This window comes from Centroberyx affinis, unplaced genomic scaffold (genome assembly GCF_046629955.1).
Source record: "Centroberyx affinis isolate AG114_WGS23_722 - 3 ecotype Tasmania unplaced genomic scaffold, CSIRO-AGI_Caff_v1 ptg000786l_1, whole genome shotgun sequence".
Classification (NCBI taxonomy): domain Eukaryota; kingdom Metazoa; phylum Chordata; class Actinopteri; order Beryciformes; family Berycidae; genus Centroberyx; species Centroberyx affinis.
The window spans coordinates 16,225-78,298 of NW_027279393.1; the positions used below are offsets into that span (position 1 = coordinate 16,225).

Consider the following 62,074-nt stretch of genomic DNA (forward strand, 5'->3'; position numbering starts at 1 on the left):
CTTACTACACTGTAGCTGGTTTACACTTGCACTGGCTTTCAGTCCTTTGCTGTTTCTACTGCTACTACTACTATAGCTATGAGCTACTATGGCAAACAGCAGATCAAAATACTCAAAATGTACAGACATTTAAACACTTTGTCATCAATTCAACTGTCTTCAACCTGTCTTGCTGAAGCAAGCCCACAAATTTTCTTCAGAAAATTTAACCTTTTCTAGTTTACTTTGTCGTCTTTTTGTAGCTGCGGAGACTTCGTCCAGTGAAGTTGTATCTCCTACCTGATCACAGTGAGTACTTCATCATGTAAACTATTCTGTGCAGATGTGCATAACTGCTGTACCGGCCTCAGTGGGATGAAGAGGCATCACCTGGACCTCCTGGGGATAAGTGAATATTGCTGGACTTGCTTTACGATGGATCCACCATCCTCCATTCAGGTCACAGACACCCACACACATGGTGTAGCCATCATTCTGTCAAAGGAGAAAGACTAAACCTTGCTGGAATGGGAACCAGTGAGAGAGAGGCTGATCAGAGTACATCTCAGTTCAAAGTACTGCAAACTAACCATCCTGCAGTGCTGTGCACCAACAAATGAGGCTGAAGAGGACAAAGACAACTGGTACGAACTCCAAAGCACCCCAACACAACATGCTTCAGATAACTGGAGACTTGAGAGCCACAGTGGGCTCTGACAACACCAACTACCAGAGAGCAACGGGCACCCAGGGGTGCAGAGAAAGAAACAACAATGGAGAACGGCTGATTGACCTGAGCATGAACAACAACCTCGTCATCAGCAGAAACATTTTCCCACACAAGGACATCCATAAGCTCAGGTGGAAGTCACACATATAAATAAATGTTGTTTTTTTAAGACCCCTCTGAAGTTTGTTGCTTTCATAAACTAAATTGTTCTATTCCAAATCCTTGAAAAAAGTTAAAAGCAAAAATGGCCTAAAGCTATGCAATATAATGACGATATATGAAGATATTTATCCCCTCGTATGCACTTTATGTTAGACTTTGGTCTGTTATATAGATTTATTGTAGGCTATTGGACCAAGTTCAGGGCTGCAGCCTGTAACATTTTCATTCATCTCAGTCAAAAATTCATAAATTAAAAAATGACTAAAAAAATGAAATACAAAGACTTCAGCTCTCAAGAAAATTAATAACAAATTAGGCCATAGTAGGCTAATTATATGATACACTGGAGGATACAACACAAAACTATAAACTATATCCTATAGGAATATTATACAGCAATACCATAGGAGAATAAAATATCTTAAATGAGGTCCCTATAAACGCGTGGACACACTACAGGTTCCTATAGGAATATGTTAGTGATTTTTCGTTGGGGTTGTTTCCACTCCTTTTTTAAATCACTTTAACCTTTCAGATTTTTTCATTAACATTTCATAAAGCCTCTAGTTGTATTACCCATGTCTACTTAAATATCTACAACTTTATTGTAAGGCCTATGGCTTTCAGTTGTTTTTTACCAACAGCCTTTACACCAGATAATACGGGGTGACAACGCGCTCACACTTGGATTGTTCTGCTGTTGTTTGCTTAGGTTACTCACTGTTTGATGAGGTTGGTTGATGATTTTCTGATGATGGAATCTAAGCGGATGATTTTATGGCAGGAGTGTGTGTGTGCTAATAATGATCGATGTATCAAAATAAAAAGGGGAAATCAACCCAAACAGAGCAGGGATCCAAGTTCAAATCAACAAATAAACAAAAAATAAATATTCAAAACAAAAAAACCTTTTTCCATCATTTGTTTGTTGATCTATGTTCCTGTATGCGTGTGTGCATACAGGTCTCTTTCTGGCATTCTGCCTCCACACGCACCTGCCGCTTAAAGTCCCACTGAAACGGAAGTTAGAGCGTCTTTAGCTTCTGTACTGTGACGTATTTCCCAGTTAAACGGAATATTTGAGCGGTGTACAGTTACAAGAGGGATTTAAATCAAATCCTTCGCATTTGATTGGACCGCTAAACAGTGGGCGGGGCTTAGAGTTTAGCGCGATACGGAGCTACAGAGAGAAACGGAGCTACAGAGGACTGTTGGCTCCACACACACCTCCCTCACCTGTTGTTAGATCAGGAGGAGGACAAGGGAGAGATGAATGAATTAGACCTCAGCGACATTGTTTTGGAAATGAAAACAAAGTTTTTGCCCACTGATATCCAAACACACATCTCCTCCTATCTCTCTCCATATTGCCATAGGCGGCGCCAGGGAGGGGCTTGGGGGTGCTGTAGCTATCCCTAGGATAGCCATAGCACCCCCAAGAAATGTCTTTGGTTATTTAGAAATTTAAATTTTTAACGTGTGAATACTATAATGTATAATTTGAAAAATGAATGAATACATTAATAAAACAAACCGATTATTTTTAGACTAAAAAACATAAAGCCAACACAGGTGATCTGATTCGGCCAATGGGCGCAACACGCATTGAACTTTTGACCTTCCACTTCCTGTTAGCCAGAGGCCAGAGCGCAATTTTTTGTAGCATTAGCTAAGTTACTATGGATCGTTTTTTACTCCATAAACATCCACGTATGGAGACTCAATCAAAACCTGGAAAGGAGAGTGATTGTGAACCTAATACAGGTGATAATCGCTCTCATGAAGGTGTAGAAACAACGCTAGTCACTGACCAGGACCAAGAAAAGCCGGAGGATGGAGATGAGGAAGGGGACCTGCACCTGCCCGCGATATTTTGGTTTACCAGAAAAGTTAAGACTCTTATTTGCACTGTAACATTAAATTGCACATAACTATAAGTGCATGATTTTTTTCCCCTCTGTTTCCTATTATGAATTTAATGCATTTGGTGGTTGAGGCACAAATTCTGACTCCTTATAGTTATCTCTATGCGATGCTCATTCATATAACATTAAGTCTATGGAGGAACGGAATACTGTTGATTCATTAGTCGAGGTGTTGGTAACTGGCAGCATGAGTTTGTGATCTCAGAATCTGAGACTGAAATGTGCACAAACCTGTTTCTGTTTCTTGCTGCTTGTGTGTAAGCCCTGTCCGTGGCATAATTGTGTGAAATCTTATATTCAGAGAGGTGTGTTTACGTAGGCAGGCTTGTGAACCTTACATCTATATCCCATGAGCTGAATATCTCGCCTTGTGTTTAACACAGAATGACATTGTAACTGTTGTGGAGCGGGTACTGCGTATGTGTGCACTGCGCGTGTGTGTGTGTGTGTGCGCGCATGTGTACGTGTGTCGCGACCGGCACATTAATGGGAAACACAAAATTTCAGAGCACCCTCGCTGAAAAGTCGAGCAACCCCATAGCACCAGCAAAAGAAAATCTCTGGTGCCGCCACTGCATATTGCTCTGTCAGCTGCAAAGACCCAGAAACGGTGAAGTGCGGTTTTATATGACCGGTGTGGCTAGCTAGAGGTTGAAGAATGATTGATGGGTGGATGTCATGATATTATTGGTTGAAATCGGTTGGTTCATGTTTACGTAAGCACACGGCATATTTTGTTTTACAGGAAGAAAACATGATTGGATTTTGATATAAGAATACAAAGAAATGGATTTTTTGTATTTTTTTTGGCATATATTGTTAAATAGGTGTACAATATGACCGGGGATGTGATCTAAAAGGGTTAAAAATGCATTTTTAATTTCATCTCGACTTTAATTAAAGTAAACTATGCTGCCATTCACCTAGGCCAACAGTAGGGGCAGGGACGCTGGAAGTCAGTCAGAGTTGGGGGTGCTGAGAGAAAGTCTATATAATGACGTCATATTAAATGCTGCGCATCATTCATGATTTTTGTATTAATTTGAATGGCCAACATTTTACACCAGTTTTAGAACATTTTACACTACAACAGACAGCAAACTTGAACACCAACATGCTGTATGTCAAAGCAGCATAGTGCCATATTCAGCTATGGACAGTTCACACACAGAATGCTATTCCTAATCAGAAGACGATTTATTGTTGAGTGAGCCACAGCCACGCTATACGGGTAGCAATAGAACAAGGCACTTGAACTTTATAACACACACACACACACACACACACACACACACACACACACACACACACAGAGCAACTGAAAACATTAATAACAACTGAATTCATTGAAGACCACACTCCAAAATTCAACTCCACACTACAAAGACATCCTCTTGCTCTCATTCCAAGCATGTCGCACTACCAGATCTGTGACAGAAACAAGAAATAACGTAACTTACTAAATTATATAATCAATTCCAGTGGTGGAAAAAGTACTGAGATCTTTTACTTCAGTAAAAGTAGCAATACAACAATGTAAAGATACTCCATTACAAGTAAAAGTCCTGCATTCAAAATCTTACTTAAGTAAAAGTACATAAGTATTGGCAGCAAAATGTACTTAGAGTATCAAACTAAACTTACTCATTATGCAAACTGTCCCCATTTAGAGAGTTATATTTTTCATAAATGATTAGAATATGAATACTGATTTGTTGACATACATGTACATGTAAGCAGCAGTCAGAAAAAAATAGTAATTTAAAACAAATTTCCTGCATTTCTACACCACCTAACCTCTTGGATTAAGTCAAGAAACAGCAACCCTGTATAATGTTAACCAAAAATGTAAAATTATGTTATATTACTAGATTTCAGCATTGAGGTGCTTATATTCATGATTTTGCATAGGCATACTAACCTAAAAAAACTATTATTGGGAATCATGAGAAAGTGTCAGAGCGACAGACACAGAGCGTCCCCGTAACCATAGCAACTCACTCTCACTCCTGCCTGGTGCGCGCGGCGCGAGAGGAGAGGGAGAGACAGACTGACTGACTGAGATTACTCTGAGCAGCATGCATGGGAATAAATTACAATATAATACATTTCTGTCTCGTCTGTCCTGCTGTCAGAGTCCTTTTTTCGCGTCACGACGTTATCAGTTATGAATTTGTTTTTCACTGCGTGAGAAAATGGACTTGTGGCGTCACGGTCAATGCGTGAGAGTTGGCAGGCATGTGAACTCGCTTGACATTATTATGTATGAAACTGCCAATCAGATTTATTTACTTATTAACTTATCAACTTTAACCCCTGCCTGTAACCAGTGAGACAGGAAATTGAGAGACAGGGAGCGAGCTACATAACGAATCGTCCGGCAGCACCACCACACCAAGTTTAAAACAATGAACACACAAAGCATCTGAAATTTACAGTGTGACGGGGCTTAGCCTTGCAGTTACAGCCCCCCGCCAGTAGGGGGTGCTGCAGCCCCCTCAGCACCCCTACTTCCAGCGTCCCTGAGTAGGGGCAACATTAATGTGAAATGGCTCCAACATTTATCACTTCATTTATTTTTTCTTTGTTTTTTTAAGTATTTAACGTGCAAATAAGATTAATTTTATTATCCGTCAGTGAGCGCAACAGGCTTACCATTGATCATGTAGAGACCTGGGACCTTTTAAGGCGGAGCAGAAAAGACACAATTTACTTAAATACTTTTAACAATTGTTGCTCTGTTTAAAAAGTTCAATAGATTTTAGTGGGGGAGAAAGGCATAAAGACTTCAGGATAATATCTAAATCAAACCAACAGATAATGAGCCCAGTCAGTCTAATATCTGCAAGGTAGGTGTGTAAAAATGCTACAATTTCATTATTAAGATGATAATAATTGTGGTAGCGTTGTGAAAAGTTTGAGCTCTGTTGGAGCTTAAATGAAAAACCCGCCTGTTAATCGGTTTTATGCCGGAATTGGAAATGTATTACGGGAGCATAAATGTTCACATTGAGAACGGCTAAATAATTAAAGAGTTTTCGATTGTGTTTAAAAAATAAAATGTAAAAGCAAAGGTTTGGCTGGGCAACTGAACAACAGCAACTGGTTCAAATTGACAGTGTGCGGGTGTCCGACCTTTGTCACATGTCATCCTGCTGCTTCTCTCCATTTTCAACCCTCTAATAATTTTTTTTTTTTGATTGAGTCAACTATAGCCTATAGCTGCTCTCAAAAAATTTCCGTTATACATTATACAAACTTAGCATAGTCTATAGCCTAAATATAGGCCTATCCCAGCAAGCAATAGACGTCATTTCAACGTCTCGGCTAGATATAGCCCTGATTTAGTCCGGCTATGTGTAACCCACTTCTAGCCAAAATGATCTTGAAATTGGTTAGATTTAGTTTTTGCCAACGCAGCTTGCGAGATGTATGATATTCCATCATGTAAGCAAAGTCAACAGTGATTACAAGGTATTTAGTTTCATTTCTTTGACATGGTCTATGCGTAGCCACGATTTAGCTCCCAATTGGCCGGCTATTTGTAGCCCATTTGTAGCCAACTTCTAGCCAAAACTGTTTAATTGTAGTTTTTGCCTAGGCAGCTTGTGAGATGGATAATATCCCATCATGTTTGCAATGTCAATAATAAATACAAGGTGTTAGTATCATTTCATTGACATGGTCTATGTGTAGCCACGATTTAGCTCTGAATTGGACCGGCAACGTGTAGTCTGCTTTTAGCCCATCCGGCGAAATCGAGGCAATCAATTGCCGTCATTTCAACGGCTTGGCTATAGCCCTGATCAGCGGCTGTGTGTATCCCACTTCTAGCCAAAATAGTGTTAAAATTGGTAGTTTTCGCCCACGCAACTTGTGAGGTGCATGGCATCAGATCATGTTAGCAAGTCAACTATGAAAACAAACGGAGATTAGTATCATTTCATTGAAATGGTCTATGTGTAGCCATGATTTAGCTCTGAATTGAACCGGCTATATAGCCTGCTTAAGCCCATCCGGCGAAGTTAGTATTAACCTTTGAATTAGCATTATTTTTTGCTGTTACACATTCATATACACCATTCTCCGTATTTGACTTTCTTTCATTTTACAAGTAAATTCAAAATGCAATTACGATTCTCAACCGCTAGAGGGCAGCTGCACTGCTTGAGAGACATGACGACTGGCAACGCGAGACTTGACAGTTGGGAGGCATAATGCTCCGCCCGGTTGAAGAAGCAGTCAGAACTGAGCAGTTCACGCCACGTTTACGGCTTATTTGGTTTATCTTGTAAGTCGCTGTGTTTTTGTCTTGTCATGTGTTCATGATGTATCTACATTATTTGTTATCATGTGCAGGAACCGTGCCATTTTTAGCAGTTAGCAGTGAGTAAGCCATAGTGTGGTTAGCGCCTAGCAGTTGTGTTGCTTAAAAAGTTCCATGATTGTAGTTTTTGTAATGAATTACTTATATATTTATCATGTTTTAATATGTTAAGTTGTTTAAAATGTTCATGTATGTAATTTTTGTAATAAATGCTTTATATATTTATCTTGTTTGTTGTTGTTTGTTGGATGGATTGACATTTATTATCAGAACATGTTATATTTGAGTAAAAAGAATCCTTTAGCCATTATTTTGTTGTCTATTAGACATATATGTAGTTGTTCAATAGCCGTCTAATTGATGGCTATATACTTGGGCTATGGTTGGACGTCTACTAAACTTTCACTGACAGCCCATATTTAACTGTGTTTTAGCCTAGACTTCAGGTCTATGTATAGACGCCTATTAGACGTTTTTTAAACACGAGATTGGCTTGCTATTTTGTCTATCAGACGTATATATCTAGTTGTTTAATAGCTGTCTAATTGATGGCTAGGCTATACCTGGGCTATGGTTGGACGTCTACTAAACTTTCACTGACAGCCCAAATGTAGCCGAGTTTTAGCCTAGACGTCAGGTCTACGTATAGACGGCTTTTAGACGTCTTTTAAACGCAAAATTGCTTGCTGGGATGTTTTGTAACTTCTTATATGTTGTATTTGAATCTGCTGCTCAGTTGTAGGCCTATATGTTGACTAGCCTACTGCTTGTAGTTTGATGCAATTATAACAAAAAAATTAAAAATAATTGTTCAAAAATCAACGATGGTTTTATTGGTTGTAATTTATAGGCTCCACCTGCTGGTACACCATGAAGTCACCACTAAAGAAGTCTCCACCACCAAAGATTTTCTGTTGTCCAGGAAGAAAAAGACATTTTGATAGAAAAGAAGCCTAACATAAAATATTTGTAATTTCTTGACATTAATTGTCAAATAGGTTTATGATTGCGATTTAAAAAAAAATGCAGTGTGACTTTGTGTGTGATACCACATCTTTGCCTAATCCTCCTAGTGTGAGAATATTTACGATTGAGAGACAAAAACAATCTGCAAAATCTGTCGTTATGTGTGTGAAGTAATGTCTTCTCTCCCTAGCCTATAGTTTCACTTTCATATAACAACCTCAGCTCTTCAGTTCAGCCTAGTAACCCATGATGTAACAGACTTTTCTGAATTTCTATTGGATGGAATTGGACTCTTGACTGTGAGGCTGACTGTGTGACGTCTGCAGACAGGAGGGAAAGTTTCAACCAGCGGACGATTTATTCATTACTTCAAACTGTAGTCTACTTCTTTATCAAAACAAGATGAAGGAGATTATTTTGTTGCTGCTCTTCTGTCATGTTGCATCTCCAGGTAAGATCACATTTAAAATCTTTCCTTTGTAGTTGTTGTAACTGCAATTTGATTTCGTTACTGCCTAGGCTGATGTCACATCAGACTTTGTACGAACAGCGACGCGAATAAACGGCACGAAATTGCGAATAATAAAAAAATGATTTAGGTACAATATTCGTTTTTTAGAATTCTGAAAAGCTGTTTCAGAAATTGAAATTGAAAATCTCAACGCCAGAGTTAATAGAAAAAAAATACACCAAAATACTTATATTACAATGGTTAAAAAGCCTATGCAGTGGATTTTACATGACACGGTGCCAATCACCCTGAGCAACGACTTGCAGTGTGTTTGAGGTGAAACCAGCTGCTGTTCTGGCTACAGCTGTGGAGAAAATAGATCATAGTTTACATATGTTGTCTGTGAAGCACTACCATACTCTCAGTTTGGCAGGCGATAATTTAATTTGTGCCTATATTATATCTACATTAGCCTTCCTAGTCCACTGTATGAGTGAACGTGGATCAGAGTGTGCCTCTGCCTCACCTGTGCGTAAAGGCGCACGGCCTAACCGTCATCCCCGTACCCATTTTGATTGGTCAGATGTGTACATGTCGGAGGTGAAACCTCGGAAAAATCGACCTTGGTCCGAAAAAATAAAAGCCGCAATATCGCTCAGCGAAATTACGTCGCTGATGTGAAAGCTTGCATTGAATGATACACGTTCGAAAAATATTATTAACGTGCGAATTAATCGCACGAAAAAAACGCGTCTGGTGTGTAAAGGCCTTTAGATCCGGGGCAGAAACACACCGCTACAGTGCAAACAACGCAATATCACGTACACCACCATGACTCTGTAGGTCTTGACGCCACTTATCGCGCGACTTTCAACAATGGGTAGTCGGTAGGTCGGTCAGTTAGCTACTTACACTCTTCTAGGCCGGCCCGGCAAAAATGTAAATGAAAACCTGAGTTTCTTATGTTAACTGTTTGTCTCACAGTGACTCACTCCCTGAAGATTTTCCACACTGGATCCACTGAAGTCCCAAACTTCCCAGAGTTTGTGGGTGTTGCGTTGGTTGATGAAGTTCAGATCGGTCACTATGACAGCAACACCAAGAGAGCAGTACCCAAACACTGGATGAACAAAGTCATAGCAGATTATCCAGGTCACTTGGAGTGGTACACTGCGAGAAATTTGGAGGCCCATCAGTTCTTCAAAGCCGAACTTCAGACTCTGAAGCAGCGCTTCAACCAAACTGGAGGTTTGTTTGTGTTTCACTTTATTCTGCTGAAATGTTTTTCATCCTGGTTTGTTAAAATAGCACAGAGAAGTAGCTTCCATCATACACACACACACAGATGTGTGTGTATGATGCCCTAGCCCTAGTCATGTGAGATCCATAGTTCAGTGCCTAATAAATGTCTTTTTTCAAGATAAAACTGCACATTTTAGAGTGGCCTTTTATTGTGACCAGCCCAAGGCACACCTGTGCAATAATCATGCTGTTTAATCAGCATCTTGATATGCCACACCTGTCAGGTGGATGGATTATGTTGGCAAAGGAGACGTGCTCACTAACACGGATTTAAACAAAATTGTGAACAAGATTTGAGAGAAATAAGCCTTTTGTGTGAATAGAAAAAGTCTTAGATCGTTTATTTCAACTCATGAAAAATGGGAGCAAAAACAAAACTGTTGTGATTATATTTTTGTTCAGTATATATAGAATACTAGACAATAGATGATAACTCTACTGACCACAGTGTGGTGGTCCATCCCATAATAAATCTCCAGCAGTAGAAACACATTAGATGATAATAACTCTACTGACCACAGTGTGTTGGTCCATCCCATAATAAATCTCCAGCAGTAGAAACACATTAGATGATAATAACTCTACTGACCACAGTGTGTTGGTCCATCCCATAATAAATCTCCAGCAGTAGAAACACATTAGATGATAATAACTCTACTGACCACAGTGTGTTGGTCCGTCCCAGTAGGCGGCACCAAGCCAACATCTGCAGGTGGAAATAGGTATGGAATGATTGATGGATGGATGGACCAATCAGGACAGACAGACTGCCTCCCAGTCTCCATAATGGTCCTGCTGGTCTCTGCCTTATTCTGACCAGTTGTAGTAACACACTACTGAACAGACTCACTGTCCTGGCTGACCAGGTCTAGCCTAGTGACTAATCCTAGGCTGAAACTCTCCTTCAGTGGAAGCTTCTAGACCAGCCTCAGGACAGTCTAGTGAGCTTCTGTAGTTTCTCCTAGGAAGAGGATATTGTGGGAGTGATCCACTGGCTGCAGGGTTTCAGTGGATGTGATGTTAACTCCAGGATCAGGTTCAGTGTGTGTCTGCTGGTCAGGACTCCACCTCAGTGTGTGTGTGTGTGTGTGTGTGTGTGTGTTCCTGCAGCTCCCATGAAGCCACTACCTTCAACAGTGTAGATAAACTGTCTGTTGGTCTCTGTGGTAAAGAGAGGATACTGACTGTGTTAGGATCTCACTCTGTTTTACAGCAGTCTCTGCCTCTCTGTCTCTCTCTGAGCCGTCCACACTGTCCACATTATGTTTGGCTGTGAGCGGCTTCCATCCAGCCAGTAACAGCAGTAGGTGTAGATCCTCTGTTTTGGTGTCTGTGGATCAGTGTGTCTCTGTGGTAAAGATGTGATATCAACCACTGATAGTTGACTGTGCTAGGATCTCACTCTGGTTTACTTCAGTCTCTCTCTCTCTCTGTCTCTCTCTCAGGTGTCCACACCTACCAGAGGATGGTTGGCTGTGAATGGGATGATGTGACTGGGGATTATGTTAATGGTTTTCATCAGCATGGTTATGATGGAGAAGACTGGCTGGTATTGGACCTGAAGACACTGACATGGATCGCGCCAACACTGCAGGCTGTCATCACCAAACAGAACAGGAACAATGACAAAGCTGAATTAGCAGCTTGTTGGGACTTCTTGTCCCAGGTTTGCATTGACTTGCTGAAGAAGTATGTGCACTATGGGAAGAGCACTCTGCAGAGAACAGGTAGAGTCACATGACCTGATGTAGTTTCATGGACACAATGTTCATCTGTCTCTTCTGTTTCTAATGTACAGTAACATTACAGTGAATATGAACCAACATATATAGAGACACACTGTACATGTAACTGTAATGATTTTTGAGTTTACACCCCCCCCCCCCCCCCCCCCCCCCCCCCTCCAGTGCTTCCCTCTGTGTCTCTCCTCCAGAAGTCTCCCTCCTCTCCAGTCAGCTGCCATGCTACAGGTTTCTACCCTGACAAAGGCATGTTGTTCTGGACTAGAGATGGAGAGGAGCTTCAGGACCTCATGGACCAGGGAGAGATCCTCCCCAACCACGATGGAACCTTCCAGAGGAGCGTTCAGCTGGACGTTTCATCAGTCAAACCTGAAGACTGGGGGAAGTACGAGTGTGTGTTTCAGCTCTCTGGTGTCAAGGAGGACATCGTCACCAAACTGGACCCAGCAGTGATCAAGACCAACAACCCGGGTAAGACTGGGATCAGAGCTGATGGAGGAGGAGAGACATTTAGTTTACTTCTTACACCTGACTTGCAATTTATGAATGAATGAATGTATTGGACAATTTCATAAAATTACAGTTCTGCAAAGAAAAAGACACTCAAGCAAAGAGTGCCGTTCTTGTTCAACATCAATTATATGTAAATACAACAATACATTGATTTAAAAAAACAAAAAAACATTTTTTTTTTATATTTAAAAAAAGATTTTATATATAGTATCTATTGCAAGTTCCAGCCTATGTTTTCTCATGCAGAGTAGCTTCTATGTACTGTATGGTGTTCCCAGATAGCTCCATAGTTTAATCCTCCTTGTTAGTAAATTTGGGCTCAGTCTTGTTTACCATTTGGGCAACCAGACAGTTTTTAACTCCATGAGAATATTGAAGGAAACCAAACGTGCCGGTCGGTTCACTAAAACACATTAGGTGTCTCTCTTGTTTGTCTGATTCACATGACCTCCTCTCTATACTTAAAATACTGAAGTGGAACAAAAACATAATGTGATCCATCCAGTGTTATGTGACAAAGTCTGAATGCTCTGTTTTGGTTCCATGTTCTCCTTCAGGGATCAATACTGCTCTTGTCATTGGAGTCGTTGGACTGCTGCTCCTCCTGGTGATCTGCATCACTGGAGTCTTCATCTGGAGAAGGAACAATAATGGTGTCCATAAAATATAAATATTATCTTAATAGAAACATTTAGTTGACATATCTAGTAATAGTAATGCATATATGTAACTTAATTTTCTCTTTATGTTTCCTTTCATGAATCTTAAATCATAATCTGTCATTGAGTAATAATGTAACCTCTTGTCTGTATTTCAGGGTTCAGACCTGCTAACAGTAAGTTTTCTTACTTAAAAAATATGGTAATGTACTATACTGTAATGTGTAATATTATAATATCTGTTGCTTCCATGGTTTGTACTTAAAAGACAAGGCAGACAGCCAGGCATTAGTAATCAATCACTAATCTCTCATGTATAGTTCTGTATCTTATAATATTGCTGTTCATTATGTTTTTTTGTCGTCTTTTTGTAGCTTTGGAGACTTCATCTGCCAAACCTGCATCTCCTACCTGATCACAGTGAGTACTTCATCATGTAAACTATTCTGTGCAGATGTGCGTAACTGCTGTACTGGCATAATACTCACAGATATATAAGCAGATACTCTATCTTTACTAAATCATTGATTCCCTTTAGACGAAAACACAATTTAGAGTTGTAATTCACATCTACCTGCTGGTGAGGATTCAAAAAAGCATTCTGATAAAACATTTTCTCACTCCGTGTTACAATGTAATTATACAGAAAACACATGGCGTTACTTACCAAAGATGAATATTTTTGTCAGGTTCATTATTACAGTAGGTATTCCCAGCTACGCTGAGAATACCTAATGTTTCTGGCTGGATTCTTATTATTAGGTATTCACAGCGTAGCTGGGAAGACCTATTGTTTTTGGTCAGATTCATTATTATTATTCTTCGACTATTGTAAATGCCTCTAGCGCAGCGTGTGATTGGTCAAAAGTTTTCAAATTTGGCGCACACATGGCAAACTGCGTTAAGCAGGTCTCCAATCGGTTTTGACGCATTTCGGCCACAGGGGGCGCTATAACATGCGGCGAAACTTAAACGGTCCTCCCGGTCGCCCCGTTTGCCCTAGACACTTGAAACTTGGTATATAGCTGTCATTTGCTCTGCTGAACAGATTTCAAATTGGGACCCATAAGGTCTGCCTGGATAGATTTTCCGCCATCTTGGAAATTTGGAAAAACCTTTGACAATCTTCTCCTCTGGACCCACAAGTCTGAATGACACTTGGTATGCGTGGTCCATGGACAGGCCCGAACAAAAATACCATTTTTTGTAACGATCGGGTAAACGGCGGTCGCTGTACCGGGCGGTCGTGGGCTGTGAATACCTGGCGAGGCTGCTTGCAGCTTTAATTTTTGTTTATATTTGCATGTTTTTTTGTCTTAACTTGGATTTGGGTCGTGTCATTTAATTTTATTACCTGTTGTGTGTGTCTGACAATTTGCTGCCTTACTCATCCCTACCCATTACCTGATCAGCCTAATCTTGAGCAGGTGCTGACTCCGGGTTGACCAATGGGAAGAGGAGGGCTGCTGCTCCCCAGAGGAACAGGGGAGCACTCACAAGAGAACTGACACAGGAGGCTGAAGGGCCAGAGCGCCCCGCTGGGGAACCACGGCCACTCCAGAAGACTGCAGCCAGAAGTCCAGCAGCACCGTGTGTTCCCACCGAGGCCGTCGACACAGACCCCGGGTCGGTAGGCTGGAGCCTGCCTTCCATACAGATGGTAAGTGGCAGATCTGAGGGTGTGTGGGTGGTCGGGACGCGACCGAGGTGCTGGCTGCAGGTCCTGGCAAGGCCCTCTGGTGTGGTGTAAAGTGGCAGTGGTTCCAGGACAGTAGCAGGTGGATTGACCTGGGTATGTCTGGTGGACCAGCGGGGCAGAAGTTGGAGGTCTTGGTTTGCAGTTACTCGCCAGTTGTTGTCGCCCCCCCCCGCTCCAGATTGCCAAGCGGACTGGATCCATACTGCCCCTGGGAGTTTTCCATCTTGGCTGTGCCGAACTTTGGGACTGTGTGCGATTCATCTGGGACATGGAGGATTCCGAGCTCAGACCCTGAGTATTTTATGGACTTTTAGGAACAAAGGACTTTTAGACTGTCTTATCCATTTACTGTAATAAACTTGTTCTAAATTATCTGGCATTTGTCCTCCTTGGGTGCATGAACACTGCTCTCCTCTCAAAAAGAACCAGTAAAAACTAGAGAGAAATCCAAGAGCTCCTAGGGCTCTAAAAAACTCCTATCGTCTATTGAACCTCGGCCATTCTGACACATATTTTTAGAGTTATTTTGACATTGTGTGTAAAAATGATAAAATGGCAAACGGTTCAACCCATTTTTACGTCAGGTAAGAGCATCCTGAAGACAACACTCTGCTAACCGGGTTAGAAACATAGAATTTTTTCCCCCAATATTTATTTTAATTTATAGCCTACTTTTATTATACTTTTGATTGCTGGTTAGATCTCAACAGCCACTTGAACTTGAATGGCAAGAGGATGTAGCAAAACGGACTGGCTAAGAAAACTGATTTGAGGCACTTAGGGCACTCTAGAGCAGTGGTTCTCAACGTGGGGTCCGGGTACCACCAGGGGTCCTTGAGGGGGTTCAGCAAATTTATGAATTGTTAAACTTCACCATTACTTAATTTATAAGAAGTTAACACAATTAGAGAATGCAGAAGAATGACTATTTTGGTCATAGCTTCACTGTTTTCTCTCGACCTACAATACAGATAGTGATGAAATTCTGGACAAAATCATATCTGACAATAAAAATATTCTCAGATTTGGGTCCAAATCTCATCAAATGGGGGTCCGTGGCTCTAATGTGGAATAAATGAAGGGTCTTTGATATGAAAATTTGAGAATCACTGCTCTACACACACACTTTTAATGTTTTTAAACTAGTCTATTGTACATGCTGGACAGTAAACACACACACACACACAGCAGTACATCCAGCCATATGTGACACAAACAAAATGAATTTCCACGTGTGGACAACAAAGGCATTCTATTCTATTATATTCTAGTATATTCTATTATATTCTATTATATTCTATTATATTACATTATATTATATTATGTTATATTATATTGATATTATATATCATATGTCTCTCTGGCTCACTTTATCCAGTCGGAACGTAAATAAGTGGAGCTTCACCAGGCTCCACTTCCTTCCTTTACTGCAATGTCTGTAATGACTTCTTAAGGCTTAGATTTAAACTTATTTGAACTTTAATAATTGTGTGTTGTGCCAATTGATACTGCAGAGCATCTGTTTTCTACGGAGCCCCGGAGGTGAAACTGTGTTTTTGTTTTTTGGGGTTTTTTTTTTACTTGTGGGAACGAGATGTGTCATGGTCACAACTTACGTGGGAACAATAAAATAAAATCAAACCTATTTTTGTTTGTATAAATTGTCAAATAGGTGATAGTTAGATTGAGCTAAACTTTTCAGTAAACTCATTGTGTGTGACACCACATCTTTTCCTAATCCTCTGTGAGCATATTTACGACTGAGAGACCAAAAAAAATGTTAAATCTGTCATTATGTAGAAGTAATGCATTCTCAAAATCAGCGAGGATTTTGTAAGCCCTCTAGTGTCTCCCTAGCTTAGTTTCACTTTCAAAGAACAACCTAAGCTCTTCAATACAGCCTAGTAACCCATGACGTAACAGACTTTTGTGAATTTCTATTGGCTAGGATTGGGTTGAACTGGCTGAGGTTGACTGCTGACTGGATATGCAGATCGGAGGCAAAGTTTCAACCGGCTGACACTATATTCATTATTTTCAAGTCTACTTCTTTATCAAAACAAGATGAAAGAGTTTATTTTGATGCTCCTGTTATGTCGCCTGCAACTCCAGGTAAGATCACATTTATCTTTCCTGGAAACATGTAGTTGTTTTAACTGAGGTAGTTACTACAGGCTGATTTCACATTAAGCTGCATTATATTCATATCTGGCTTTAAGTTTATGAACGTGAATAAGTTGTAATCTATTACAAAGTTAAAGGAACACTTCGCCATTTTAAACCTTATCTCCATATATTGGACCTCACCTACATGCTATGTCTGTCTACTCGCTCTGTGTCTCGGAGACGGGCTGTGGGAACTAGAAACTACAACCGCTCTCTGGAGTGGATTCTCGTCTCCGCCCGGCGGCGGGCAGTCAGAGTGCGACCAGGAAGAGAGCGGTTGTAGTTGTAGTCATAATATTATTTCAACTGCAACCTGGTTGCACATGTTTTGGTCATGCTCAAGCCTTCAGACTTTCTGGAAGAAGGTCTTTGAATCCCTTAGCGATATATATAATATGACAATCGAACCTCTTCCTATTATTGCCCTGTTTGGGTTGAAGCCGGAGGACACAGTGTGGTCGACTGAAATGTGTAATGTGGTTGCCTTTACTACTCTGTTGGCTCGACGTCTCATCCTCCTCAATTGGAGGAGATCGGTGCCACCAAGCTTGAAAAAATCAAATTTACATTGAAGGGGAATATAAATAAATTTGAAAGAGTCTGGAGGCCTTTTCTAACCTACTATGACAACCTAACCCAAATAACAGACTGGGAGAGTTCATAACCTAATTCTTTCTTGGTTTGGGGCAGTACTGTAGTAGTTTAACTAAGAGTTATTTTATAAAGATAAAGATGAGTGTAACTGTTATGTATGTATTTGTGCTTGATATCAATGTTTTGGTCATCTTGGGAGGATGCTGGGGGGTGGGTGATATGTTGGGGAGTGGGGGAGGGATGGGGATTATACTGGAATTATTTCATATGTTGATTCTGTGATTTGTAAAATGCAAAATTCCAATAAACAGAAGTTTAAAAAAATATATATATATATTATTTCAACCGACAATGTGTGTCCACTTACCACCATTTAGACCATTATTTTTACAATGTATTTATTATTATTGTATTTTAAACTACTAAAGCCATTTGAGGGTGCTGTGTTCATAGATATTAATGTCAAACCAAACATTTCTATACTGATTATACTGATACTGATGTATTTAATATGATTAAATATTTTAATTAAATAACAGTTGTCAAAAGTACATATGTTGACATTATTTAGAACAAGTTGCCAAATCCATTTTATATTGATATGTAAAACTATTACCTCAATGTTGGGCCTCTGTTTGGCCCTGTTAGATCACACTGATAGTTATTGGATTTATGTACAATAAAATGCAATATATTTAGCTCAGTATCAAGTCTTGAGGCACAAGTCTCAAGTCAAGTCCCAAGTCTAAATGTAGATTACCAAGTCAAGTCCATGTCATTAATGTCAAGTCTCAAGTCTAAATGTAGAACAGCAAGTCAAGTCAGAACAAATCAAGAGTCCAGTATCAATTTAATATCTTAAAGAAAACGAAACATCTAGGACTTTTCAATGCAATATGGTTTTAATAGGATAAAAAACTCGAGTGTGAGAGCATCATAAGTTTTATTTCTATAATCAGTTTCAGCTTCAATAAATTAAATCATTCCATACAAATTCAGAAAACAGAAATTAAATTCAGTCGTCTGCTGGAACAAATCTCATCACTTTCAATCTAAGTCATTTACACAAACACAAGATCTCAAGTCAGGACTTTAGAAACCAAGTCAAGTTTCAAGTATTCTTTTCATGCATCGAGTCAAGTCTCAAGCAATTCAAATTGACTTATCCAAGTCATGTGACTCGAGTCCCCACCTCTGGTATGTTACATGAGTTCAGATTTCAGGCTAATACCTACCTTAATGAGGAGTGTGACTTACTGATGACTGTTGTTATGTATGCAGGAAAGATTTAGCTGTAAATATCTAGAGCAAACTAAAGTTGATGAGTTTCACTTCATAATGAGATATTCACCATTTGAAAAAAGGTAAGGACAGAATCAGCTGTTTTATTTTGTTTATTAATAATGACTCAGGAATTTCAGGTAGTAAAACTTTCAGAAAATGGATATATTTTACAGTGTTTTGGAGTTAAATAACCTCAAATTTCTGGCAAATTATGAATCCCTTCTGAGTCTGTTAATGAATACCAACGTTTACAAAATGAATGAAAATTGTATATACATTACTCTTTGCTCAAGTTGTTGTTTGTTTATTTTAAATATCATTTAATTTTTTTGTCCCATAATCAATGAACAGAAATGTAAATTCTCTGCTGTGCTCAGGGATTTTTCAACCGATCATACATTGTTAGTGTAAAAATTGTTTTAAAAAATGTAAATCAAAACCTGAGTTCCTTATGTTAACTGTTTGTCCCACAGTGACTCACTCCCTGAAGTATTTCTACACTGCATCCTCTGGAGTCCCAAACTTCCCAGAGTTTGTGGCTGTTGGGTTGGTTGATGGAGTTCAGATGTATCACTATGACAGCAACACCAAGAGAGCAGAACCCAAACAGGACTGGATGAACAAAGTCACAGCAGATGATCCACAGTACTGGGAGTGGCAAACTGGGGTTTGTGTGAGTAACCAGCAAGTCTTCAAAGCCGGCATTGAGACTGTGAAGCAGCGTTTTAACCAAACTGGAGGTTTGTTTAAGTTTCACTTTCTACAGCTGAAATGTTTTTCAACATGATTTGCTGTAAAGTAGCAAAGAGATGTAGCTTTCATCTCACACACACACACACACACACACACACACACACTCTTTCTCTCACCCTCTCATACCGTTACCCCCCCACTACCAGGGGGTGTCATTCTCTTCACCCTGCTCCAGCAACTCCCAATTCAGCAACTTTGGTACCTATAAGAATCACATTAAGAAAAGGTAGTAGAAAGATTATGCAATTCCATTTTCCATCTAGACAAATGGCCAAGCTATATGTCCACTTTACTAAGAAATTCAGAATTCTTGAGTCGACCCTGCATAATGCAGTCATCAGGGCTGTTTCCGTCCCCTTCATCACCTTCTGCCACCAGGTCCAGAGGGGATGACGCTTCCATGGAGGCCGCCACTGGCTTTACCTCTGCTACAGAGTCGGTGAGTGGGCAGGTATGACACGTTTTGATGTAAGCTGATATGTCCCTTTCTACCTGGGGCCAATAGAAATGACATAGAACTCTGTCATATGTTTTCTTAATGCCCAAGTGTCCTGCCACATCATGTGCAGTCTGCAAAACGCCATTTCTGAGTTTCATTGGAACCACAATCTGGAAAACAGGATCCCCAACAAATCTGTCACGCTATGGCAATCATTTCCTCACCAACAAGCCCTCCTCAAGGAGGTACACCTGGAAGCACTCTCCATCTCGTCAGCTGAACACACCTGCTGAAACAGCTCCCGCAATGAAAGGTCATCTCGTATTGTATACCTGTATTAAGTCACTGTGAGAGACAATGGAAAGGTAGACACAGGAAACAACACTTTTTCAGTGTGTTACCTTACCCATGTCAGGAGGAGCACAGCTCTGAGCCCGTGTTACAGCACAGGTTGGAAACACCTGTGGATGGTTCTGCTCATCTTTACTGACCTCGTCCAGAGAAGGAGTAAAAGTAACTACAAGAGACAGAGGCAAGTCAGAGCAAACACGACCACCCGTCAAGTCATTTCCCAAAATTATTGCATCTCCCTCAACAGGAAGAGAGGGCCGCACCGCCAGAGAAACCTGCACCAGCTCTGAGGACAAGACTAGCTTATGCAGGGGAAGAGTCAACACCTCCAAACCCATTCCCTTTACTAGTACACAATTCCCAGTGTCAGAGGAGAATGGTAGCATAGACCCCAAGATGAAAGAGTCCAAAGCACCTGTGTCTCTTAAAATCTTTACAAGGACCTTTTGATCACTTCCAACTAGTGACACAAAACCACTTGTTACATAGGGCAAGTAACCTGGATCAATCTCGACTATGTTCAGATCAGGCTGAGCCTGTACCACAACAGAAACCAAAGGACTGACAGGAGATGACACCAGGCCAGCAGCTGCAGCAGATTTGGTGTGCAACTGGACTGCAGCTATAGCCTCAGGTTTTTCAGAAATGCGGGCTGGAGCAACAAGGGCAGCAGGTTTTACCGGGCGGATACTGTGGTGGGACTTAGTTTTTGATTTTAGTACAGGGCACTCATTTTTGGCTGGACCGCAACAGTGGGGCCAGCCCTATAAACGCGAATGTCTGTCATTCACTGACTAACTGACTGACTGACTGACTGAGTGACTGACTGACTGAGTGATGAAGTTACACCATTGGTCGGCCGTGGCACGTGGCATAGGATCACAGAGCCAGAAATTTAAGTTTTCTTTTCTCCGCTGAGATCGGGAGCCCATTTCTCCCATACAGTAAGCAGGCTGACCAATATCATGCATGTAAGCTGAAGCTGCAGTAGAATCTATACAATTATATCATATCACCGTTTATTTCGATGCATATGCACAAGCTCAGTCCACCTGACAGCCCTCTGTTCTGTCGGCGGAGAGAGAGACACAAACAAGCATGGAGGTTTCGGCGCGCTATGTGCTTGCTGCCGACCTTCCCGGCCTTTCCCGGGGCCACGGTTTGTCCCCGGTGATCCGGCCGAGATTTTGGCGGGGGTCCCGACGCCGATGCGTCACCGGTTGTCCGGCGAACAGCGTTTTTGGCACCAATGAGTACCGGAGCGACTGACGCTTGGATCAGGAGGATCAATACAGGCCGTGGGGACGGTGGAGAGGACAGCGGCGGAGGGAGGAGACGGGACGCGCTGGAACGTAGATCAGTATGGATGTATGGACTATTATTCTGTATTAGCAGTCTACAGCAGAGTTAGTTACACCATAGGTCGGCCGTAGCATGTGGCACAACCATACACGGTCCAGCCAAATACTAGGTTTTGACCTAGTCTTGTTCCAATGGCCTCTGTCTAAACAATAGTTACAGGTGCTACTTGGATCCATCTTACCATGACCAGGACCAGACTTGAATGAGGAAGTCACCAGCTCACTGCACCAGGGAAATTCTCTCTGTGTTCCCAGTCACTGCGTCCAATATTTATCTTGTGAGTCAGGGCATATTCATCTGCCAGGACTCCAACAGGACTAGCTCACATAACTCTTCCACAGTCTCTACCTCAGAGGCAACCCGCCAATGGTTAAAAAAAGTTTTTAATTCTTGGGCGAACTCTACGCGTTTGTGTTTCATGCCTTCTGGAATTCCTAAATTTCTGTCGGTATGCCTCAGGCACCAACTCACAAGCTTTTAAGACTGCAGTTTTTACTTTAAGGTAGTTCTCACTGTCCACTAGACTTAAAGCAGAGTAGGCTTCTTGAGCTTTACCTCTCAAGAAACCCTGTAGCAAGAATGTCTGATCAGAGTCACTCCACTTCCTAGTGTGGGCTAGCCTTTCAAACAACAGAAAAAGGTATCTGGGTCTTTTTCAGAAAATTTAGGAGCCAAACAGAAGTTAGCAGATACATCAAACAAAGTTGAACCTGCACCAAGGCATTCTGGTTCCCTGATCTGTGAGGAATCTGAAAACTTCCCATCACAAATCCAATCGGTAGTGCTCTAATTTTTCTCTCTAGTTCATGCTCCAATTCAGCCTCATGTAACCGTGCATTCTGTCTTACTCTTTCATGCTCTTCACGTTCCCGTAGCCGGGCCCATTCTTTATGTTCCAACCCCTGTTGAGGCTGCAACAGCAATTCCTTTTGCTGCTCAAAAGTCAGTGTAGCTGCAAAACCTACCATAGGACGAGCTAACTTAGCAGCTTGCTCTGGAGAACTGGTACTAGAAGGAACCACACTCTTTGTACACGCTGACTCATCTGTGCTGGGCAACACCTCCAACTAAAACAAGCATTCCTGTAATGCAGACTAAATACTATCTTTGTGCCACTGTTCGGGAAGGTCAATCTCAAAGTGGACTGCAACTTTTAACAACCGGTCCTTCGTGTAGGCATGCGCAAACTCATCTATGAAAGACATGGGCACCCCCAGTAACCTACAGCCAAATAATACAACTGAAAAAAACTGACCTGTGTTTGCATGGCTGGACTGTAAATTGGCCACAGGCTGCTTCTGCTGGGTCCTAGCAGAAACAACCATCAACCACTGATAGTTGACTTTGCTATAGGATCTCACTCTGGTTTACTTCGGTCTCAGTCTCTGTCTCTTTCTCAGGTGTCCACATTGTCCAGTTCATGTTTGGCTGTGAATGGAATGATGAGACTGGAGAAATTAATGGGAAATATCAGCATGGTTATGATGGAGAAGACTGGCTGGTATTGAACTTGAAGACAATGACTGGACCGCTCCAACATCACAGGCTGTCATCACCAAACACAAGTGGGATCAGAACAAAGCTCACTTAGCATACTTACAGAACTACTACACCAAGGACTGCATTGATTGGCTGAAGAAGTATGTGGACTATCGGAAGAGCACTCTGCAGAGAACAGGTAGAGTCACATGACCTGATGTAGTTTCATGGACACAACAATGTTCATCTGCCTCTTCTGTTTCTAATGTACAGTAACATTACAGTGAATATGAACCAACTTACAGAGACCCACTGTACATGTAACTGTAATAATTTTTGAGTTAACACACATCTTTCTGTCTTTCTGTCCCTCTCTCTCTCTCTCTCTCTTTCCCTTCCCCCACTCTTTTTCTTTTTTCTCTCTCCCTCTCTCTTCCTTTCTCTACCTCTCTCTTCCTTTCTCTATCATTGTCTCTCTTTCTCTCCCTCTCCGCTTTCCCTCTCATTCTCTCTCCCTCCCCCCTCACTCCCCCTTGGTTATGTCTTTCTATCTTTCTCTATTTCTCTTTCTCTCGCTCCGCCTTCCCACCCTCACCATCTCTCTGCCTTGCTCCCCCTCTCACTTTCTCTTTTCCTAACCCCCCCCTCTCCCTCTACCTTTCTCTACCCTTTTCTCTCTCCCTCTCACTGTCTATCTCACCCCCCTATCTCTCCCTCTCCCCTGCCTCTCTCTCCCCATCTCTCTCTCTCTCTCCCTCTCCCTGTCTCTCCCTTTCCGCTGCCCCCCCTCTCTCCCTCTCTCTCTTTATCCCCTCTCTCTCTCTCTCTCTCTCTCCAGTGCTTCCCTCTGTGTCTCTCCTCCAGAAGTCTCCCTCCTCTCCAGTCAGCTGCCACGCTACAGGTTTCTACCCTGACAAAGGCATGTTGTTCTGGACTAGAGATGGAGAGGAGCTTCAGGACCTCGTGGACCAGGGAGAGATCCTCCCCAACCACGATGGAACCTTCCAGACGAGCGTTCAGCTGGATGTTTCATCAGTCAAACCTGAAGACTGGGGGAAGTACGAGTGTGTGTTTCAGCTCTCTGGTGTCAAGGAGGACATCGTCACCAAACTGGACCCAGCAGAGATCAAGACCAACAACCCGGGTAAGACTGGGATCAGAGCTGATGGAGGAGGAGAGACATTTAGTTTACTTCTTACACCTGACTTGCAATTTATGAATGAATGAATGAATGTATTTGACAATATCATAAAAGAAGAAAAAGACACTCAAACACTGAGTATAGTTCTTGTTCAACATCAATTATATGTAAATACAACAATACATTTTAAAAATACAACAAATACCGATTATCGAACAAAAAATAATCCTATTGGCCTCTGAGCCATTTCTTGAGCGCATTTGAAACCTCCTAGACCTTTAATTGTCTTAATATTACTTGGCAACCTATTCCACAAACTTACTGCTGCATATAAAAAAAGTTTCCTTTCCCAGGTTAGTCTTAAATCTGGGAGGAACAAAATCTGTGGCGCTCCCTCTAGTGGAGTAGCTAGGAATACATTGTGTTTTTGTTGTACCGGACCGTTTCTCTGGTGGTTGTTTTTTTTGTTTCTTTTGAGATCAGAAGTTTCCATAAGAAGTTTTTGTCAGTTTTATATATCCAAATGAAAAGATTAAATTAAACTTTTGAAAAGATTTTATATATGGTATCTATTACAAGTTCCAGCCTATGTTTCTATGCCCCCTATGGTGTTCCAATCAGACAGTTTTAACTCCATGAGAATATTGAAGGAAACCAAACGTGCCGGTCGGTTCACTAAAACACATTAGGTGTCTCTCTTGTTTGTCTGATTCACATGACCTCCTCTCTATACTTAAATACTGAAGTGGAACAAAAACATAATGTGATCCATCCAGTGTTATGTGACAAAGTCTGAATGCTCTGTTTTGGTTCCATGTTCTCCTTCAGGGATCAATACTGCTCTTGTCATTGGAGTCGTTGGACTGCTGCTCCTCCTGGTGATCTGCATCGCTGGAGTCTTCATCTGCAGAAGGAACAATAATGGTGAGGGACGAAGAGTTTCTTAATCTTCATAAAGCCATTTTTACTCCTCTAGCGTAGGATACATGCTTGTGACAGTCTTAGTGTTATTGTTCCATAACTTCATATATATTTTATGTGTGGTGCTTCTGGTAATTCAAAGTCCATAAAATATTAATATCATCTCAGCAAATACATTTAGTTGACATATCTAGAAATAGTGATGCACATACATGTAACATCAATTTGTGTTTCCATTAATAAATCTTTATTTGTAATCTGTCATTGAGTAATCATGTAACCTCTTGTCTGTATTTCAGGGTTCAAACCTGCTAACAGTAAGTTTTTCCTTTGATTGTTTTTGGAATCTTCTGTACTGTAATGTGTAATATTTGGATCTGTTGCTTGCACTGTTTGTACTTAAAAAGAAACTGGCAGAAGGCCAGGTATTAGTAATTAATAACTAATCTGTCATGTTCAGTTCTGTTTCTTACATTATTTCTGTTCATTTCAAATTCAATTATTTTACTTTGTCGTCTTTTTGTAGCTTGGGAGACTCCGTCCAGTGAAGTTGTATCTCCTACCTGATCACAGTGAGTACTTCATCATGTAAACTATTCTGTGCAGATGTGCATAACTGCTGTACCGGCATAACACTCACAGATATAGATACTCTATCTTTACTAAATCATCGATATCCTTGAGGTGAAAACACAATTTAGAGTTGTAATTCACATTCACCTGCTGGTGAGGATTCAACAAGCCTTTCTGATAAAGCATTTTCTCACTCAGTGTTACAGTATAATTAATTATTTTAAAAAATTAGTATTATTATATTAATAATTAACCGTTGGTGTTGAGTTTCTGTCCTTATTCTGATGTACAAAAAAGCACATTGCAAATCTCTATATCTAAATGTTATCTTTTGATGCATAAATTAAATATCCCATACAATATGAAAGCAAATAGACTTGTGAACAATAATAAGTTCAATATTTCATCTTGTCTGTTTGTTAATCTACCTTGACAGGTGACCAGTGGAGATAAGAAGAGGATGGTGAACTCCATCCACTCCACTGAGGCATCTAAAAAAATTGCAGCAGTTGTTTCTAATCTGCAACAAAAGTGCACATACAAAACAAACAAACAAAACAAAACTTGTTTTATTGAATGTTGATGTGTAAAGTCATAGGATCTGTCAGAAAGTTGTGGGACAAATCAAATTGTTAAAATTTGCGTTGATTTACTCCCCAAAGATGAATATTTCTGGTTGCTTCTTGTTTCATTTTTCTGCATTTGTGCTTCACCCCTGCCTCCATACTGTGTTGGTGCTACTATTAAATGCGGGTTGTTTTCTCTTAACTGAGTGACAGTCAGAACTGGCAGCAGCATCACTGTACAGGTAAATCCTCCTCTGTAGGAGTAACAACATCAGCAGAGTACTGATGCTGCTGTACAGCTGTTTCTGCAGAGCTTTTGTGGAGAGGGATTACTACAGCAGCTACCAGAGACCAAACACATGATGAGAGAACAAACAGAGGACACTTCCTTTACCATGCTGACAGACATGTTGGAGGCCTCAAAGACGGCACAAGTCCTCAGTGGGATGAAGAGGTGTCACCTGGACCTCCTGGGGATAAGTGAATATTGCTGGACTTGCTTTACGATGGATCCACCATGCTCCATTCAGGTCACAGACACCCACACACATGGTGTAGCCATCATTCTGTCAAAGGAGAAAGACTAAACCTTGCTGGAATGGGAACCAGTGAGAGAGAGGCTGATCAGAGTACATCTCAGTTCAAAGTACTGCAAACTCACCATCATGCAGTGCTGTGCACCAACAAATGAGGCTGAAGAGGACAAAGACAACTGGTACGAACTCCAAAGCACCCCAACACAACATGCTTCAGATAACTGGAGACTTGAGAGCCAAAGTGGGCTCTGACAGTACCAACTACCAGAGAGCAACGGGCACCCAGGGGTGCAGAGAAAGAAACAACAATGGAGAACGGCTGATTGACCTGAGCATGAACAACAACCTCGTCATCAGCAGAAACATTTTCATTTACATCATAAGCTCAGGTGGAAGTCACACATATAAATAAATGTTGTTTTTTTAAGACCCCTCTGAAGTTTGTTGCTTTCATAAACTAAATCACATTATTTTCCTAAATTGACATTATTGACCTAAAGCTATGCAACATAATGATGATATATGAAGATATTTAGCCCCTTGTATGTACTTGTAGACTTTGGTCTCTTATGTAGATTTATTGTATGTGTTATCAGTTCTACATTATTGGTTGTAACTTTTATGTAGGCCAAGTCACCACTAAAGAAGTCTCCACCACTACAGATTTTCCATTTCCGTTAAGTAAAAGTAATACTATTTTTATATGAAAACAGCCTAAAGTAACGTAAAATATTTTTCATTTCTTGGCATTGTCAAATAAGTGTATGGTATGATGGATCGAGATAAAAACAAATTCAGCGTGACTGTGTGTGATACCACATCTTTGCCTAATCCTCTACTGTGAGCATATTTAGGACTGAGAGACAAAACTAATATGTACAATCTGTCGTGTGTGAAGTAATGCGTTGTCTTCTCTCCCTAGCCTGTAGTTTTACTTTCAAATAACAACCTCAGCGCTTCAATTCAGCCTCGTAATCCAGGAAGTAACAGTCTTTTCTGAATTTCTATTGGCTGGAATTGGACTCTTGACCGTGAGGCTAACTGTGTAATGATCTGCTGACCGGAGGCAAAGTTCAACCAGCAGAAGATTTATTCATTATTTTAAAATGTAGTCTACTTCTTTATCAAAACAAGATGAAGGAGATTATTTTGTTGCTGCTCTTCTGTCATGTTGCATCTCCAGGTAAGATCACATTTAAAATCTTTCCTTTGAATATGAAGTTGTTATAACTGAAATTTGATTTAGTTGCTGCGTAGGCTGATGTCACATTAAGCTGCATCATATTCACATCTGGTTTTGTTGTGTTTAGTGTTGGTTAAGCCGTAAATAAGTTGTTTTAATCTTCTTAATATTGCTAAGTTAAACGGAGAATGGATGTACATGTATATGTATTATCTACTACAGCCTGTTGATTCTCACATCATTCATATTTCATCTGACAATGTGTCATATTGAGACTATTTTGTGATTATAGATATTAATGTCAGCTTTGTCAACTTTCCTTCTATACTGATACTTATTGACATGATGTATTTAATATGATTAAATATTTTAATTAAATAACAGTTGTCAAAATAGCATGATGTGTTGACAATGACTCATGAATTCCAGGTCGTAAAATTTTCAGAAAATTGATATATTTGACAGTGTTTTGGAATGAAATAACCTTAAATTTCTGGCAAATTATAAATCCCTTTTGAGTCTGTGTTAATGAATACCAAGCCTTTACAAAATGAATGAAAACTCTCTGTACATTACTCAAGACACTGTTGCTTTATTTATTTGTCCCATAGTCATCAAATAGAAATGTAAATTCTCTGCTGTCCTCGGGGAATTTTCAACCGATCATACATTGTTATTATAAAGATTTATTTAAATAAGACTAGCTAGACCCAGTGCAAGCCGGACCTCCTCTTGGCTTTCACACACTAGTGTTCTGTACTGCCCATGACCTGCTCTATCATTTTCAGTCACATTGACCCCTGGAGACATTTTGAGTTTAATACAATGTTGGAAAGAGGGGCATTTATGCCCCTTTATGTCTTGACTGTTACCAAACTATGTGCTAAGGGCCTCAAAGTTTGCAGTCTATTTTAGACATTTATTCAAATATATTAGAGATATCATTCAAACATAACATACTAACATCAAATTTCCAGTCTTGAGGGCGTATACACACACAGACATGTACACACACACGCTCAAGCTGACGTGCGCACACACATTTTGAACTTCAACCACAGTTAAGCCTCACTTGTGTATGAAGATGCACGTGAGCAAACTTATGTGTGCACGTTATGCATGCATGCACACTCCACATGCACACGGATGCGAGGAAGAGTCACCGGTGTCACTCTCAACAGGTCGCACATTCACCGGCACCGGAGAAAAGACTATAGCCTGAAATGAAGTTAGTCCACTGAGCCTCAGTCGCGGCGAAATGGAGTTTGATATTTGAGATATTTCCGCCGGGAATTCATTTCTATGTTTTCTATGTTGTTTAATAGTAATAATTTCAGTCAGTAATAGTCTATCACTGATTTTAATTCAGTTTCTCTCGATTCGGTTTCTCTCTTTCTCCCTCCCCCCCCCCCCGGTTGCGATGCCTGACAACTACGTTTTCCGCGGAAGAAACATTAACTTTGACTGGACAATAAAGTGAACGATGATAATGTGGTTTCAACAAACTTGTTTCTATCGCAGATGTTCATTCAGGATTTGAAGGGACGCTTGTAGTAGCGCGACTCGCCACCTCGAAACTCGTGTACAAATTTTTAAACTAACCGTTGTCGATGTGAAATGAAGACAGTTTCAACAACCGCATGGCTGATTTCAGAAACACATTTCGGTGAACCATTTTCGTAATATAAGAGGAAGTTTCCAAACGAGCCGCCATGTTTTTCCAGTTTGAAATCTGGGGCAGAAACACACCGTGACAGTGCAAACAACGCGATATCACGTACACCACCATGACTCTGTAGGTCTTGACGCCACTTATCGCGCGACTTTCAACAATGGGTAGTCGGTAGGTAGGTAGGTCGGTCGGTCAGTCAGTCAGTCAGTCAGTCAGTCAGACAGTCAGTCAGTTAGCTACTTTCACTCTTCTAGGCCAGCCCAGCAAAAATGTAAATGAAAACCTGAGTTTCTTATGTTAACTGTTTGTCTCACAGTGACTCACTCCCTGAAGGTTTTCCACACTGGATCCACTGAAGTCCCAAACTTCCCAGAGTTTGTGGCTGTTGGGTTGGTTGATGGAGTTCAGATCGGTCACTATGACAGCAACACCAAGAGAGCAGAAGCCAAACAGGACTGGATGAACAAAGTCATAGCAGATGATCCACAGCACTTGGAGTGGCACACTGTGAGATGTTTGGAGGCCCAGCAGTCCTTAAAAGCCGAACTTCAGAGTCTGAAGCAGCGCTTCAACCAAACTGGAGGTTTGTTTGTGTTTCACTTTATTCTGCTGAAATATTTTTCATCCTGGTTTGTTGTAAAATAGCACAGAGAAGTAGCTTCCATCATACACACACACACAGATACAATGACTGGATGCTAGTCTGCTGTACTGCTACAGTGTTTCTGTCCATCCCATAATAACCAACAGAGATTATTAACAGTTCATCTCCAATAGATTAGATTAGAATAATTTATAATAAAAAAAAACATAATAACTCTACTGTAGAAACCTGTTTATCACAGCAGTTTCACAACACACAGCTGATAGAATAACATTACTGCCTGGTTTCTCAATCTACGGAGCAGGACTGTAAACTGGACACAGGCTGCTTCTGCTGGGTCCCATATGACAGTTAGCAGTATGTTTTAATAAACCTGCTGACAGGACAAGATGTTCAATTTCTCATCCAGGTCACAGGTTGAAAAGGTTTTAACACCCAACTCTGCTGTGTCTATCCCATAATAAATATATAGTAGAACTACAGATTAGATTACATTAACTCTACTGTACTGACCACAGTGTGTCCATCCCATAGTACATACACTGAACAAAAATATGAATGCAACACTTTTGGTTTTGCTCCCATTTTTCATGAGTTGAAATAAAAGATCTAAGACTTTTTCTATGACCACAAAAGGTTTATTTCTCTCAAATTTTGTTCACAAATTAGTTTAAATCCGTGTTAGTGAGCACTTTTCCTTTGCCAAGATAATCCATCCACCTGACAGGTGTGGCATATCAAGATGCTGATTAAACAGCATGATTATTGCACAGGTGTGCCTTGGGCTGGTCACAATAAAAGGCCACTCTAAAATGTGCATTTTTATCTTGAAAAAAGACATTTATTGTTGAACTATGGATTATATATTGAACTATGGATCTCACATGACTAGGGCTACAGATATGCATTTTTTGAAAACCAGTCAGTATCTGGTGTGACCACCATTTTCCTCATGCAGTGCGACACATCTCCTTCACATAGAGTTGATCAGGTTGTTGATTGTGGGCTGTGGAGTGTTGGTCCACTCCTCTTCAATGGCTGTGCCAAGTTGCTGGATATCGGCAGGAATTGGAACATGCTGTCGTACACGCCGATCCAGAGCGTCCCAAACATGCTCAACAGGTGACATGTCTGGTGAGTATGCAGCCATGCAAGAACTGGGATGTTTTCAGCTTCCAGGAATTGTGTACAGGTCCTTGCAACATGGGGCCGAGCATTATCCTGCTGCAACATGAGCTCTGGTGGACATTCCTGCAGTCAAATCTTGCAACATCTGTGGCTTTGTGTTGTGTGATAAAACTGCACATTTTAGAGTGGCCTTTTATTGTGACCAGCCCAAGGCACACCTGTGCAATAATCATGCTGTTTAATCAGCATCTTGATATGCCACACCTGTCAGGTGGATGGATTATGTTGGCAAAGGAGAAGTGCTCACTAACACGGATTTAAACAAATTTGTGAACAAAATCTTAGAGAAATAAGCCTTTTGTGAATAGAAAAGGTCTTAGATCTTTTATTTCAACTCATGAAAAATGGGAGCAAAAACAAAAGTGTTGTGTTTACATTTTTGTTCAGTATATATAGAATACTAGACAATAGATGATAACTCTACTGACCACAGTGTGTTGGTCCATCCCATAATAAATCTCCAGCAGTAGAAACACATTAGATGATAATAACTCTACTGACCACAGTGTGTTGGTCCATCCCATAATAAATCTCCAGCAGTAGAAACACATTAGATGATAATAACTCTACTGACCACAGTGTGTTGGTCCATCCCATAATAAATCTCCAGCAGTAGAAACACATTAGATGATAATAACTCTACTGACCACAGTGTGTTGGTCCGTCCCAGTAGGCGGCACCAAGCCAACATCTGCAGGTGGAAATAGTTGTTGGTTGTATGGAATGATTGATGGATGGATGGACCAATCAGGACAGACAGACTGCCTCCCAGTCTCCATAATGGTCCTGCTGGTCTCTGCCTTATTCTGACCAGTTGTAGTAACACACTACTGAACAGACTCACTGTCCTGGCTGACCAGGTCTAGCCTAGTGACTAATCCTAGGCTGAAACTCTCCTTCAGTGGAAGCTTCTAGACCAGCCTCAGGACAGTCTAGTGAGCTTCTGTAGTTTCTCCTAGGAAGAGGATATTGTGGGAGTGATCCACTGGCTGCAGGGTTTCAGTGGATGTGATGTTAACTCCAGGATCAGGTTCAGTGTGTGTCTGCTGGTCAGGACTCCACCTCAGTGTGTGTGTGTGTGTGTGTGTGTGTGTGTGTGTGTTCCTGCAGCTCACATGAAGCCACTACCTTCAACAGTGTAGATAAACTGTCTGTTGGTCTCTGTGGTAAAGAGAGGATACTGACTGTGTTAGGATCTCACTCTGTTTTACAGCAGTCTCTGCCTCTCTGTCTCTCTCTGAGCCGTCCACACTGTCCACATTATGTTTGGCTGTGAGCGGCTTCCATCCAGCCAGTAACAGCAGTAGGTGTAGATCCTCTGTTTTGGTGTCTGTAGATCAGTGTGTCTCTGTGGTAAAAATGTGATATCAACCACTGATAGTTGACTGTGCTAGGATCTCACTCTGGTTTACTTCAGTCTCTGTCTCTGTCTCTCTCTCAGGTGTCCACACCTACCAGAGGACATTTGGCTGTGAATGGGATGATGAGACTGGGGATTATGTTAATGGTTTTAATCAGCATGGTTATGATGGAGAAGACTGGCTGGTATTGGACCTGAAGACACTGACATGGATCGCTCTAACACCGCAGGCTGTCATCACCAAACAGAACTGGAACAATAACAAAGCTGGATTAGCAAACTGGAAGTTCCGCTTGACCCAGCTTTGCATTGACTTTCTGAAGAAGTATGTGCACTATGGGAAGAGCACTCTGCAGAGAACAGGTAGAGTCACATGACCTGATGTAGTTTCATGGACACAACAATGTTCATCTGTCTCTTCTGTTTCTAATGTACAGAAACATTACAATAAATATGAACCAACATACTCTCTCTCTCTCTCTCTCTCTCTCTCTCTCTCTCTCTCTCTCTCTCTCTCTCTCTCTCTCTCTAGTGCTTCCCTCTGTGTCTCTCCTCCAGAAGTCTCCCTCCTCTCCAGTCAGCTGCCACGCTACAGGTTTCTACCCTGACAAAGGCATGTTGTTCTGGACTAGAGATGGAGAGGAGCTTCAGGACCTCATGGCCCAGGGAGAGATCCTCCCCAACCACGATGGAACCTTCCAGAGGAGCGTTCAGCTGGACGTTTCATCAGTCAAACCTGAAGACTGGGGGAAGTACGAGTGTGTGTTTCAGCTCTCTGGTGTCAAGGACGACATCGTCACCAAACTGGACCCAGCAGATATCAAGACCAACAACCCGGGTAAGACTGGGATCAGAGCTGATGGAGGAGGAGAGACATTTAGTTTACTTCTTACACCTGACTTGCAATTTATGAATGAATGAATGAATTAATGTATTTGACAATATCATAAAAGAAGAAAAAGACACTCAAACACTGAGTATAGTTCTTGTTCATGAGCGCACATTTGAAACCTCCTAGACCTTTAATTGTCTTAATATTACTTGGCATCCTATTCCACAAACTTACTGCTGCATATAAAAAAAGTTTCCTTTCCCAGGTTAGTCTTAAATCTGGGATGTACAAAATCTGTGGAGCTCCCTCTAGTGGAGTAGCTAGGAATACATTGTGTTTTTGTTGTACTGGTTTATCTGGTTGTTGTTTATTTGTTGTCATTTTAGTTTCTGTCGTCCAGTTCAGTTTGTTTTTTGTCAGTCATATTGATATTTTTTTTTCTTTTCCAAGTTTCCATGAGAAGTTTTTGTCAGTTTTATATATCCAAATGAAAAGATTAAATTAAACTTTTGAAAAGATTTTATATATGGTATCTATTACAAGTTCCAGCCTATGTTTCTAACAAAAACATAATGTGATCCATCCAGTGTTATGTGACAAAGTCTGAATGCTCTGTTTTGGTTCCAGGTTCTCCTTCAGGGATCAATACTGCTCTTGTCATTGGAGTCGTTGGACTGCTGCTCCTCCTGGTGATCTGCATCGCTGGAGTCTTCATCTGGAGAAGGAACAATAATGGTGAGGGACGAACAGTTTTTTTTACTCATCATGAAGCTATTTTTACTCCACTGTTGGATTTTAGCACACATGCTTGTGACAGTCTTAATATATAGTTTATGTGTGGTGCTTCTGGTAATGCAAAGTCCATAAAATATAAATATTATCTTAACAGAAACATTTAGTTGACATTTCTAGTAATAGTAATGCATATATGTAACTTAATTTTCTCTTTATTACTCGTCATTGAGTAATAATGTAACCTCTTGTCTGTATTTCAGGGTTCAGACCTGCTAAAAGTAAGATTTCTTCCTTCTTAAAATATATACATATATATATATATTTTTTTTTTGGCATGTACTGTACTGTAATGTGTAATATTATAATATCTGTTGCTTCCATGGTTTGTACTTAAAAGACAAGGCAGACAGCCAGGCATTGGTAATCAATCACTAATCTCTCATGTACAGTTCTGTTTCTTATAATATTGCTGTTCATTTCAATTTTTTATTTTTATTTTGTCGTCTTTTTGTAGCTTTGGAGACTTCATCTGCCAAAGCTGCATCTCCTACCTGATCACAGTGAGTACTTCATCATGTAAACTATTCTGTGCAGATGTGCATAACTGCTGTACTGGCATAATACTCACAGATATATAAGCAGATACTCTATCTTTACTAAATCATCGATTTCCTTTAGACGAAAACACAATTTAGAGTTGTAATTCACATCCACCTGCTGGTGAGGATTCAAAAAGTCATTCTGATAAAACATTTTCTCACTCAGTGTTACAATGTAATTATACAGAAAACACTTGCCATTGATGTTTTATCGTTATTCTGATGTACAAAAAAGCAGATTGCATCATTCTATATCTAAATGTTATCTTTTGATCCAGAAATGAATATCCCATACAATATGAAAGCAAATAGACTGCACAGTGTGAAAAATAAATTAAATATTTCACCTTGTCTGTCTGTTAATCTGTCTTGACAGGCGATGAGTGGAGATAAGAAGAGGATGGTGAACTCCAATAAATTACAGAGGCATCAAGATAAATTGCAGCAGTTGTTTCTAATTTGCAACAAAAGTGCACATTAACAAAACTTGATTTACTTGCCAAAGATGAATATTTCTGGTTGTTTCTTGGATCATTTTTCTGCATTTGTGCTTCACCCCTGCCTCCATACTGTATTGGTGCTACTATTAAATGCAGGTTGTTTTCTCTTAACTGAGTGACAGTCAGAACTGGCAGCAGCATCACTGTACAGGTAAATCCTCCTCTGTAGGAGTAACAACATAAGCAGAGTACTGATGCTGCTGTACAGCTGTTTCTGCAGAGCTTTTGTGGAGAGGGATTACTACAGCAGCTACCAGAGACCAAACACATGATGAGAGAACAAACAGAGAGGACACTGGCGTAAATATCCACGGGGCCCAGAAGCTGTCAGGGGCCCATGTAGGAAGGTGATTTTTTGCTGCTTTACTGCCCTCACGCACATTGACCGTTTCACGCAGTCTTCCAAGTAACCGTTCAAGGATATCACTACTGGTGATTGTGATAGCTATATATACCACCTTCCCACCTTGTGTATAACACTTATGGTTTTGAGTCATAGCCTATTTTTATGTGTGTTAATTTGCTCTTATCGGGACTTTAGGGTCTGTGTTGGGGGAAATTCGGGATTTGCAGTATGGCATCTTCCTTGTTAGTGTAACAAAAAAGGGTTTGATAAAAGAATAAAATGTTTCTGAAAACCTAATTTAGAGTTGTTTTTGTGTTGATATGTGTGTTGTGTATTTGTGGATCATAGTTGTTTTATAACCTATAAAAGATTGTTCAGGCATTCATATGACAAAAAATATTGTGCAAAAGTTCTTTTTACATATTACAGTCGATGGTGAGCCTGTTCATTGACACCAAATTAACCTTCTGGTACCTTGATGAAAACACAAACACTTCCAGAGAGCAGAGTCACAGATTCTGATGATCATTTATCAGGTTGATAATTTAGAGACCAACAGAAAGTCACGTGACATCCTCTTCTGGTCATTTCTCAGTTCAGCGGGAGATACATAATCTGTCCAGAGGGGACGCTGTGACACTGCTGATTCCTCTGTAATGGTAAACTGAATGATAAACTTTTATTATTAACATTTATACAACATTCAGACATTGTAGATTTAGTTTAAAAATTGGAGTGCAATAGTGTAATATTGCGATTATACAACAGTTACCAACAAAATAAAAGATATAAACAAAATGTATTCATATTGTGGGGCAATTCGCTCTCAAAATAAAAACCTTTTTGCTAGTGTTATCTCCGTTTCCCTGGAAATACATGAGGTCTTACTAATAACTGGAAAACAATCAGTCACGTCAGTAGACTCCTATGTAATGGAACCTAGTTTACTACTCCAGCAAGTAGGCGGAGCCTTAGTAACGACCTAGCAACAGAGACGATTTCTAGTCCCTGTTGAGTCAGCCAGCCAACTTGAGCTAATGCTTTCTAGAGATCGCGGGATTTCCCAAACTGAATAAATACCACACATATAAACACAAAACTGCCTTGCTAGCTCAATCTTGTTGTAACTAAGATATCTGCTGAAAAAAAAAAAATTCCATGGACAGATTTAGCTACTATGTCCGCGAACTTCACATGTATTTTTAAACTAGTAGCGCCATGTCACCGACTCACCGGCACAGCTGATGGATGCCAGAGCGTCTGGTAACATCAAGGCTGAACAGAGTTAGCGTAGCGTTATATTTAAATATAATGTATGATAATATGGCGGAGTAATATTTAGTGATGAGCACGGCTAGGTGTGCTGTCATGCTGATTTGAGCACGTTCTAAATGTCTAGTTGACCAATCAGATTGCTTGGTCGGAACTACCTGTTGTATAATTATAGTTTTTTCACAATTTATGTTTAAACATGATATTCTTCCCCATAGAAATGAATGGAGAATCTTCAGCCTGCTAGAGTGGTGATGTCATCACACACTCTAGGAACTCTAGAGGCTGTGATTTTTACTAAATATTCCATGTTTTGAAACTGTGGTAGCTCCCACATTTTTCACCCTACATACACATTTTACACATCAAGCTGTTCTGCTACTTCTCGTGCCACTCACAATGTCAATATCTAAGTCATAGCATTTATAGTTTTTGAGTTACGAACATTTGTTTAACACTGGGTAAAAACTGCTTTCTACAGCCCTCATCTCTCATTCAGCAGGTCTGTTCTGAAGATACTTTTTAAACTGCCACTATTCCCACAATTTTCACAGCACATACATATATTTTACATCAGACTGTTCATATACTTCTCCTCTCTCTCACAATGTCAATATCTAAGTGGTAGCATTTGTAGTTTTTGAGTTAGTGACATTTGTTCAACACTTGTCTTTTACAGTCATGTTGCCTTGTTTCTGCCGATTTTTCATTCTACAAATACAATATTTGATCTGTAATAGTTCCCACATTTTTCATACTACACGCACATATTATACATCAAAATGTTGACATACTTCTTATCTCTCCCAATATATAAATATCTAAGTGATGGGATATGTATTTTGTGAGCTATGATGGTTTGTTCAACACTAGGGAATAGTATTTGTGTCGATTTTCAACAGATTGTTTCCTTTTAACTCTAGTCATTTCCACAATTTTAACAGCAGACATACAAGTGGTCAGTGTAAAGGTTTGCAATGCAGAAGATTGTGGATTCAAATCCAGTGGGTAACATTATCTTCTGACACCACCAAGCTTGAAGCTTTTTAATACTGATAGTCCAATTACTACTACTACTGCTAATTGTATTACTTCTACTCCTGATATTACAACTGCTGCTTTTACTACAACCCATAATACTACAACCTTTAAAAAGGCACACACACACACACACACACACACACAACACAGGTATAATTACTATTAAATGACTGATTCTACTTTCATTACAACTACTGCTGCTACTACTACTGCTACTGCTACTACTGGTACTTCTACTGCTACTCCTGCTGCTAGTACTACCACTATTGCTCTTTTACTGTTTCTAATACTAGTAGTCCCAATACTACTACTGATAGAAAGCTTCTCTCCTTTCTCTACAGACACTGCCGGCAGAGCTCCCCCTGGTGGCCTATTCACGACACTGTTGATTCTGCCTGTACTGTAGTATCATGTTTATGGCAGCAGGGGGCGCTCCAAAGGCACTTTCAGCACAGCTCCACCTGGTGGCCTATTCATGACACTGTTGATTCTTCCTGTACAGTTGGATTTGATTATAAATATTCATCATGGACTGATGTATGGTCCTAATCCCTTTGATGTTTTTCCGTTTTAACTTAAAATGTTAACATTTTAATTGTGCTTCCTCAAGTAAAATCAACGTTGTTGCTGTTCATGTCAGTGCTTCTATACAGCCAGCAGATGGCGACAAAGACCATGAATTCCCCACATAGGCTTGTTGTCTTTGTGATGCGTTTGGCCACGTTGGAAAGCTGGGAATCTCTAGTTTCGTTCGATATTGTTGTTGTAGAGTGATGAGAAAAGTATCCCAGTGCCTTTGAATGCAACTGGCTCTTATATTTACTACGTCTATATTTTTACCACAGTATTATTAAAACTCTTTGTAATCAGACATGCAGTTGGTTTACAGATTCTGAAAGCTCAAGCTCTGAAAGCTTCCCCCTGTTTTCAAAACAGTACAACACTCATTTCATCTATAAGAATAATTCAACTTTTCACAGCGACTTTTCCCCCCTACGCCATTGGGATCCCAGTACAGGGAGCTTTGGGTAGATGCAGTTCAAGTAAAATAAATAATCACTTTTATGAATAGTAGGCTATGCCTCTGTGGGAGCACTGCTGTTGCTGAATCCTGGACAATGTTTACTCAAGTATTGAATGACTTTTGTGTTACAGCTTGATTGCATTTTATGCATGGAATTAACTGGATAAACAGTGTCTTAGGTTTTCAAATGTTTTTATTTTCTGGAGTCAATATAACCACCTACAGTGTATTTTCACTGTGTAAGATACACACACAACTCTATCTCTCTATTTGGCTCTCTGTGACCTAGTGCCAGTGATAGTGCTACTAATACTACTACTACTTCTAATACTGCTACTACTACTACTACTATTTCTAATACTGCTGCTACTACTACTACTACTACTTCTAATACTACTACTACTACTACTACTACTAGTGGTATTGTCTAGTAGTAGTGTTCCTACTACTGTTCAGTTACACATTTTAACTACTTCAAACAGTGAAATTTCTAGTACTGTAGTACTACTACTACTACTACTGCAGCTACTACAGTGTCAGCAGTCTCTCTACTACACTGTAGCTGGTTTACACTTGCACTGGCTTTCAGTCCTTTGCTGTTTCTACTGCTACTACTACTATAGCTATGAGCTACTACGGCAAACAGCAGATCAAAATACTCAAAATGTACAGACATTTAAACACTTTGTCATCAATTCAACTGTCTTCAACCTGTCTTGCTGAAGCAAGCCCACAAATTTTCTTCAGAAAAAATTTAACCTTTTCTAGTTTTACTTTGTCGTCTTTTTGTAGCGGCGGAGATTTCATCCAGTGAAGTTGTATCTCCTACCTGATCACAGTGAGTACTTCATAATGTAAACTATTCTGTGCAGATGTGCATAACTGCTGTACTGGCATAATACTCACAGATATATAAGCAGGTGCTCTACTGTAGCATTTCAGGCACAAGTCCTCAGTGGGATAAAGAGGCATCACCTGGACCTCCTGGGGATAAGTGAATATTGCTGGACTTGCTTTACGATGGATCCACCATCCTCCATTCAGGTCACAGACACCCATACACATGGTGTAGCCATCATTCTGTCAAAGGAGAAAGACTAAACCTTGCTGGAATGGGAACCAGTGAGAGAGAGGCTGATCAGAGTACATCTCAGTTCAAAGTACTGCAAACTAACCATCCTGCAGTGCTGTGCACCAACAAATAAGGCTGAAGAGGACAAAGACAACTGGTACGAACTCCAAAGCACCCCAACACAACATGCTTCAGATAACTGCAGAGGCGGCCTTAAGCATCTGGGGGGGGAGAAAAGAGAAAAAAAAGCGAGGATTCAAGTTGGTTTGCATCAATAATGGTATATTTTTGGACTTCAACTTAAATGCATTATGTGCACTTTCAGCATCATGGACAGCTCAACATAGAAACACAGTTGTCATTTTCACACCCAGCGCCCACGTTGTTTAAATAGCAAATGTACTTGCGCCCATCTTTGCGCCCATGGGCGTGTTGGTCTTAAAATGAGGTGTGGTCAGGCGCATTGTTGGCGCATTGCTATCTTGAGGCAGCGGAAAGCGATTGCGCCATTGACCAACAAAAACCTAGTCTAAAGTCTGGCGCAATATTTTCCTGCTATTTAAAAGGCGCATTATTCAGATAGTAAGATGCGTCTCTCTCTCTCTCTCAAACACACAACGTTACCATGCAAAATAGTACAATGCCTTTTCAGAATTCTAAAAAACGAGTATTGTACCAAAATACTTTTTTTTTTTCAATTTTCTCCCTGAAACATACCCACAAATTACACCAGTATGACGGGCTACAGGGCGTTGGTAGACAGATGTGAAGTCTCTCCCTCTCCTTCTCCTTTCTTCCACTGACCAACTCAGTGCAATCAAACTCCATAAGTAATTTCATACATATGATTGCATACCTTTAGAACAACAGTGTGATGAGACAGAGCTCCTGGACATGAAACGTGAGATATTCTGTCTGTGGATAAACTGAAAGATTAATTGCGCAATATTGTGCTTCTGTATTTCCATGGGACATCCGTGCGTAAAGCACATCCCCAAAAGGATTTTATGGACAGAGCTCATTATATATCTACAAATATTTCACATTTAGCAAATGTTATCCATACTGGTTATTTCCTATGATTTATAGCACTGTAAGGTAGGCTGTAGGAAACGTGACCTAAGCACTGCGTAATGGCGCATTCCAAGGATTCCACGCAGTAAATTCACAATGATTGAAAGAGCCTGCCATGTTTTTTTTTAAATATCTTGTAGTTCGTTATTGTTTTATCATTTAATTGCTCAGTTCTTTGTGCCGTTTTGGCAATGTGCCTGTAATATTTAATATACTGAAGTAATGGCAACGCCTCCGTTTCCCCTTTTGTATTTTAGAAATTCTGAATTTCTAAAATACAATATATAGGGGGAAACGGGGGTGTAGCCATTACTTCAATATATTAAATATACACAGATAGGGGTTGTTTACAATGAATTGGGCTTCGCGCTCTTTCAGCACCGTGGCATGGACAGCTCACGTCAGACCTGGAGAGCTTGTTATTCATGCACTGTTGGCCTGGTAGGATTATTTAACCCTAAATAATTGCTTATAGAGATTCTTTTAATTATGTGTATTTGCTTTAGTTTGAGAATTTACTAGTTCGTATTAGTTGACACCGTTAGTAATGTTCATAGTGAAAGAAATGACCCGCCTACCGTTTTGCTGTGAATATTGAACTGCTAACTGGTTCTAACTGCAATTAAAGCTGTTAGCTTTGAAACTGTGTCCAGTGTATTATCTTTGATTGAAGTAACCACAGCTCGCCACAATATATATACATATATATATAAAAAGTGGGTGAATTATTTAATGCTTGCATGTCAGTTGGGGGCCCTTTGGGAGGGCGGGGCCCGTTTTAGTTGAAACGGGTGAAACAGCTAAGGCCGCCACTGTACGGGGTGACAACGCGCTCACACTTGGATTGTTCTGCTGTTGTTTGCTTAGGTTACTCACTGTTTGATGAGGTTGGTTGATGATTTTCTGATGATGGAATCCAAGCGGATGATTTTATGGCAGGAGTGTGTGTGTGCTAATAATGATTGATGTATCAAAATAAAAAGGGGAAATCAACCCAAACAGTGCAGGGATCCAAGTTCAAATCAACAAATAAACAAAAAATAAATATTCGAAACAAAAAACCTTTTTCCATCATTTGTTTGTTGATCTATGTTCCTGTATGCGTGCGTGCATACAGGTCTCTTTCTGGCATTCTGCCTCCACACTCACCTGACGCTTAAAGTCCCACTGAAACGGAAGTTAGAGTGTCTTCAGCTTCTGTACTGTGACGTATTTCCCAGTGAAACGGAATATTTGAGCGGTGTACAGTTACAAGAGGGATTTAAATCAAATCCTTCGCATTTGATTGGACCGCTAAACAGTGGGCGGGGCTTAGAGTTTAGCGCGATATGGAGCTACAGAGAGAAACGGAGCTACAGAGGACTGTTGGCTCCACACACACCTCCCTCACCTGTTGTTAGATCAGGGGGAGGACAAGGGAGAGATGAATGAATTAGACCTCAGCAACATTGTTTTGGAAATGAAAACAAAGTTTTTGCCCACTGATATCCAAACACACATCTCCTCCTATCTCTCTCCATATTGCCATAGGCGGCGCCAGGGAGGGGCTTGGGTGTGCTGTAGCTATCCCTAGGATAGCCATAGCACCCCCCTAGCACCCCCAAGAAATTTCTGTGGTTTATTTAGAAATTTTAATTTTTAATGTGTGAATACTATAATGTATAATTTGAAAAATGAATGAATACATTAATAAAACAAACCGATTATTTTTAGACTAAAAAACATAAAGCCAACACAGGTGATCTGATTCGGCCAATGGGCGCAGCAAGCATTGAACTTTTGACCTTCCACTTCCTGTTAGCCAGAGGCCAGAGCGCAATTTTTTGTAGCATTAGCTAAGTTACCATGGATCGTTTTTTACTCCATAAACGTCCACGTATGGAGACTCAATCAAAACCTGGAAAGGAGAGTGATTGTGAACCTAATACAGGTGATAATAGCTCTCATGAAGGTGTAGACACAACGCTAGTCACTGACCAGGACCAAGAAAAGCCGGAGGATGGAGATGAGGAAGGGGACCTGCACCTGCCCGCGATATTTTGGTTTACCAGAAAAGTTAAGACTCTTATTTGCACTGTAATATTAAATTGCACATAATGGTAAGTGCATGATTTTTTTCCCCTCTGTTTCCTCTTATGAATTTAATGCATTTGGTGGTTGAGGCACAAATTCTGACTCCTTATAGTTATCTCTATGCGATGCTCATTCATATAACATTAGGTCTATGGAGGAACGGAATACTGTTGATTCATTAGTCGAGGTGTTGGTAACTGGCAGCATGAGTTTGTGATCTCAGAATCTGAGACTGAAATGTGCACAAACCTGTTTCTGTTTCTTGCTGCTTGTGTGTAAGCCCTGTCCGTGGCATAATTGTGTGAAATCTTATATTCAGAGAGGTGTGTTTACGTAGGCAGGCTTGTGAACCTTACATCTATATCCCATGAGCTGAATATCTCGCCTTGTGTTTAACACAGAATGACATTGTAACTGTTGTGGAGCGGGTACTGCGTATGTGCGCACTGCGCGTGTGTGTGTGTGTGCGCATGTGTACGTGTGTCGCGACCGGCACATTAATGGGAAACACAAAATTTCAGAGCACCCTCGCTGAAAAGTCGAGCAACCCCATAGCACCAGCAAAAGAAAATCTCTGGTGCCGCCACTGCATATTGCTCTGTCAGCTGCAAAGACCCAGAAACGGTGAAGTGCGGTTTTATATGACCGGTGTGGCTAGCTAGAGGTTGAAGAATGATTGATGGGTGGATGTCATGATATTATTGGTTGAAATTGGTTGGTTCATGTTTACGTAAGCACACGGCATATTTTGTATTACAGGAAGAAAACATGATTGGATTTTGATATAAGAATACAAAGAAATGGATTTTTGGCATATATTGTTAAATAGGTGCACAATATGACCGGGGATGTGATCTAAAAGGGTTAAAAATGCATTTTTCATTTCATCTCGACTTTAATTAAAGTAAACTATGCTGCCATTCACCTAGGCCAACAGTAGGGGCAGGGAGCTGGAAGTCAGTCAGAGTTGGGGGTGCTGAGAGAAAGTCTATATAATGACGTCATATTAAATGCTGCGCATCATTCATGATTTTTGTATGAATTTGAATGGCCAACATTTTACACCAGTTTTAGAACATTTTACACTACAACAGACAGCAAACTTGAACACCAACATGCTGTATGTCAAAGCAGCATAGTGCCATATTCAGCTATGGACAGTTCACACACAGAATGCAGGTTTATTCCTAATCAGAAGACGATTTATTGTTGAGTGAGCCACAGCCACGCTATACGGGTAGCAATAGAACAAGGCACTTGAACTTTATAACACACACAAACACACACACACACACACACACACACACACAGAGCAACTGAAAACATTAATAACAACTGAATTCATTGAAGACCGCACTCCAAAATGCAACTCCACACATCCTCTTGCTCTCATTCCAAGCATGTCGCACTACCAGATCTGTGACAGAAACAAGAAATAACGTAACTTACTAAATTATATAATCAATTCCAGTGGTGGAAAAAGTACTGAGATCTTTTACTTCAGTAAAAGTAGCAATACAACAATGTAAAGATACTCCATTACAAGTAAAAGTCCTGCATTCAAAATCTTACTTAAGTAAAAGTACATAAGTATTGGCAGCAAAATGTACTTAGAGTATCAAACTAAACTTACTCATTATGCAAACTGTCCCCATTTAGAGAGTTATATTTTTCATAAATTATTAGAATATGAATAGGTTTATTGACATACATGTAAGCAGCAGTCAGAAAAAAATAGTAATTTAAAACAAATTTCCTGCATTTCTACACCTAACCTCTTGGATTAAGTCAAGCAACAGCAACCCTGTATAATGTTAACCAAAAATTTAAAATTATGTTATATTACTAGATTTCAGCATTGAGGTGCTTATATTCATGATTTTGCATAGGCATACTAACCTAAAAAACCTATTATTGGGAATCATGAGAAAGTTTCAGAGGGACAGACACAGAGTCCCCCGTAACCATAGCAACTCACTCTCACTCCTGCCTGGTGCGCACGGCGCGAGAGGAGAGGGAGAGACAGACTGACTGACTGAGATTACTCTGAGCAGCATGCATGGGAATAAATTACAATATAATACATTTCTGTCTCGTCTGTCCTGCTGTCAGTGTCTCTTTTTTCGCGTCACGACGTTATCAGTTATGAATTTGTTTTTCACTGCGTGAGAAAATGGACTTGTGGCGTCACGGTCAATGCGTGAGAGTTGGCAGGCATGTGAACTCGCTTGACATTATTATGTATGAAACTGCCAATCAGATTTATTTACTTATTAACTTATCAACTTTAACCCCTGCCAACATTAATGTGAAATGGCTCCAACATTTATCACTTCATTTATTTTTTCTTTGTTTTTTTAAGTATTTAACGTGCAAATAAGATTCATTTTATTATCCGTCAGTGAGCGCAACAGGCTTACCATTGATCATGTAGAGACCTGGGACCTTTTAAGGCGGAGCAGAAAAGACACAATTTACTTAAATAATACGAGTAAAATAAAAAATAAAATAAAATGTAAAAGCAAAGGTTTGGCTGGGCAACTGAACAACGGCAACTGGTTCAAATTGACAGTGTGCGGGTGTCCGACCTTTGTCACATGTCATCCTGCTGCTTCTCTCCATTTTCAACCCTCTAATAAAGGCAAAAAATAACTTTTTTTTTTTTTTTTGATTGAGTCAACAGTAGACTAAGCTATAGCCTATAGCTGCTATAAAAAAAAATTCCATTATACAAACTTAGCATAGTCTATAGCCTAAATATAGGCTTATGTTTTGTAAGTTATGTTTTGTTACTTATATGTTGTATTTGAATCTGCTGCTCAGTTGTAGGCCTATATGTTGACTAGCCTACTGCTTGTAGTTTGATGCAATTATAACAAAAAAATTAAAAATAGAAGTCAGTGTGTTCCAGTCAGTCTGTTATTACAGAAACTTGGCAGGGATTGTTCAAAAATCAATGATGGTTTTATTGGTTGTAATTTATAGGCTCCACCTGCTGGTACACCATGAAGTCACCACTAAAGAAGTCTCCACCACCAAAGATTTTCTGTTGTCCAGGAAGAAAAAGACATTTTGATAGAAAAGTAGCCTAACATAAAATCTTTGTAATTGCTTGACATTAACTGTCAAATAGGTTTATGGTATGATAGATTGAGATTTTTTTTTAAAATGCAGTGTGACTTTGTGTGTGATACCACATCTTTGCTTAATCCTCCTAGTGTGAGAATATTTACGACTGAGAGACAAAAACAATCTGCAAAATCTGTCGTTATGTGTGTGAAGTAATGTCTTCTCTCCCTAGCCTGTAGTTTCACTTTCATATAACAACCTCAGCTCTTCAACTCAGCCTAGTAACCCATGATGTAACAGTCTTTTCTGAATTTCTATTGGATGGAATTGGACTCTTGACTGTGAGGCTGACTGTGTAACGTCTGCAGACAGGAGGGAAAGTTTCAACCAGCGGACGATTTATTCATTATTTTAAAATGTAGTCTACTTCTTTATCAAAGCAAGATGAAGGAGATTATTTTGTTGCTCCTCTTCTGTCATGTTGCATCTCCAGGTAAGATCACATTTAAAATCTTTCCTTTGTAGTTGTTGTAACTGCAATTTGATTTCGTTACTGCCTAGGCTGATATCACATCAGACTTTGTTGAGTTAGGCTAAGTGTTGGTTAAACCGAGAATAGTAGTGCGACTCGCCCTCTGGAAACTCCCGAAACTCGTGTACAAACTTTTAAACTAACCGTTGTCGATGTCAAATGAAGACAGATTCAACAACTGCATGGCTGATTTCTTGCCTCAAATGTTTTCAGATACACATTTCGGTGAACCGTTTTCGTAATATAAGAGGAAGTTTCTAAACGAGCCGCCATGTTTTTCCAGTTTGAAATTCGGGGCTGCGGTCGAATAGTCAAAAAAATACCTCCTAACTCCTATTCCTAACCACTTTTCCTTGACCTCGTTGGAAAACGTCATGAGGTAAGGAAAGATGTGAAGGAGAATTCATAAGGACTTAGGAAAAGACAACCGCGGTGCTTAGAGAATCCGACTGCACTTACACTAGACTACGTAATTATGCGACGGCGGATGTTAATGACGTGGGTCTGCCGTGTGAAACTACAATGCTCCGATGATGGACTACTAAAAGCGCATCTTATGGCCCTTTTCCACTGCATGGTACCGGCTCGACTCGACTCGACTCTACTCGCCTTTTTTGGTTTTCCACTGGCCAAGTACCAGGTACCATATTACCTAGTACCTGGTACTTTTTTTCGTAGCACCTCCGTCGAGGTTCCAAGCGAGCTGAGGCGAGCTGAGGCGATACCAAAAAGTGACGTAAAAACACTGCAGACCACTGATTGGTCAGAGAATCGTCATCGCGACACGGGATGTATATGCCAACGTTAGCTACCAGGCTAGCTTACCCTCTTGCTTCGCCTTGAGCAGCCAGAGAGCAGTCTGCTGTCTCGCTGCCTTCAGCCTCTTCTGAAATAAAAATCTGTCTCCTTGCTGTGACTTAACAGCCACATACCGAGAATCAAGAACACCATCGCTTCGATATCCTCCATAGTAGCTGTGTGTCGAGTTTCATGCAGCGTCGCAGCGTCGCTATGACGACCAGTTTGGGGGGTGGGGCACATTGAGGGGGTACTATCTGCAGTGGAAAACCAAAGTGGTACTACCAAAAGCGAGTAGAGTCGAGTTGAGTCGAGGCGAGTTGAGCCGGTACTATGCAGTGGAAAAGCGGCATTAGATACTTGGCCCCGTGTGTTCTTACCGTGATGTTTCATGCAGGCTGTATAAACGTGGACAACCCGGTGAAAAATATTGCTTCATCACCAAGGTTGGAATTGAAATAAAAAAGGAATATAGGCTACCAGTCACAAAAGTGAAACAAAATGGTTGTCACATTGAGAATGGTTGCTCACGCTCACCCTCCTGTCCACTCATATTTATCCTTATTCATTTTATGAATCCCAATTAGTATGATTGTATGAAAATAACTGTTAAATTCATGCAAGATAGGCACAACATGTTAGGCCTACAAATCTACTACTGTACACATCATCATTCTTAAGTTTCAAACATGTTGAATTAAAAACATCATCTGGCTAAAAACGTCTCATATCCCTTTTTCTTGAAAGACAGACTTCTGTGTTATGGTCGATATGCTGATTATGATCTGATTATAAGCCTATGCATATAATAGCTTAAGAACCACCACACAACTCAGTAAACACCTTGAAATGTTGACTTTATTGTGCTTTGAATTTGTTATGGCTGATACAGGCCTTTATTACAGTAAGGCAAGGGTTTCAGCATCTGTGCAAAAATTAATGAATGATATTCCTAAAGGCTGCAATACAACAACACTCAGAATGAAGAAATAACTAATGCAAACTGATCAGAGGTTACGCTACAACGTTAACTTCACAGCGTTACAGCAACGTAAAGTTTATAGTTCGCCTATGGGTTTAACATGTTGTTGAAAGTTCAAAACATATTAGCAAGTTATGGCAGAAGATGGAAAATGCTTAATAAGCAATGGTAACTTGCATGTTGATCTGCGTCTCTTGTCGGTCATGATCGTTTGTTTTCATGAACGGCCGAATGGTGCGTCGCAAGGAATTGTGGGGCGGCATTATCTCCTTTCCTTTCGTAAAGGATGGTCCAGTGTATCCTATGCTAAAGGAGATAAGTAAGGAAGCATTGAAGCACATTTCCTTAGCATTTAGAGAATTCAAACAGCTCTTATCATGGTTGCCACTTAGGTACTTGCGGGTAATTTCACTCAGTTAGGAACCTTCCTAAGCAAAAAGACTATTCGACCGCAACCCGGGGCAGAAACACCATGACAGTGCAAACAACACGATATCACGTACACCACCATAACTGTGTAGGTCTTGACGCCACTTATCGCGTGACTTCCAACAATGGGTAGGTCGGTCAGTCAATCCATCAGTTAGCTACTTTCTAAACCGGCCCGGCAAAAATGTAAATGAAAACCTGAGTTTCTTATGTTAACTGTTTGTCTCACAGTGACTCACTCCCTGAAGTTTGTACACACTGGATCCACTGAAGTCCCAAACTTCCCAGAGTTTGTGGCTGTTGCGTTGGTTGATGGAGTTCAGATTGGTCACTATGACAGCAACACCAAGAGAACAGAATCCAAACCGGACTGGATGAACAAATTCATAGCAGATTATCCAGAGCACTTGGAGTGGCACACTGTGAGATGTTTGGATGCCCAGCAGTTCTTCAAAGACGAACTTCAGTCTCTGAAGCAGCGCTTCAACCAAACTGGAGGTTTGTTTGTGTTTCACTTTATTCTGCTGAAATGTTTTTCATCCTGGTTTGTTGTAAAATAGCACAGAGAAGTAGCTTCCATCATACACACACACACACACACACACACACACACACACACACACACACACACAGAGACGATGACTGGATGCTAGTCTGCTGTACTGCTACAATGTTTCTGTCCATCCCATAATAACCAACAGAGGTTATTAATAGTTCATCTCCAATAGATTAGTTTAGCATAATTTATAATAAAAAAAAAACATAATAACTCTACTGTAGAAACCTGTTTATCACAACAGTTTCACAACACACAGCTGATAGAATAACATTACTGCCTGGTTTCTCAATCTACGGAGCAGGACTGTAAACTGGACACAGGCTGCTTCTGCTGGGTCCCATATGACAGTTAGCAGTATGTTTTAATAAACCTGCTGACAGGACAAGATGTTCAATTTCTCATCCAGGTCACAGGTTGAAAAAGTTCAACACCCAACTCTGCTGTGTCCATCCCATAATACATATATAGTAGAACTACAGATTAGATTATATTAACTCCACTGTACTGACCACAGTGTGTTGGTCCATCCCATAATAAATCTCCAGCAGTAGAAACACATTAGATGATAATAACTCTACTGACCACAGTGCAGTGTGTTGGTCCGTCCCAGTAGGCGGCACCAAGCCAACATCTGCAGGTGGAAATAGTTGTTGGTTGTATGGAATGATTGATGGATGGATGGACCAATCAGGACAGACAGACTGCCTCCCAGTCTCCATAATTGTCCTGCTGGTCTCTGCCTTATTCTGACCAGTTGTAGTAACACACTACTGAACAGACTCAGGGTGCATTCCATTTGGCCAAAATGCGTCCTCTCCTCCGTCCTCGCGGCCTCGTCTCCTCGCTGACTCGGCATCCAAAAATGAGCCGCCATCATGAAGGACGTTCCAATTGGTCAAAAAACGCATGAAGGATCCTTCATGTCTCCTCGGGTGCATTGTCTTGTGTCTCCTCCTCCGTCCTCGCGACCTCGTCTCCTCGCTGACCCGGCATCCAAAAATGAGCCGCCATCATTAAGGATGTTCCAATTGGTTAAAAGACACATGAAGGATCCTTCAAGTATCCTCGCCTCCGTCCTCCAATAAGGCGTGTTCGGAGGATACTCAGGTGTATCCTCGATGCGGAAATAATGAGTGAAGTCAATTAACTATTGGCACGTGCGGATATAAGCCCGCCTCCATCCCATCAGAAAACGTGCGGACATTGGCAGAAAAAAAATCCACAGGTGTAAGTAGCTAACCTGACTTGCCAGATGATTCCGCGAATCCAGCTGCCTCGCAAGGTAAGTAAGTAGCACCAACTTGTTATATATTTTTCAAACAGAAATAGCAGAGGTTTTAAATGTTAGCCTAACATTTGTTAATGAAGGGGTATACTTAAATGTTCATATACTGACAGATCTGCTGTAGTTGTAGGATGTCAAACTTTTCCCAAATAGGCATCAGTAAATTATTTTAAGGCTTGAATGTGATATAGGGACAGAGGAGACGGCCAGCTGATCCTCCAGCGCATAGTGGGGTGAGTGGGGGGCAAGTAACGTGAATTTTATAGGCTATGGAGTTATTTTATAGGATTTATCATTAATATGAATGACATTCCATGGTCTAATAAGCCTAAATGAAATCCGTTCATTAGGACATATAGAAATAGCCTATAAATGCACACATGCGTCTCTTTTACCATGCGCGTCTCTTTCTAATAGGACCTCAAGTCACCAGCAACGGGCTCTGGGTCTGAGGATGGGGAGCAAACGGCTGCAGCTGGCCCCGGTTCTCCCTCATGCATGAGGCTATCGGCGGGAGGCCGTCGGCGCTCCCTCCCGCTTTAACAGACTCATGTGGAGGACCAGCAGCCGGAGTCAGCCGCTGTGCGCTCCCCATCCAGCCCCGATCCCAGTCCCCCTGACGAGCAACCGGGGCCATCAGATGCTGCTGCCCGCTCCCATGTGTGACCTCCGCGGCTTCCTCGGGTCCCCCGGCAGCCAAGAGGCGAAGAGGAGAGGGAGCTGCTGGGGTTTCTCCGGGAAGTGACCGAGGACGCACGGGCTGAGCAGCAGACGGAGCGATTTTCAACTATATTAGAGACAGTTTTATTTTATTTTTTTAATGTAAAAAAATAAATAAAATGCAAATTTCTCTGCCTTTTAGGCGTAGCCTACCTCTGTTTCCATTCTCACCATATTCATAACCTTGGTCACGGTGCGTAATGACCGTTGCCATGACAGCACATATTTTCATCATGAAGGCCGGTATGTTTGTCTTTTGCTGGAATCACTTCTGTGTCTTCTCTGGATCACCAGCTGGTTTGCTGCGTTTGTTTGATGTGTCTCTCATTCAGTATTCATCATGCTTATGAATTGTGTTTGTGTGTGTTGCCATGGAATTTCTCTTCTGGAGAATAAATTCTTACTAAACATTAACAGCATTTCCTTGTTTTAAATCGCACATTTTGCTCTTACAGCTAGATCTATGGTTATTTGGGAATTGTATTTATTTATTTAGGAATAAAAAGAAAGCACTTTGGTTCATTGCCAGTAAGTGTCAAACAGCCCACATGATCGTTGTCTAATCCAAGTCGCATAAAGGATAAAAGTTGGACAATTTGTACAGCACCTTTCTTATCAGTGCTGCAAAGTGCTTCACAAAATTAAAATGTAGCATACAGCAAACAGAATAACAAAAAAACTGAATAAAAACAGAAACAGAAACGCTTTTTAGGCATTAGGGATTTTTTGTTCTACCTTTATTGAGGTAGAAAAGGCCCACTAGAGGCTGGCATAATTTAGATGAATTAAACATTAATCTGAACTTTGTTAAACGTTTTTATGTGGATAAAACATGAGCCTTAGAATAATTTAGACAGCTGTCATCCTGAGCGGGACGAGCCTCAACGCAACGCTTCACACGTCAGTTCAATATGGCGGAGTGAAGACGTTCCAATTGACAAGCCAGGTTCACTCGCCTCCTCGCATCTTCTCCTCGTTTCCTCCGTGACCTTTGACCGAGGAGTCGAGGAAGAGACGCGAGGCGAGGAGACGAGGAGAAATCGTTACCAAATGGAATGCACCCTCACTGTCCTGGCTGACCAGGTCTAGCCTAGTGACTAATCCTAGGCTGAAACTCTCCTTCAGTGGAAGCTTCTAGACCAGCCTCAGGACAGTCTAGTGAGCTTCTGTAGTTTCTCCTAGGAAGAGGATATTGTGGGACTGATCCACTGGCTGCAGGGTTTCAGTGGATGTGATGTTAACTCCAGGATCAGGTTCAGTGTGTGTCGGCTAGTCAGGACTCCACCTCAGTATGTGTGTGTGTGTGTGTGTGTGTGTGTGTGTCTGTTGGTCTCTGTGGTAAAGAGAGGATACTGACTGTGTTAGGATCTCACTCTGTTTTACAGCAGTCTCTGCCTCTCTGTCTCTCTCTGAGCCGTCCACACTGTCCACATTATGTTTGGCTGTGAGCGGCTTCCATCCAGCCAGTAACAGCAGTAGGTGTAGATCCTCTGTTTTGGTGTCTGTGGATCAGTGTGTCTCTGTGGTAAAGATGTGATATCAACCACTGATAGTTGACTGCGCTAGGATCTCACTCTGGTTTACTTCAGTCTCTGTCTCTGTCTCTCTCTCAGGTGTCCACACCTACCAGAGGACATTTGGCTGTGAATGGGATGATGAGACTGGGGATTATGTTAATGGTTTTAATCAGCATGGTTATGATGGAGAAGACTGGCTGGTATTGGACCTGAAGACACTGACATGGATCGCTCCAACACCGCAGGCTGTCATCACCAAACAGAACTGGAACAGTAACAATGCTAGATTAGCATACAGGAAGTACTTCTTGTCCCAGGTTTGCATTGACTTGCTGAAGAAGTATGTGCACTATGGGAAGAGCACTCTGCAGAGAACAGGTAGAGTCACATGACCTGATGTAGTTTCATGGACACAACAATGTTCATCTGTCTCTTCTGTTTCTAATGTTCTCTCTCTCTCTCTCTCTCTCTCTCTCTCTCTCTCTCTCTCTCTAGTGCTTCCCTCTGTGTCTCTCCTCCAGAAGTCTCCCTCCTCTCCAGTCAGCTGCCACGCTACAGGTTTCTACCCTGACAAAGGCATGTTGTTCTGGACTAGAGATGGAGAGGAGCTTCAGGACCTCATGGACCAGGGAGAGATCCTCCCCAACCACGATGGAACCTTCCAGAGGAGCGTTCAGCTGGACGTTTCATCAGTCAAACCTGAAGACTGGGGGAAGTACGAGTGTGTGTTTCAGCTCTCTGGTGTCAAGGAGGACATCGTCACCAAACTGGACCCAGCTGTGATCAAGACCAACAACCGGGGTAAGACTGGGATCAGAGCCGATGGAGGAGGAGAGACATTTAGTTTACTTCTTACACCTGACTTGCAATTCATGAATGGCTGAATGAATGAATGTATTGGACAATATCATAAAAGAAGAAAAAGACACTCAAACACTGAGTATAGTTCTTGTTCATGAGTGCACATTTGAAACCTCCTAGACCTTTAATTGTCTTAATATTACTTGGCATCCTATTCCACAGACTTACTGCTGCATATAAAAAAAGTTTCCTTTCCCAGGTTAGTCTTAAATCTGGGATGAACAAAATCTGTGGAGCTCCCTCTAGTGGAGTAGCTATGAATACATTTTGTTTTTGTTGTACTTGGTTTGTCTGGTTGTTGTTTATTTGTTGTCATTTTAGTTTCTGTCATCCAGTTCAGTTTGTTTTTTGTCAGTCATATTGATATTTTGTTTTTGTTTCTTTTGAGATCAGAAGTTTCCATAAGAAGTTTTTGTCAGTTTTATATATCCAAATGAAAAGATTAAATTAAACTTTTGAAAAGATTTTATATATGGTATCTATTACAAGTTCCAGCCTATGTTTCTATGCCCCCTATGGTGTTCCAATCAGACAGTTTTTAACTCCATGAGAATATTGAAGGAAACCAAACGTGCCGGTCGGTTCACTAAAACACATTAGGTGTCTCTCTTGTTTGTCTGATTCACATGACCTCCTCTCTATACTTAAAATACTGAAGTGGAACAAAAACATAATGTGATCCATCCAGTGTTATGTGACAAAGTCTGAATGCTCTGTTTTGGTTCCATGTTCTCCTTCAGGGATCAATACTGCTCTTGTCATTGGAGTCGTTGGACTGCTGCTCCTCCTGGTGATCTGCATCGCTGGAGTCTTCATCTGCAGAAGGAACAATAATGGTGAGGGACGAACAGTTTTTTTTACTCATCATGAAGCCATTTTTACTCCACTATTGGATTTTAGCACACATGCTTGTGACAGTCTTAATATATAGTTAATGTGTGGTGCTTCTGGTAATGCAAAGTCCATAAAATATAAATATTATCTTAACAGAAACATTTAGTTGACATATCTAGTAATAGTAATGCATATATGTAACTTAATTTTCTCTTTATGTTTCCTTTCATGAATCTTAAATCATAATCTGTCATTGAGTAATAATGTAACCTCTTGTCTGTATTTCAGGGTTCAGACCTGCTAACAGTAAGTTTTCTTCCTTAAAAAATATATTAATTTTTTTTGGCATGTACTGTACTGTAATGTGTAATATTATAATATCTGTTGCTTCCATGGTTTGTACTTAAAAGACAAGGCAGACGGCCAGGCATTAGTAATCAATCACTAATCTCTCATGTACAGTTCTGTTTCTTATAATATTGCTGTTCATTTCAAATAAAACATTTTTTGTCGTCTTTTTGTAGCTTTGGAGACTTCATCTGCCAAAGCTGCATCTTCTACCTGATCACAGTGAGTACTTCATCATGTAAACTATTCTGTGCAGATGTGCATAACTGCTGTACTGGCATAATACTCACAGATATATAAGCAGTTACTCTATCTTTACTAAATCATTGATTCCCTTTAGACGAAAACACAATTTAGAGTTGTAATTCACATCCACCTGCTGGTGAGGATTCAAAAAGTCATTCTGATAAAACATTTTCTCACTCAGTGTTACAATGTAATTATACAGAAAACACTCGGCATTGATTTTTTATCCTCATTCTGATGTACAAAAAAGCAGATTGAGTTCAATATTTCACCTTGTCTGTCTGTTAATCTGTCTGTTAATCTGTCTTGACAGGCGATGAGTGGAGATAAGAAGAGGATGATGAACTCCAATAAATTACTGAGGCATCAAGATAAATTGCAGCAGTTGTTTCTAATTTGCAACAAAAGTGCACATTAACAAAACTTGTTGAGATTTTAAGTCATAGGATCTAGGATAGGGTCATAGGATAGGGCCCAGAAGCTGTCAGGGGCCCATGTAGGAAGGTGATTTTTTGCTGCTTTACTGCCCTCACGCACATTGACCTTTTCACGCAGTCTTCCAAGTAACCGTTCAAGGATATCACTACTGGTGATTGTGATAGCTATATATACCACCTTCCCACATGGTGTATAACACTACGTTACACGGTTTTGAGTCATAGCCTATTTTTATGTGTTTTTATTTGCCCTTATCGGGACTTTAAGGGCTCCTTAGTTTTATTTCTTTTACAGAAATATCTATTATTATTTATTGATTGTTATCTTCTGCACCGTTTTTATGCTCTGTGTCACTTGTATCACTCTATTTGTCTATTTGGGTTTTTTTTCGTATTTGGTGAATTGGATTTTGGTCTTCATTAGGGAATTACAGCAGTCAGATATTGTGTGTAGATGTTCTGCTCTATTCCAGTTTGAATTGATTGTGTGTGTGAGTGTGTGAGAGGGGGGGGGTGTCTGTGTTGGGGGAAATTTTGGATTTGCAGTATGGCATCTTCCTTGTTAGTGTAACAAAAAAGGGTTTGATAAAAGAATAAAATGTTTCTGAAAACCTAATTTAGAGTTGTTTTTGTGTTGATATGTGTGTTGTGTATTTGTGGATCATAGTTGTTTTATAACCTATAAAAGGATCATAGGATCTGTCAGAAAGTTATTGGACAAATCAAATTGTTAAAATTTGCGTTGATTTACTTATCAAAGATGAATATTTCTGGTTGTTTCTTGGATCATTTTTCTGCATTTGTGCTTCACCCCTGCCTCCATACTGTATTGGTGCTACTATTAAATGCAGGTTGTTTTCTCTTAACTGAGTGACAGTCAGAACTGGCAGCAGCATCACTGTACAGGTAAATCCTCCTCTGTAGGAGTAACAACATCAGCAGAGTACTGATGCTGCTGTACAGCTGTTTCTGCAGAGCTTTTGTGGAGAGGGATTACTACAGCAGCTACCAGAGACCAAACACATGATGAGAGAACAAACAGAGAGGACACTGGCGTAAATATCCACGGGGCCCAGAAGCTGTCAGGGGCCCATGTAGGAAGGTGATTTTTTGCTGCTTTACTGCCCTCACGCACATTGACCGTTTCACGCAGTCTTCCAAGTAACCGTTCAAGGATATCACTACTGGTGATTGTGATAGCTATATATACCACCTTCCCACCTTGTGTATAACACTTATGGTTTTGAGTCATAGCCTATTTTTATGTGTTTTTATTTGCTCTTATCGGGACTTTAGGGGCTCCGTAGTTTCATTTCTTTTACAGAAATATCTATTATCATTTATTGATTGTTATCTTCTGCACCGCTTTTATGCTCTGTGTTACTTGTATCTATTTGGGGTTTTTTTTCGTATTTGGTGAATTGGATTTTGGTCTTCATTATGGAATTACAGCAGTCAGATATTGTGTGTAGATGTTCTACTCTATTCCAGTTTGAATTGATTGTGTGTGTGTGTGTGTGGGGGGGGGGGGGGGTCTGTGTTGGGGGAAATTTTGGATTTGCAGTATGGCATCTTCCTTGTTAGTGTAACAAAAAAGGGTTTGATAAAAGAATAAAATGTTTCTGAAAACCTAATTTAGAGTTGTTTTTGTGTTGATATGTGTGTTGTGTATTTGTGGATCATAGTTGTTTTATAACCTATAAAAGATTGTTCAGGCATTCATATGACAAAGAATATTGTGCAAAAGGTCTTTTTATATATTACAGTCGATAGTGAGCACGTTAATTGACACCAAATTAACCTTCTGGTACCTTGATGAAAACACAAACACTTCCAGAGAGCAGAGTCACAGATTCTAATGATCATTTATCAGGTTGATAATTTAGAGACCAACAGAAAGTCACGTGACATCCTCTTCTGGTCATTTCTCAGTTCAGAGGGAGATATATAATCTGTCCAGAGGGGGCGCTGTGACACTGCTGATTCCTCTGTAATGGTAAACTGAATGATAAACTTTTGTTATTAACATTTATACAACATTCAGACATTGTAGATTTACAGTTTAAAAATTGGAAAGGTAAAAAAAACAATACAGACTAACAAACTTAAATTTAAAAAATAAATACAATTAAAATAAGGTCATCACTAAACCAAATTATACATTCTGAAATAGTTTGTTGTAATAATTAACAGAGAACACACTTCACCATTTACCTTCCAGAGACTGTATTAATCATAATAATTGATAATGATAATTGGGGAGGATATAGAAAATTTGTGGATATGAAACTAACTAACCCAACTAACTCAGTATAAACAGACTCTTACAACACTTACTCACAGTTACAGAAAAGAGAATTTCCCTACAGAGATTAGTGAGATTATTATCACATTACTATCACATTAATGCTCATCCCTCCCTGTGACGAGAACCGCTGCAGTGAGAACAATATCGTCTGTAGACAACGCCGGTCAGGTTAAGTGTTGGGATTTATAGTTTTTTCACAATTTATGTTTAAACATGATATTCTTCCCCATAGAAATGAATGGAGAATCTTCAGCCTGCTAGAGTGGTGATGTCATCACACACTCTAGGAACTCTAGAGGCTGTGATTTTTACTAAATATTCCAAGTTTTGAAACTGTGGTAGCTCCCACATTTTTCAACCTACATACACATTTTACACATCAAGCTGTTCTGCTACTTCTTGTGCCACTCACAATGTCAATATCTAAGTCATAGCATTTATAGTTTTTGAGTTACAAACATTTGTTTAACACTGGGTAAAAACTGCTTTTTACAGCCCTCATCTCTCATTCAGCAGGTCTGTTCTGAAGATACTTTTTAAACTGCCACTATTCCCACAATTTTCACAGCACATACATATATTTTACATCAGACTGTCCATATACTTCTCCTCTCTCTCACAATGTCAATATCTAAGTGGTAGCATTTGGAGTTTTTGAGTTAGGGACATTTGTTCAACACGTCTTTTACAGTCATTTTGCCTTGTTTCTGCCGATTTTTCATTCTACAAATACAATATTTGATCTGTAATAGTTCCCACATTTTTCACACTACACGCACATATTATACATCAAAATGTTGACATACTTCTTATCTCTCCCAATATATAAATATCTAAGTGATGGGATATGTATTTTGTGAGCTATAATGGTTTGTTCAACACTAGGGAATAGTATTTGTGTCGATTTTCAACAGATTGTTTCCTTTTAACTGTAGTCATTTCCACAATTTTAACAGCAGACATACATGTTACATATCAAATTGTTCTGCTACTCCTCCTCTCTCCTGACAATGTGAATATATAAGTGATAGCATGTGTAGTTTTTGAGTTATGGACGTTTGTTTCAGAGTTTTCCACATCCCACTGCCTTTTTTTCCTTCAGTAGAAAGTGTGTGATTAAAGGATTCAAAACACCTGGTGACAGGTGGTAAACAGGGAGAGAGGCAGAGAGACAGAGAGCATAATGCCTTCCACTGGACTCAGTAGCCTAGTGGTCAGTGTAAAGGTTTGCAATGCAGAAGATTGTGGATTCAAATCCAGTGGGTAACGTTATCTTCTGACACCACCAAGCTTGAAGCTTTTTAATACTGATATTATATACTATTATATACTGATCCAATTACTACTACTACTGCTAATTGTATTACTTCTACTCCTGATATTACAATTGCTGCTTTTACTACAACCCATAATACTACAACCTTTAAAAAGGCACACACACACACACACACACACACACACACACACACACACACACACACACACAACACAGGTGTAATTACCATTAAATGACTGATTCTACTTCCATTACAACTACTGCTGCTACTACTACTACTACTGCTACTGCTACTACTGGTACTTCTACTGCTACTCCTGCTGCTGCTACTACCACTATTGCTACTTTTACTGTTTCTAATACTAGTAGTCCCAGTACTGCTACTGATAGAAAGCTTCTCTCCTTTCTCTACAGACACTGCCGGCAGAGCTCCCCCTGGTGGCCTATTCACGACACTGTTGATTCTGCCTGTACAGTTGGATTTAATTATAAATATTCATCATGGACTGATGTATAGTCCTAATCCCTTTGATGTTTTTCCATTTTAACTTAAAATGTTAACATTTTAATTGTGCTTCCTCAAGTAAAATAAACGTTGTTGCTGTTCATGTCAGTGCTTCTATACAGCCAGCAGATGGCGACAAAGACCATGAATTCCCCACATAGGCTTGTTGTCTTTGTGATGCGTTTGGCCACGTTGGAAAGCTGGGAATCTCTAGTTTCGTTCGATATTGTTGTTGTAGAGTGATGCGAAAAGTATCCCAGTGCCTTTGAATGCAACTGGCTCTTATATTTACTACGTCTATATTTTTACCACAGTATTATTAAAACTCTTTGTAATCAGACATGCAGTTGGTTTACAGATTCTGAAAGCTCAAGCTCTGAAAGCTTCCCCCTGTTTTCAAAACAGTACAACACTCATTTCATCTATAAGAATAATTCAACTTTTCACAGCGACTTTTCCCCCCTACGCCATTGGGATCCCAGTACAGGGAGCTTTGGGTAGATGCAGTTCAAGTAAAATAAATAATCACTTTTATGAATAGTAGGCTATGCCTCTGTGGGAGCACTGTTGTTGCTGAATCCTGGACAATGTTTACTCAAGTATTGAATGACTTTTGTGTTACAGCCTGATTGCATTTTGTGCATGGAATTAACTGGATAAACAGTGTCTTAGGTTTTCAAATGTTTTTATTTTCTGTAGTCAATATAACCACCTACAGTGTATTTTCACTGTGTAAGATACACACACAACTCTATCTCTCTATTTGGCTCTCTGTGACCTAGTGCCAGTGATAGTGCTACTAATACTACTACTACTTCTAATACTGCTACTACTACTACTACTATTTCTAATACTGCTGCTACTACTACTACTACTACTTCTAATACTACTACTACTACTACTACTAGTGGTATTGTCTAGTAGTAGTGTTCCTACTACTGTTCAGTTACACATTTTAACTACTTCAAACAGTGAAATTTCTAGTACTGTAGTACTACTTCTACTACTACTGCAGCTACTACAGTGTCAGCAGTCCCTCTACTACACTGTAGCTGGTTTACACTTGCACTGGCTTTCAGTCCTTTGCTGTTTCCACTGCTACTACTACTATAGCTATGAGCTACTATGGCAAACAGCAGATACTCAAAATGTACAGACATTTAAACACTTTGTCATCAATTCAACTGTCTTCAACCTGTCTTGCTGAAGCAAGCCCACAAATTTTCTTCAGAAAATTTAATCTTTTCTAGTTTACTTTGTCGTCTTTTTGTAGCTGCGGAGATTTCATCCAGTGAAGTTGTATCTCCTACCTGATCACAGTGAGTACTTCATCATGTAAACTATTCTGTGCAGATGTGCATAACTGCTGTACTGGCATAATACTCACAGATATATAAGCAGGTGCTCTACTGTAGCATTTCAGGCACAAGTCCTCAGTGGGATGAAGAGGCATCACCTGGACCTCCTGGGGATAAGTGAATATTGCTGGACTTGCTTTACGATGGATCCACCATCCTCCATTCAGGTCACAGACACCCACACACATGGTGTAGCCATCATTCTGTCAAAGGAGAAAGACTAAACCTTGCTGGAATGGGAACCAGTGAGAGAGAGGCTGATCAGAGTACATCTCAGTTCAAAGTACAGCAAACTAACCATCCTGCAATGCTGTGCACCAACAAATGAGGCTGAAGAGGACAAAGACAACTGGTACGAACTCCAAAGCACCCCAACACAACATGCTTCAGATAACTGGAGACTTGAGAGCCACAGTGGGCTCTGACAACACCAATTACCAGAGAGCAACGGGCACCCAGGGGTGCAGAGAAAGAAACAACAATGGAGAACGGCTGATTGACCTGAGCATGAACAACAACCTCGTCATCAGCAGAAACATTTTCCCACACAAGGACATCCATAAGCTCAGGTGGAAGTCACACATATAAATAAATGTTGTTTTTTTAAGACCCCTCTGAAGTTTGTTGCTTTCATAAACTAAATTGTTCTATTCCAAATCCTTGAAAAAAGTTAAAAGCAAAAATGGCCTAAAGCTATGCAATATAATGACGATATATGAAGATATTTATCCCCTCGTATGCACTTTATGTTAGACTTTGGTCTGTTATATAGATTTATTGTAGGCTATTGGCCCAAGTTCAGGGCTGCAGCCTGT

General features: G+C 40.4%; 3 protein-coding genes and 1 pseudogene across 6 annotated transcripts; all 4 read left to right on the forward strand.

The window, feature by feature from the left end:
* The first annotated feature begins 8,406 nt into the window (after positions 1-8,406).
* Positions 8,407-14,827, forward strand: LOC139644791 (major histocompatibility complex class I-related gene protein-like). Of its 3 annotated transcripts, XR_011695211.1 has the most exons (9): positions 8,407-8,540; positions 9,525-9,788; positions 11,288-11,569; positions 11,750-12,055; positions 12,655-12,750; positions 12,915-12,932; positions 13,131-13,176; positions 14,169-14,416; positions 14,634-14,827. XR_011695211.1 is itself a non-coding variant. In XM_071520278.1 (8 exons), the coding sequence occupies exons 1-7, from the start codon at positions 8,492-8,494 to the stop codon at positions 13,169-13,171; spliced, it is 1,056 nt and encodes a 351-aa protein (XP_071376379.1). In that variant the 5' UTR covers positions 8,407-8,491; the 3' UTR covers positions 13,172-13,176; positions 14,169-14,827. The 3 variants fall into 3 exon arrangements, 2 of the variants coding, with proteins under 2 accessions (XP_071376379.1, XP_071376381.1); XM_071520278.1 differs by having other exon boundaries at positions 14,169-14,827; XM_071520280.1 differs by having other exon boundaries at positions 14,184-14,827.
* Positions 14,828-16,450: 1,623 nt separating this feature from the next.
* Positions 16,451-35,923, forward strand: LOC139644792 (BOLA class I histocompatibility antigen, alpha chain BL3-7-like; annotated as a pseudogene).
* Positions 25,961-33,548, forward strand: LOC139644794 (major histocompatibility complex class I-related gene protein-like). The gene is made up of 4 exons (XM_071520282.1): positions 25,961-27,810; positions 29,790-30,058; positions 32,709-32,990; positions 33,160-33,548. The coding sequence occupies exons 1-4, from the start codon at positions 27,755-27,757 to the stop codon at positions 33,546-33,548; spliced, it is 996 nt and encodes a 331-aa protein (XP_071376383.1). The 5' UTR covers positions 25,961-27,754.
* Positions 35,924-46,632: 10,709 nt separating the features above from the next.
* On the forward strand, positions 46,633-57,326 carry LOC139644788 (major histocompatibility complex class I-related gene protein-like). 2 transcript variants are annotated; one of them, XM_071520271.1, is made up of 8 exons: positions 46,633-46,757; positions 49,237-49,503; positions 53,183-53,464; positions 53,582-53,887; positions 54,688-54,783; positions 55,070-55,087; positions 55,306-55,351; positions 55,689-57,326. In XM_071520271.1, the coding sequence occupies exons 1-7, from the start codon at positions 46,709-46,711 to the stop codon at positions 55,344-55,346; spliced, it is 1,059 nt and encodes a 352-aa protein (XP_071376372.1). In that variant the 5' UTR covers positions 46,633-46,708; the 3' UTR covers positions 55,347-55,351; positions 55,689-57,326. The 2 variants fall into 2 exon arrangements, with proteins under 2 accessions (XP_071376372.1, XP_071376373.1); XM_071520272.1 differs by lacking the exon at positions 55,306-55,351.
* Positions 57,327-62,074: the final 4,748 nt, after the last annotated feature.

Excerpts from the sequence above, each read along its gene's own strand:
- LOC139644791 (XM_071520278.1), top strand. The coding sequence starts at position 8,492 with ATGAAGGAGATTATTTTGTTGCTGCTCTTCTGTCATGTTGCATCTCCA. Across the intron at positions 9,789-11,287 it reads GCGCTTCAACCAAACTGGAG|GTGTCCACACCTACCAGAGG; the intron begins GTTTGTTTGTGT and ends TCTCTCTCTCAG. Across the intron at positions 12,056-12,654 it reads GATCAAGACCAACAACCCGG|GGATCAATACTGCTCTTGTC; the intron begins GTAAGACTGGGA and ends GTTCTCCTTCAG.
- LOC139644794 (XM_071520282.1), top strand. The coding sequence starts at position 27,755 with ATGAAGGAGATTATTTTGTTGCTGCTCTTCTGTCATGTTGCATCTCCA. Across the intron at positions 30,059-32,708 it reads GCGCTTCAACCAAACTGGAG|GTGTCCACACCTACCAGAGG; the intron begins GTTTGTTTGTGT and ends TCTCTCTCTCAG. Across the intron at positions 32,991-33,159 it reads GAGCACTCTGCAGAGAACAG|TGCTTCCCTCTGTGTCTCTC; the intron begins GTAGAGTCACAT and ends CTCTCTCTCTAG.
- LOC139644788 (XM_071520271.1), top strand. The coding sequence starts at position 46,709 with ATGAAGGAGATTATTTTGTTGCTCCTCTTCTGTCATGTTGCATCTCCA. Across the intron at positions 46,758-49,236 it reads CTGTCATGTTGCATCTCCAG|TGACTCACTCCCTGAAGTTT; the intron begins GTAAGATCACAT and ends TTTGTCTCACAG. Across the intron at positions 49,504-53,182 it reads GCGCTTCAACCAAACTGGAG|GTGTCCACACCTACCAGAGG; the intron begins GTTTGTTTGTGT and ends TCTCTCTCTCAG.